Source organism: Emys orbicularis, chromosome 16 (assembly GCF_028017835.1).
Source record: "Emys orbicularis isolate rEmyOrb1 chromosome 16, rEmyOrb1.hap1, whole genome shotgun sequence".
Taxonomy (NCBI): Eukaryota; Metazoa; Chordata; order Testudines; family Emydidae; genus Emys; species Emys orbicularis.
Window position 1 is genome coordinate 8,776,351 of NC_088698.1, and position 70,649 is coordinate 8,846,999.

Consider the following 70,649-nt stretch of genomic DNA (forward strand, 5'->3'; position numbering starts at 1 on the left):
TCACTTTCCTTTTGACAGTGACACAGATCACATGCTGCCGCTGCCATGAGAAACAAGAATTTTGGAAAGCATATTCATTATGTGGCTGTTAAAAGTGACAGAGCATGGAAACCTCACCCTGACAGGGTTACCTGAAAATCAACATCTCCATCTGATTAAGCAACTACCAGCCAGTCACCTTCCCCCTCTAACCTTGATGTGGCAGGGCTGTGACAAGTGCACACAGCATGACATCAAAAACATTTCATCTGTCCTCACAAATAGCTTAGTTTGTTTTAATGGCCTGGTCCCTTGCAGAGTTTCTATCACGAACCTTAGTTTTCAGGAATGAATCTCTCAGCAGTTTGAAATGGGATCAAGCTGAAAACGATGCCAGGGAGAATCCCAGTTCAGTCTAAAGCATTCACCACCCTACCCAGCCAAAACACTCATTAACTTTCCAAGGAATTTGGCCTAAATCCTGTCTTCTGGATTTGGCCCTTAAACAAATTTGACCCATCAAGTCATTTTTTTGAGTTGTAGGACCTAAAGACCTATTATTAAGGTCAGAAAAGTGACTTTGTATAAGTGGCAGCTTATTTAACAGATCTGCTCTTGGTGCGTGTTCCAACGATCTTCTTATTGAGTGACAATTTAATTTATTCCAATTAGCCCTACAGAATCGGCACAGAACTGAGAGAGGAAGCTGGCTTTTAACTTCATTAAGCTGCAGAACTAACTTGGGTCTCAGTGGTGCCACCTCTTATCATTTTATTGTGAGTCTTATGATAGTTGCTGTTTTTCCTAAAGCCCTAGTTTCTGGAATCCGATCATTACCTGACAATGTCGGCTTTCCTTTAAGAAAAAGATTGTAGAGAAAAGATTGCAGAGAAAAGCTTGAGACTGTGAACCTTAAGTGCTCCAGCATCAAAATGCAAATAAAAATAAATGTTAACTTTAAAAAAAAAAATCTTATGATTTTAAGTCAATCTCATGAGTTTTTGACTCATAATTATTGAATGTTCAGGTTTGGTAATACTGAGCTGGATTTTATTCTGGCTCATGTATCAGCAAAATTGTTAACTCATTTCCAATTGCATAACCTATGATGAGTGATTATGTATGGTCCAGAAAGATCCTCCCTTGACTCTCCAATCCCAGTTTGGGTTTGTAGGACAGGCAGTTCAAAAAAGCATTTTTATATTTGTACACTGAGAGAGACTTGCTCTGGAGTCATCAAGACACAAAAATCACAAACCCTCTTGATATTCTTACACAATAACTTTTCAACCTAAAGCTGCAGTTACAAGGAAGTGGGCTAGCTCCAGGTTAATTGTTCGTAAAGCTCCAACACCAAAAGAGCTTTTCAACTGATCATTCGCAAGGACTTAGTTCATGTCTCATACCGAGTCCTTCGCCATTTAAAAAAAAATATTGAAATAGTCAAGTGTTGAGAGGAGTTATTGAGCCCACACCGTGCTTTGTGCCCCCCCATGTCTTATTCCCTTTACAAACAAACGTCCTACAATAAACCATGCTGGCATTGAGCCAGTATCTCACCACCAGAACCACTTCTCTCTCTTTTGCTATCTAGATGTCCTCAGTAAGATGCAGAAAGAATAGGACCTGTTGACCCTGAAAAAATAAGTGTAAACCCTTTGGGGCAGGGTCCATCTTTTTGTTGTATGTCTGTACAGGGCTGAGGGGCTCCCAGGGTCTACAGAAGCACAAACACTAAGATCCACATTCTGCATCCCATCCTACCTCAGAGCACCGACAGCTGAGCTGCTGCTTGCCTGAAAATCCTGTGGACTGTCTGGGTGCTGGCAGGTGCTGTAGATCCGACAACATGATGCTTTTGCATCCCACCCTCAAAACATAGGTGGGTGGGTGAAGCCAGTTCAAAACCACTGTGCTTTTAATGCTGGCGTGTACTACCTGACACACCAGATCTAAGAGCAACGGTGGGAGGAGCTTAAAGCAAAGAGAAAGAAGGTGCAGCCCAGCTCCCCATCTCAAAAGCAGAAGAGAGCCCTCCATCCTTCCCCTATCTTGGAAAAGCAGAGCTCCCCTCATGCAGTCAGAGCACCCTCTCCTGTTTCAATCCTCGAGCAGTAGAGGAAATACCTGATAGTTGGGGTGGGGGGGAAGGGGTAATGAGCCTGAAGGAAAGGCAGAAAAACCAGAGACTAGAGAACGGAAAGGAGACAATGGAAATGGTGGGTGTAAGATACTGAAGGAAATAAAGGATTGGAAAGAGTAGGAGCAGAGAGGCACAGCACTCCAGTGTTCTGGAGGGGGAGAGGACCTAACAGGGCTTGCCTAGGCTCAGAGTTGCACCTCTTTAAAGGTGTGATTTTAAACCACTTTAATTACACAGATGCACAAGGCCCTCTGTGTGCCCGCTTGTTTCCGTTAAAACAGAGCTTATTTGGGTTTAGCTTAAACTCCATTAGAAGCAGATTTAAACTGACTTTAAATAAGCCCCTCTTAGAGCAGAATAAGAACGTCCCTGCCGGGGTTTGCACCAGTTTAACTAAACTGGACAAGGCCTTGGGCAACCATGACGCAGAAGCAGGCTGCATCTGAACTCTCCTTTTGCCAATCTGAGCCTTGAGTATACGGCTGCACAAGCGGGTAGAGGGGACTCGAAAACAAAGGACGCTCAGAACTCACCAACTGTCCTGAGGCAGGTGATGGCTGAGGGGGGCTCTGCTCTCCGGTCCCCTCCTGGCAGCTGCTTTTCTCAGATTCCAGGGTGTCACCCTTCTCCTGGTGCTGCCTGGGTCCAGGGCTGGGAGCGCTGAGTACGTCTCCACTCTCCCTTGCTGCCCCACGTGGTTGTGTGGAAAGGGGCAGCTGAGTGATTGTCCCCTCCCCCGCATTTGTCTTTGCACTAGGGCAGGAGAGAATTTTCCCAGCGGTGTTCCCGCTCTCTGAGGCTGGCTGCCTCTCCTCCATGAGGCTCCTGGAGAGGGGGATCAGGTCTCAGTAGCCCACCCACAGTGACAGTGTGAGGAGAGAGAGAGCGCAAGAAAAAGGCGGGAAGGCTGCCACCAACACTTGACCATCATTGGTCAGAACAGGAGCTGGGGGCGGGACTCTTGCTGGTCTCTCTCACTGGGATTTGAGCGTGTCCACTCTTAGCTTTACTCCTGGAGCTGCGTTCCTGTGACTCCTACTACAGCCCTGCACGAGCAGACAGTTCTGATCAGCGTTCGCTGCACCGAATCAGCATGGGACTTTCAGTTGCTCTGCAAAAGCAAATCCACAGACTGGCTCAGTATTGCAGACTCAGCCCTTGCTGCCTCCATGTTGCAGTGTGCACACAGTTCAAGTCAAGGAGACTTGTGGGCATGACAAGCTCTAAGAGACAGTTATACTGGCAGTTATCTGTCAGAAGTAAGAAAGATCGCCTCATAAAGTTACTCATTGTCTGTTTGGGGCTTGATCGGAGGGGTCCATTTGTCATTACTGAGCTGTTGGCAGTTCTCTCTTTTGTTTCTCCCGGGGTCCGGTACTTTTCTTTATTACAGTGGTTGTGAATTAGGCTGCCTCAAACCAGTGACTTCTCTAGCTCACCCCCTATGTATGACAACACTTAAGCACGTGGGTGAAATGTTAAAAACCCAAGCAGCCTTAACTTTTTGGGGGGTTTGTTTGCCCTTTGACTACAGTACTGTTGAAGAACAAGCGTTGGCAATACAGGAGAAATTGCACATTTTCTTGAGGAACATTGATCACCTTTGTCCCCTGCACTCAGAAAGTGTTCCTGTTTTTTGCCAAGTGAAGATTTGTCTCAATAGCTCAAAGGGACACGTGCCAGACTTCATCTTGAATGGGAGAATACCAACTGCTACTGAAGTCTTAGAGTAACCTCTGTTGGCCGATCAACGGTGTTACATTGCTGTTTGCCTCAGCCTGCCTCCCTGGCAATTGGTCTCAGCAAAGACTGACCGAAGTAAAGAGGGGGCAGAGAAAATAAGAGGCATGTTGAAGTTGATTACTCATAACTGCCATGGATTTTTTTAAAAAGATACTGTGATTTCAAGTTTATATAGGATGCAAACTATGAACTGCCCAGCCAAGTATGAAGGAGTTTACTTGCTTGTTGAAGGCATGTTGAAGTTGATTACTCAGAACTACCGCAGGCGTCCTTCATTCTAAAGCCATTTTAATCTCCTTGCAAAAATTCGTATTTCCAACCTCGCTGAAGCTGTGGTTTAAAAACTACACTAGCTGCCATGTGAGTCAGACTAGTGCAATGTTAGAAAGCACAATACTGTATATAAAGTGCAAGTTGCTAAAAGCCAGAAGTGTGTGGTTGGGAGTCCTTAGTAATAAGGGACAGAAACCAACACCATTTTGCCTTCTGTTTTCCTTTCATCCCCAGCAGATGAGGCTGTGGGATTTTTTTTTTTTTTTTTTTTCCTTTTTCACTGCCTACAGTAGTTTCCCACTGATATAATGGGAATGCACAGGGCCCTTTTTTAAGACTCCCACAATTTATTAAATTCATTAACCCCTTGGAGGTTACTCATTAGGGGAGAAAGGATTCTCCTCCCCCCAACTTGCCAAGATTGGAGAAAAAGTATGCATGCAAATTTGATATAGGGAATTGGCACAATTAGACTGGAACTGAAGGAGCAAAACAATTAGCCCACCGCCAAACAAATCCATGAGCTAAGTACGGAAAAAGCTCAGAGTCAGCAAAATGAAGAGGGAAGGCAAAGAGAGGGTAGAAGGTTGTCAGAAGTAAAAGGATATTAGTTAGCAGTTGCTGTATCTAGTGCTTTATAGTCAAAGCTTTACAAAACTACTGCAAGGGTCCAGAGCCTAAAAACGTATCAATAAGGGAAGTGGAGTGATAAATTTTCACTGTAATACACTCAAAATACCTAAGAGACTCAGTGAGACTGAGAGGCTAGAATGCTAAAGCCATGGTCATCAAATGTTCAGTGAGGGTCCCAAGCCAGACTCTGTGTTTGCCCATTCACAGTTTCACTCCATTAAGCTCAGGGAAAAAAAAAAAAAAAAAGGGTTCCACGCTTCTCTTCAGCCCTGGTCCCTGCACAGGAGTTTGTACAGTACCTTTTTCCAAGTCATCACTAGCTGAGGATTTGCAGGAAAGCAATCATGCACAAGCTCTTCTATGCACAGGACAAGTTTTCCAGGAATCTTAACTCTGCTTAGCTGATTGCTTTGGCAGGTAGAATCACTAGATCTCATATAATGGGGCTGCCACTTTCATAACCAACATATAAAATTTACAGTCACATGGTAATAAGTTGATACTTCAAATGGAGGAAGGGCAAGTTTCTGGCATGTATTACTATGCCCCACTGCAGGACTCTCCAGTTGGCACTCAGCTACCTCAACAATCAGATTTCCCAAAGGAGAATAAGTTTCTATAGGCTAGCTCTCAAACTTTGCCTTTTTCAGACCATTAAGAGAAACGTTATTTCTCTTTATGGAATGGGGAAAAAAATGGTTTCCTGTTTGCCCACACCTCCTTTTCTTGATTATAATATATTTGCCTTCATTGTCACTTCTCACCCTATTGCATTATCTGGATTTATTGTTTTGCTACATCTACCTTGTAGTACAAGGGCACACAGACTAGGAAAACAAGTGAGGTTTTAAAACGCATTAGCTAACTTTTTACATACCCTTTCGCCCCTAGCATAGACAGGATTTAGATACCTTTACAGACGCATGAGCTGGACACTGTACCCCCAGAATTGACAATGGCCAGCTAACATGTTTCTAAACTCCACGTATTTCACTAGTCTAGACAGGGTCCAAGAGATTCCCCTATGGTTGTATAGGTTGAGCGTTTCTTACAATTTCCTACCACCGCCATTCTACCAGTGATATCAATGACAGGGGGGTCTAGTGTAGACAAAGCATTAGAGTGTTTTACTACCACATTGTTTAACCTAAAAACTCAATCTAAACAGGAAGATACGGAAGAAAAAAAATGCCAGTGGCTGGTGGTGCCGCATTGTACTAGAGCTGTACTGGAGTGGTTGTGCACTTGTGAGAAGTGTTAAAATACAGCTCAGCATAGACAAGGCCTTAGACAAATCTGACTGTCCTCTCTGAATAAGACAGGTTGGGGGTGGTACAGGGACAAAGCGCCAGACAGCTAATGTGATCTTCTTAGTGTCAAAGAGGGTATCTCCTTCGACTTCATGCTCCGTTAAATCTCAAAGTCCTGGTCTACATTTGTTTGCTGGCATAGCTATGATACGGGGTGTGATTTTTTTCACACTCCCAACCAACACAGCTATGTAGGCAAAAGCCTGAGGCTAAGTATACGCGACAGATGCTATCAGCACTGCTACAGTGCTGCAGCTCTAGCAATGTAGGGCAGACTCTTGCTACAGTGACAGAAGGAATTGTTCCATCACTATAGTAAATCCACCCCTCCCCCTCCAAAAGGCAATAGTTAGGTCAATGGAAGAATGCTTCCGCCATCCTACCTGTGTCTACCATGGGGGTTAGGTTGGCTTAAATACATCTCTCGGGGTGTGAATTTTTCACATCTCTGAGTAACGTAGCTAGGTCAACTTAAGTTTTAGGTATAGATGCAGTTAAACTGGCAACACAGTCCTTTTGCCAGTATAAGCTGCATCTCCACTAGGGGTTCTGCCAATATAGGTATATTGGTCCAGCTATATCTGCCCATCAGCGGGCAGCTGCCATGCCTAAGTACCATGCTTCTCCAAGTCCACCAAAAAGCACATACATCCAACTTTATGTACAATGATGTTTCTTCCTGCAAGTTGCCATAAGAGGGCAGCAAATGGGAGAAAGGATGGTGACCGGATAAAATTCTGCTGTCACAGCTCCATGAGATACAAGTTTTTAAGACTTTCCATAGGACTTGCTGGCAGGGACATTTTATTTTCCAAGACCTTATCTCATTTGAAAACTTTTGGGAAACGATGAGGAAAAAATGCAAGTGAGTTTTCACAATTTCACGTATCAGAGATGGCTGGTAACTTTTAAATTCTTGCTTATGCCACATGAAGTTTAACTATAAAGCACAACAGAACAACCTGCAATGGGATAAAGAATATTTTAACAAAGGGATGTCATAGAATACTGGCCACATTATTCTAATTTCTTAATTGGGTAAATTGCTTTATCCCAAGGGAGGAATAAGAGGTATTGATTAACATACATGAGCACAAAGTCAGAACCATGGCAACACACAAGGAGCAGATATATGGTAGAGGAAAGAGCAGAAGAGAATAGGAGTGAGGTGCTGTATACACCAGAACTGCCGCGTTTGGCTCAGTGCTAGAAGTCTGACTTTCAGGAAACATATAAATTCTCTCAGCATTTAGAAGCACGGGAAAAACATTTCTCCCAACTCCCTTCTTTCAGACTGGCCTCACGGAGGCATCAGAAGGAAAGATTTAAACTGCAGCCTACAAGAGTGACAGGAAACTGCAGGGGGAAATCAACACTGTGTTCAATTAGCACGCTAATTAGATTGAAATCTCAAACTAGAGAGTCCTCCAAGCAGCCAGGTCAGAACCCCATGCTGGAATGTCATTAATAAGCTGTTAATAGAACTACTGCGAAACTGGCCGCTAATCTAACTTCAGAGGAGGGCTAGAGCCACGTGTCCTGACATTTTAGTCTAATTACTTACTACATCAGGATCTCATTAAAATCAGGATCCCCAAACACCCCCGTCCTTTCGGTTCCTGCCCCTGCACAACCAGGAGTGAAGCATTTTGGAGCCATGCTGGTGTGCAGTACAAGCAGCAGAAGCCTCAGTACTTCAGGCAAGGAGATCTGAATAATCAAGAGTTGGATGACTTACGGGTTACCCCGCGAGACTTTCTTTTGTTAAGCTTTTCTAACTAGGATGGCATATGCATCCACTCACAAAAACACCCCAGCCCATGCAGAGCTCTCCTTTCTCTCTCATGTTATGGGAACTGAAGGCTCCATGAATTCCAGAGGTGACTTTGCTATGCCAGTTTAAACTGGCACACAAATACTATGGTGATGGGCCCCAGTGAAAAACAAACAAACCCTGACCGAAGAGAGAGATGAGTTATTCTGGTCAAGATGAAGGATGACCTTTCTCCAGGATAATCTATGGATTGGAAGGAGTCAGCGAATGGCTACAAGAAACATCAATACTTTCAGCTATTCCATATAAACCAAATAAATAATTCATAGTTACATATAAAGTCTGCACCGTGGATGCTGAAAAGTCCTCCAGGAGATAAGCTCCCTAGGCATTATTTACCTTTTAAGCACAAAAAATCCCTCTTCATATCTACACCAGTCGGTCTAAAGTCCATGTTTTTTGGGGATATAATTTAACTTCTATGTAGAGATGAAAGGCTGTATTATGCCCTTTTCTATGCTGATCTACAGACTAAATCCATTGCGTGTATCCTAAATGGTAGCTCTTCAATTAGATTAACCATTCAAAGGATTCCTTCCCACCCATCCATGGCAGGTCTATCATGTTCTTCCGTCTAAATAGAAGAGATTTTCCCAAGAAATAAGTCCCAAGCTTAGACTGCAAACCACTCTGTTTGTCTTTGGAAATCTCAAGATGAGCGTTTAAGCTCTTGTACAAGCAGCTCTTGTCTTGCAGTTCCAGGCGCCAATCCTCAGTTTGTTTTCCCCATGTTAGTTCAGATTATGCAGCTTTCAAATAGGCAGGAGCTCAGGGGGATGCTCGCCATAGCAGTACTTTGCAATGGGGTCTCTGTAGGTGTTTTCGTGCTGCACGCTCTGTTGGGAAGAGAGGGAAAAGCCCTTAGGGACAACACGTGCTATTAAAAAGCAGCTCTCCAGTGTAAAATACCTCATTCCTCTCCCACAAAGGGCAGACCGCCGTGGTGTTTATATGGCAATGGCTGTTTCACAGACACACCATCATAGTATCTAGGGAGCAGAGCTAAAAAAATAAATTAGCTGCAACATTACAACACACGGTCGCTGAACTGTAGCCAGAAGCTCCTTTAGAGTAAATACCCAAGCAGGCTGGAGTCAGACTGCTCAAGTTCCCATGCACACATTCTAATCAAACTCTATTGAAAAAACAAACAAACAAAACAAGTCAATGCTTGAGCTATAGGAGTGTATAGCAGAGGAACCTAGAGTCAAGACACTGGATCTCCCCTCCCCCAAAGCTCTAGAGACATTTGGATCTATCAGCCCTCATTTATGGTTCAGACATCATCTCTACTTTGTAGTAGGAGCTCCTGCTTAAGTACACCATAAGAAGGTGGGGGCATCACCTCACCACCATCTTCCAACAGGTATGGCGTCTGCTTAAAACAAGACTTCTGCTAACCAAGCAGGCTTGAAATGGTGGTTTTAATGATAGGTACCCAGCACTGGTTTGTGTATTTTTAACATAAGTTAAAATTTCTATAGTCAGCAGACTTACAGTGGTGATTACCCAGATGTATTGTGCTGTGAAGGAAACAATTTAGGATTGCTAAAGCTGCTGTGGAAACAGGCACACTAATGTACTTGGTTGGCCGCATTCCAGGCTAGCAGTCCCTTTATAGCAGGTCTCTAGTGCTAAGAACAAGTCAGTGTCCATTTCTGTACTGCTCTAGCAGTGCACTATGTCCCAAGTTTAGCGAGAAAGCTGCTCACTTATCTCCCAAGACTGGCTCCCAAGGACAGCCTAAAATGTACAAGTGAGTGCACGTGAGCCCACACGTGCACATATAAGACATATAGGGCTTCTGTTCACTACTGGGGTAAGTCAACCTAAGTTATGTCGACGTAGCTTAGGTCGACTTACTGCGGTGTCTTCGTTGCACTGTGTCAATGGGAGACACTCTCCAGTCGACTTCCCTTACTCTTCTCAGAGAGGTGGAGTACCAGGGTCGACTGGAGAGTGCTCTGCCGTTGATTTAGTGGGTCTTCACTAGACCCGCTAAATCGACCCCTGCTGCATCCATTGCAGCAGCTTGATCTCCCCGTAGTGAAGACAAGCCCATACATTCATAGCATCAACATCACCTTCTCAGATATTTTTGGCACCTCCCTTCCCTCCTCTACTTCACATGCCGCAGCATCTGACCTGTGATGAAGTCCTGCACTTGGCCAAGCACAACTCAAAGTGATCTTCCACTGCCATGAAGAGGTTCTGGAAAGCGATAGCTGCCCGGTTCAGGAAACGCTCCAGGAGAAGTTGCTGAGAGAGGCAGAAATAATATGCACCTATGTAAGTTAGTTACGGAAGGGGAATGGAGAAAAGTGGATTTCTTTGTTAGCATACACTGAGAGTTTGACAATTAAGGTTACAGCAGAACAATTTCACCGAATTGTTCTTCTTACATTGTCTTTTGAAAGGTTTATTAGCAATGCTTTCTCAGTGCTGCATTTTTTAATAATAAAATTCAAAGTAGCTTTGGATTGTGCCTGCTTAATGGAATGTAGGGAAGTGCTGCAGTGCCAATACTCAAGGACCATAAAAGAGAGTTGAAAATGAGAGTTGGTCCTGCTTTGAGCAGGGGGTTGGACTAGATGACCTCCTGAGGTCTATTCCAACCCTAATATTCTAGGATTCTATGACTGTGAGACTGAGAGCCAGGTCCCAGCAGCGATGGAGTAGCGAGAGCAGGAACTGGTAGGAAGTAGCCCAGAGAAAGAAGATTTTGGTCCAGTTGTGCTGCCGAGAGATGAGGCAGCAACCACATGTTTCCCACCAACCCAGTGGCGGGATTGCCTGCCACTGCTAGGGCCCTGAGCTGGAACCTGGTGGAGCAGGGTGGGCCCAGGCCCCCTACCCCCGGCCCCATGTGCGAGGCTGGCAGTGCATTAACCTTTAGGCCAGAAGGCTGGCAACATAGATAACTGTTGCTGTTTGCTCCATCCAGGAGGCTGAGGGCTATAAACTGTGTAATTGCTCTGCCCATGCCGAGCCGGCTGGAGCTGTAGCCTACTGCTACTTGCCCCAGCCAGGAAGCAGCAGGCCACAGACTGTTGAAGTGCTTCGCCCACACCCAGAGGGCCAGAGCCCTAGACTGTGCCCCCCCCCAGCCAGGAGGCCAGGGCTACCAGCTGACTGCGGGTGTCGATTCCTCCTTGTTGGAGACCTGAAATGATATCTGGGTGATTGTGCGGCCGTAAGGTAGAACGGCTGATGGACACACCGACTGCCCAACGCTGCCAAGAGGGCACACCCTGACTCAGAGGGAGGATGGCTACAAATGGGTTTTTCAAAAATTTTCTTTCATAGAGAATTTTGAAATTTACTGCTCTCTTTCTTAATTGGAATGAAGGAATCTCAAAATCCCTTGCAAAATGGACTTTCCATCCTCCACAGAGCTCTAGCGGTTATTGTGGGACAATTTCTGACACGGTCCCAGCAGGCTTTCCCTGTTTCCAGGTCCCTTCACAATGAGTGCGCACACTTGGCCAGCTGGCATAGGAGGATGCTCAGCTAACTGAACAGGATAAGAACTTGAAAAGCAAGAGGCGCTCCACGCACCTTGTTGGGCTGCAGACAGCAGGAAACGCAGTACTCGTACACGCTGCAACAACCGTTGGGCAGGCAGCTGTCACAACTATAGAGCTTTGCACTAGGCACGTTGACGTTACAACAGCCGTTCACCAACACGTCCTTCCTTTCACAGATGTAGCCTGAAAAACAGAGGAAAAAGTTGTAACTTACAGAATCCACTCTGCTGTGCCTCCCACTGGAGCAGGGTCATGGAAAGCAATGGGGCTATAATAAGGAGCGCATGTACAAGATTAGGACCCTATCATTTGAGAACAGGCAAGTTTGAGGAATGCTGCTGTACACCAATGACTGATATGACCAGGTGGCCCAGCAGATGCTATTTGGAAATAATGAATCTTACGGCCAGTCTGTCTCTAACTCAATACTTTGTAGATAAATATATTGAACTAAAATACATTCAAAACTTGCACTCTTCCAAATTTGCCACAGTGCTTTATTTTTGGGGGCATGGGTAAGGGTGGTTACAATAATTTCACCCAATACCTCTCCAGATAGATCACTGCCCGTCTCAATCTGAAAAAGAACTCTGTCACATAAACACAGTTTAGTGATTGCAGTCATCCCTAGGAGCGATTGTCCCTTGATCCAACATACGCAAACTCGCTTTAATCTTACTAGCTTGGCAGAGTAGCCAAGCCGTGGCAGCACGAGCTGCACAAATCCAACTGAAATCCTGGGTAATTACTTCTGAGGCTAGCCTGCACTGAAGTTCACACTGCAGCAGCGTCATTGCTCCGGGCCCCATACTATCAAATTAAAGCTATCTTAGGTATATCAGCTTGCGCTGCAATCGCACCCCATGATTACAGTCTAGATACACCCTGTATACGAAACAGACTCATCACTTAGGAAGAGTCTTAACTGAGTAAGTCCATTATGAACCTTTCTGAAGAAGGAGCATCGCTTCAATGTTTTAGGGAATGTGTAAACTAGGAACTTTGGGGACTGGAATTCAAATCCTAGCTTGACTCACAAGTGACAGCGTGTTCAGTCGATCAGTGGGGGGCCACAAGCTGGCTTCGGGGGGTCTGCCAATCAGGGCTAGCATTAGACTCGCTGGGGCCCAGGGCACAAAGCCAAAGCCCTACTGCATGGGGCTGACGCCGAGGGCCTGAGTCCCACCACCCAGGGCTAAAACTGAAGTCTGAGCAAAGTAGCTTTGCAGGGGCCCCGGGCAATTGCCCTGTTTGCTACCCCCTAACACTGGCCCTGGCTTTTATATGCAGAAAAACAGTTGTTGCGACACAGGTGGGCTGTGGAGTTTTTATAGCCTTTTGGGGGGTGGGGAGGGGGGTCTCAGAAAGAAAAATGTTGAGAACCCCTGCAGATGATCTCAGTTTAGTCTCTACTTGCGTACATCACAAAAGTTACTACACAACTTTTGCATGACTGATGATCTCTCGTCAAGAAAAGCCCAGTGCTGGAACAACAAGAGCAAGGTGCATTGCAAAGCTGTCTGTGGGGAAAGCTTGTACAAGACTTACTTGCTTTTACAGTGTCTTCCTTGGTGTTTGGAAAGTAATTAGCGCATTTGGAGGGATTTTGCAATCTAACCAATAATAGTAATATAAGACGGGGGAGACTGGGCTCTCACACTGAAAGCACTGCATTCGCCCATAAGTTTCACATACACACAAACGCTAGGTAAATCGGGGAGTCATTGGAATGCAGCATTGATTTCTGCATCTTTTATTCTTGCAAACATACCTTAAAAATATCCTGGAAACTGCCAGTCATACCAAAGTTGATTTAAAATTTTCATTCTTCAACTTTATGGCCACAATCCTTCAGACACATGCACATATTTAACTTTTAAAAAGTGTGTAGTTTCATTGACTTTAAGGGGACAACTCACATACTTAAAGTTAAGCACATTTAAATGTTTGCAAGATTGGTGCCTGTACTATTTGTTGGGCCATATCAAAGCAGGTGTGACTAATACATTATTTATATTATGGTACAGCTCAGTGTCTAGGACCCCCCCTGTGCTAGGCACTGTACAAAACAAAGATGGTCCCAGCTCCAATGAGCTTACAAAAAAAATATATATATATATATATATATATATATATATATATATATATATATATATATATATATATATGGCAGCCCCAGGCAAAGTAAACAATATAAAGTTGCAATTAGAGGGACATTGTACCTACGCTACTGGCACCCTGTAGGATTTCTGGCATGACAGTGCTTGTAAGTATCTTAAAAAACAGATTTGCAATAATAAAACAATGACGTTAGTTAAGCATTTGAGCAAGTAGTGAATCATTTTCAGAAAGCCAAAAGTAAGAAAAAAGATATTTGTAGTGTACCTTTAAAAGAAAAACTACATGTATTTTACCTCTAATGGATGTAGTTCTGAAATATGCATTCCTATTAAGGGCAGACCAGCTAGATACATTCAAACAACTTTAAAATTGCCATCTGATAAGGATGGGTGGCCAGTGATCTTAGAGTTTTGTTGCAATAAAACATGAAAAGGAACTAGGGTGGATGTAGCCTACGCCTAAGCCATCTCACATTATGAACCAGTCAGATCTCAGAAACTAAGGCAGGATGGGGTCAGCTTCAGAACTTGGATGGGTCCATTTAAGTGCGGCAGAAAGTGAATCCTGCAAAAAGCATTCTACTCGTTTCCCCAAGTCAATACTGAACCAAAATTCCAAGCATGGTGTTCTTAAAAATACATAAAAGTGAAATGACTGGAGTTTTTACTGTCCTGGCTAAAGTCAAATTTCAAGTAGCAATCCCTCCACTTTAGTGCATTCCCACTAGAGTCAATTATTTTGTTGTGGGAAATGTCTCAAATGCTACTTCCCTATAACAGAACACTGTCTCCAGATGAAGTGAAGGGTGTTCAGCAATGTATGCAACTCCCTCTGGTGTGCTGTTAAGACAGTTGTTGCATTCACCCCAGAAGCACCTACAGCCATTACTGAACATCCCTTGCTTCAATTCAAGGCGGTGTTCTATTGCCAGGAAGTAGCATCTGAGACAACATTGTACCTACAACAGAAGAATTTACTCTAGTGGGAATGCACGAGAGTGGAGGGAATTGCTACTTGAGGGTCCCAGCAAAATCCAGAGGGTACACACAGTGCTGAGCATTGTGGTTTGCAGGAAAGGCTCTTATCAGTGGCCTTACCCAGCTCATCCGTAATGAATAGCTTCCCCTGGACAGAATTTCTGCACTGGTTACTCCGCTGACTGCTATTTCCCAGGCTGAACTGCACCTTCCACACGATGGGCTCATGTTCCTGTACTTGGAGAAGATTCCGATCGCGTACCGTCCTCTCTTCCTGCAACGAAACACAGCAATGCAAGTTAACACCCAGTTCCCGTCTCTTACTCAACTCTGCGCTCCATTCCCTCAGCTGAACTCTAATTGTTGCAATTCCCAAGACAGAAGGAAACTGCAAGAAACTAACGCAGCATGAGAGATCACACCCACAGCCTGAGACAGTGGTTTACCACATACTGCGTGTAACATTCAACCAACATCATAAAAATAAAGGGTGTTGTAGATATTAATTTCAGGACTAATTAACACCTCAGACATTATTTCAGGCCATAAAAGTAGCATTCCTTTCTCTAAGTAACATACATTAGACGTTATTTCACCCTCTTCCTAGTAACACAAAGAATGCTCTCTCCTTTCCATCCCCCATCAGCTCGCCTTACAAAACAGGGACACTAAGAACAATAAAATGTGCACTTCTGTAGTACCTTTCATCCAAGGATCCCAAAGCACTTGGTCAACGTTCACTTTGAATTAAGCCTTGCAACCCACTCCTGGAGAGGTTTATTAAATATTGTTGTTCCCGGTTTAAAGGTGGGAGAAACTGAGGCAGGCAGCATTGAAAGCCTACATTTTCCAGAAACATCCACTAACTTTGGGTGCCCAACTTGAAACACTTAGGGCCTAATTTTCTTTGGTGCGGCCCTTCTATGACTCCAGTTAGGTCAAAAAGAGCTGCAGTTTCTCGGCACCTCTGAAAATCAGGTCCTGCAGATGCTCGGCACTCAAAATCACTGGCCACGCGTAAAAATTTGGCTTAGCTTAACTGATTTACTCAAAGTCATATAGGGAGTCAGTGGGGCAGCCAGGGCAGAAACCAAGAATCCGGACTCCCAGTCCCCCTGTTCAACACAATCCCTTGCAAGATCTACTAATGCTCCAGACAGGTCAGACATTCAAAGCTGCTTTTTCTACCTCACCTCAAATAAAGAGGTGATATGTGATGGAGGCAGTTCAAAAACAGCCAGGCGAGGTCCATTTAAGGATGGACAGATACTTAAAACATTTCAAGATTGCCTTTGGAAAACCATCTTACACATGCACCTTTAAAGCGGCTCTGCAGACAAAAGAATAGGGCTTTATTTGGGCGCTGCTTAAGAAAGTACAGGTGTCAAGAAATCTAGGCCTCATTGTAACAATCTAGAGCAAGTCTCACCATCGGGCATCTATATTTTTCTTTAAACAAAGATCTAATTACAGGGATATTTTTAACAAAGCTCATTTACAAGGGGGAAAAATATCCTGACCTTTAATAAAAGAAGGTTAGTTCATTTTAAAAAAAATGAATTTACACGTGTAGAGATTTTCAAGGTCACCTAATGGAGTTAAGTATTCAGCTCCCATTAGCATTCACCATTTATGATATTTGCTTTCTTTCTGCAGCTCACTGAGGTCCCAATCCTCTAATCAGATTTACACAGGCAGGCCCTTCTGCCTGCATGGCTCCTAATGTAGAATTAGGGCCTTTGCTTGGAGCAGTGGGTTTCACTTTTTGTCCCTCATGCACAATGCTGTTATCCTGCTTGGGATGGCATTTCACAACATACATTACAAGAGAACACTTTGAGCCCATAAAACTTTCCAGTTGCCCTTTAGATCCCATGAACACGTTGCTATAGCGTATTACTGATGTAAAACTTTCACTTTACATAGAGTTTCAGGTTCAGGCTCCTAACTAACAGTACCCCTTAAATCTTAGTGACGATGCTGGCAGAAGTAAAGGAGCCTAGGATAAGATTTTGAGATCCATCATTAACACAGGTTTTTTAAAAAATCGTAGCATTTCAACATATTATTTTTAGGTCACTCTGCTAAACACCAATAATTTACAACCTGCAAGAGAAATCATTTTTAACATCTCTCATGATGTGCTGCAAGTTTATACAGGGTGGGGATGTTCTCTGCCTCTCGGAGCTCACAGACGGGGACCCAAACCTGCAGCCACCACCAAGTGCAGTACTTACTTCAATTTGTAGTCATACAATGGGAGCACTTCCAGCAGTAATAAGAACAGGAGTACTTGTGGCACCTTAGAGACTAACAAATTTATTAGAGCATAAGCTTTCGTGAGCTACAGCCCACGAAAGCTTATGCTCTAATAAATTTGTTAGTCTCTAAGGTGCCACAAGTACTCCTGTTCTTTTTGCGGATACAGACTAACACGGCTGCTACTCTGAAACCTTCCAGCAGTAATAAGCACCATATTTGGCATTAAGTGTTTTTGTAGGACTGGGCCTTGACCTACAGAGAAATGGGGCAGTGAGGGAGGGGAAAGACAAAGAAGAAAAGCAATACTGACCTGTTTGAAGGTACTGGTAAGGAAATAGATGAGGGAGAGTCCAAATACAATACCCAGGACCCAACGCTTCCGCAGCAGCCTGCGCCACACCATTGACACAAAGTGCACCATTCCCATACACACCTTTACTGACACTGCTCTGGAATTGTTGGTTTTTCCCCTTGTTGCACTAGCTGCACCAGGTTCTGGTTCTCCCTGGATTTTTCTTATTTCTCCTTCAGCCACTGCACTTGCTCATTTAGGGGGGGAATGAAAAGAACCCCTAGAGGTAAACTAATTTTTCCAGGAGTGCATTAATCAGCTGCACACTGAACCAGCCTGAGAAGTCTCTGGAGGAACTGGAAGAGCACAAAAAAAAAAAAAACCCTTTAAAAATAGACACTATAGCTGAAACCCTAACAAGGAGTTTGGGACTAAACCCAAGAGAGAAAAAGCCACAGCTTTTCCTGTGTGAGCAAATTAGGGCTGTTTAGGGGGGGACACACTTCAGGCGGGCTCTGGAACCTTAAAAAGCAAACTGACGTCTCAGCTGCAGTCAGGTCCACCTCCCTATCTGTACAGATCGATGTAGCATGAAGTAGAGGAAATCTAACCAAGCACACTACTTTAGAGAGGGCACCTTCGCCAAGCCAACCTGCCCTCCAGTCTCTGGAAAAAAACGAAACGATCACGCCAGCCCGTACCTCTGTTGCTAGCCCCACTCCCCCCCATGGCATGCTCCTAAAAAGAGGGGATGGGGCTCCCAGGAGCCTCCTGGGCCTGTCTAAATCAAACGGGGGGAAATAACCTCTCCTCCTTTCTCAGAAAAGGATCAATCAAAAAAAAAAAAAAAACCACCTAGCAGCTGATGCTGAAGCAAAATGCGCTGCTAACTCACCCCCTTCCTGCAGCAAAGGAACCTAAACAGACCCGATAAGTGCTTCCGCTCCGCTCCCGGCACATGATCCGCTGTAGCCAGTCGCCCCAGCCTGATAGGCTGCGGGAGAAGAGGGAGGAAGTTACTTTGTGTCTATCCTGGGAGGGGGGGGGGGAATCGGAAGTCACCCGTCACGTGGGTGGCTTTGTTTATTCCAGTTGGCTTGGCAGGGTTTGGATGATGGACCTTGTGATTGCTGGATTGTGAGGGTAGGTAAAGGAGCTCTGTGCTTTTTGTCCTCCTCCTGTCTAACGTGGTGGGTTTTTTAGACAGGGAAATACTGCATTGTAAAAGGGATGATGGGATGGGGACTATGTGGTATCCGTGTTTATTGTGCTGCTGCGTTCAAAGAAGGGGGAAATTCCTCTTCTTCCCTCCCCCCCCCATGCAAATTCTTTAGCCACCTCTTTCATCGTAAATTTCATTTTTCAAATCTCAGCTGGGGAAGCCTGAGCACAGCCAGAGAAAATAGTCAGTCATTCTATATCCAGTCAAACCCTCTGCAGCTTCAACCTTGTGAGGTTAGCTTCAAATTGCAATGTATCGTGAGGCATAGGGACAGGCCTGCCCGGGTGTGTGTGTCTGCATAATAAACAGACAAGAAGGTTTGAATGTCTGCTTTTTATTTTGTGTTTGTACAGCGCCTAGCACAATGGGGTCTTAGTCCTTGACTGGGGCTTCTAGTTAGTACTGAAATACAAATAATAAAAATAAAAACATTATTTTTTCAAATATGACCCATTAGAGCATTCTGTTCTTATACCTAATTAGTATGGTACTCTTTGCCTGTGATGTGAACATTTGAATACTGTGCAATCCTTGACAATCCAAAGTCCTCTGTTAGCAAGATGTATGTAGCCTGATTTGTTTTTTCCTGGTATAAATGCTAGCGTGCACGTGGCATTGCAGGTGCAAAATTACCGTATGTCACAACATGATGTGAAACTGCCAAATCCAGACACAACTCAGTCATTCAGTGTTTAAGTTAGGTGCAGGGCTGTCGATTAATCGCGATTAACTCAAAAAAATTAACTGCAATTAAAAATTAATCGTGATTAATCGCACTGTTAAACAATAGCATACCAACTGAAATTTATTAAATATTTTTGGATGTTTTTCTACATTTTCAATATATTGATTTCTATTACAACACAGAATACAAAGTGTACAGTGCTCACTTTATATTGTTTTTATTACAAATATTTGCACTGTAAAAATAATAAAAAAAAGAAATACTATTTTTCAGTTCACCTCATACAAGTACTGTAGTGCAATCTCTTTATCGTGAAAGTGTAACTTACAAATGTAGATTTTTTTTTTGTTACATATCTGCACTCAAAAACAAAACAATGCAAAACTTTAGAGCTTACAAAACCACTCAGTCCTACTTCTTGTTCAGCCAATTGCTAAGACAAACAAGTTTGTTTACATTTACGGGAGATTCTGCTGACTGCTTCTTATTTACAATGTCACCTGAAAGTGAGAACAGGCATTCGCATGGCACTTTTTTGTAGCCGGCGTTGCAAGGTATTTACGTGCCAGATATGCTAAACATTCGTATGCCCCTTCATGCTTCGGCCACTATTCCAGAGGACGTGCTTCCATGCTGATGATGCGCATTAAAAAATAATGCGTTAATTAAATTTGTGACTGAACTCCTTGGGGGAGAATTGTATGTCTCCTGTTCTGTTTTACCCACATTCTGCCATATATTTCATGTTATAGCAGTCTCGGATGATGACCCAACACATGTTTGTTTTAAGAACATTTTCACAGCAGATTTGACAAAATGCAAAGAAGGTACCAATGTGAGATTTCTAAGGATAAGATACTCAACTCAACTCAAGGTTGATATAACACTCAACTCAAGGTTTAAGAATCTGAAGTGCCTTCCAAAATCTGAGAGGGACGAGGTGTGGATCATCTTTCAGAAGTCTTAAAAGAGCAACACTCCGATGCGGAAACTACAGAACCCAAACCACCAAAAAAGAAAATCAACCTTCTGCTGGTGGCATCTGACTCAGATGATGAAAATGAACATGCATCGTGTCTGCTCTGCTTCGGATCGTTATTGAGCAGAACCTGTCATCAGCATGGATGCATGTTTTCTGAAATGGTGGTTGAAGCATGAAGGGACATATGAATCTCTAGCGCATCTGGCACATAAAATATCTCGCGATGCCGACTACAACAGTGCCATGTGAACGCCTGTTCTCACTTTCAGGTGACATTGTAAATAAGAAGCAGTCAGCAGTATCTCCCGTAAATGTAAACAAACTTGTTTGTCTTAGCAATTGGCTGAAGTAGGGCTGAGTGGACTTGCAGATTCTAAAGTTTTACATTGTTTTATTTTTGAATGCCGTTATTTTTGTACATAATTCTACATTTGTAAGTTCAATTTTCATGATAAAGAGATTGCACTACAATACTTGTGTGAGGTGAATTGAAATATACTATTTCTTTTGTTTTGTACAGTGCAAATATTTGTAATAAAAAATAAATATAAAGTGAGCACTGTACACTTTGTATTCTGTGTTGTAATTGAAATCGATATATTTGAAAATGTAGAAAACATCCAAAAATATTTAAATAAATGGTATTCTATTATTGTTTAACAGTGCAGTTAATTTTTTTTGATTGCTTGACAGCCCTAGTTAGGTGTCTTTTGAGATGACCTCTACCCCAATGGTATCTGGCCTTAGGTTTGTAGTACTGTGTACAAGGCCGAAGATCAGCTGTCCTATTGGATCCCTAGGCAATCTTGGTGCCTAACCCTTTGGGGTTCTCTTCACTGCCCCCACTATGGCTGATACCTAAAAGGAATTCACTTTGCAAAGGGCCACGCTTGGCTTTGGTAGGGAAAAGACAAATTGATAGATAGTCACCTCATAGCACAAGCTAGTGGAGCCCCAGTAGACTGAGCTCAGGGCTGTCGGGGAGGGGGGCAGGATGTCAGGAACTCCTGAGTTCTCTCACTGACTTCTGCTCTCATTCTGCGATCAGACCTACTTGGGCAGATCTCTGCTATAACATGGAGCTCCGTGGCTGTGCGTAGGCACAGGAATCTTCTTGCATGGATCAGACTGAGGCCTTGGGCAAGTCACTTAACCTCTCTCTGTCTCACTCCATTTGTAAGATGGGCGTAATATTGTGTATGTAGCTTGCAGGGGTGTTGGGAGAATGGGTTAACATTTACCCAACAACTGGGGGGAGAAAAAGTAAATTGTTGTTAAAATGCTAAGTATTGTCACCTTAATTGCAGCTTCAATTTTATTTGCAGGGGAGGGGGCAGAGGGGGGTATCTTTTATAATATATTCTGAACCCTAAAACACAACCTTGGATTCAAAAATGTATATAATCAAAGGGCTGCCATGAATTACAAAGAAGATGTTTGTAATCAGAACAGTGCTTGTGGTTTACAGTGTCACCAAAGATCCTGAATGGAATTACTTTCTTGGAGCTCGTGAGTCCATCAGCCCATCTGTGTACTCTCTGTATAATGTGGTTTCAGCCATGTTCGTATGCAATTTGCGGTTTTCCCAACTCTCTCCCTCTCTCTCTAATTATGAAAATATACAGTAAAGGAATGTCAGATGGAATGGCTGTTTGAAATGCTGAGATCCTCTTCTTGCTATTGACTCTTATCCAGCCCTTCATCCTTCTGAGGTATAGGACAAAGACACACACAGTAGACTGTAATCTTCAGGATCAGGCTTTACAAACCAAGGTCCTCTCTGCGTTTTGTAGACATCAAAATCCTGTGGTACTCTTTAATAGTACAGGCATCTGCTTGTGTATTCTAGCCAAAATATCTCTTCTCTCCTCATTGGTTTGTCACTTAGCTCCACCTCTGAGCTGGCTACGTTTCAGTGTTGGGATGTATATGTGTGGGGGGGTATGTGTATTTTATAATCTTGTGAAACGGTTTGGGAGGAAAGGTTCATGTAAAATATTTATTTTGATCCTGCGCCTGCATCTTGCAGGCAAAGGAGTCCACCTGTGCATTGTACCTAGCCTCACTGACTTCCCTATATGTGCAGCCGTCGGCTCACATGTTGTAAGTTGCAGGACCAGGATTTTTTAATGTAATGGATAAAGTCTGTATTTGATACAATGTGCATGGCCTTTTGCTTCTCTGCCAAAGAAATGTTTATTCTGTTTCCATGTGGGGCCTTAGGAATAAAGAATGAGGAATATGGCAACATAGGCAACATGAGCAGAAAATTTTTGAAGTTAAATCTTTTTTTTCTTTTTTCTTCCTTCTTCTATAGCTTCCCACGAAGTATAGGCTACACGTCAAACACGTTAGGATATTTGAGGGAGAGTTGGGAAATATCACCAGAACAACTACGGTATATCCTTACAGAATAAAGGTATGTGTTTACCAGGGTGGATTGAGTTAAATCAAAGTGATTTAAGTCACTGATTTTAATTGTGATTTAAGTCAGCAAGCAGGAAACCTTGATTTAAATCACAGATTTTAATCATGTTTTGCATTTGTACTTTCTAGTTATTTTCCTAAAGAGAGGTTCATTCTCCTTGGTTGGTTCCCATTAAAACCTGTTGATTTGCATCTTAAATATAGCCTTTACACGAAATGTGGTGCTTCTTATTGCTAATCTAGAGGATACACAACGTCTATACACATTTATTTAAGCAATTGTTTAGTTTAACTTACATTTATTCAGGTTCTTAATTTTTACATTTTTGATTAGGCTAGATAATGGTAAACAATGCATGTGTTATTCACTAGATAATCATTCATTTTTACTTGTGATTTGTGTTAGCTCTATTTGGATGAAAATTCAGTTAAAATGCTCATAAACACCATTTTAATTTTCTTTTATTAACTAAAAACTACCTTTACATGTGCTGGATACATAAGAAAAAAAGTTTATTAAGAAGCTCATCAAAACATGTTTTGCATTTAAAACAAACTGTTTTATTAAACAAAGGAAGTATTGTCTATAATTAGCTAACTGAACTGATTTGTTTCTGGTCACCATGTCCTTCAAGATTTTAGAACTAGTAGATCTCTCTCTCTCTCTCTCTCTCTCACACCTAGTTTTTATTCTGAGATTGGAAGAGGAAAACAAGCTTTCCTGCTTTTTCAACTTCTCAATTGGTTTCTTAACTCTGAATGAACTAGTCATTCAGTTGAACTAGTTTATACAACTGAAATGAAGAAAACATTATCTCTGCACCTGCAGAAGAGGCTACTGCTCCCAAAAGCTTCATTAGCATTTCAATAAACTCTGGTTCCAGGTGCTTAGCCAGTGACTTCCATTAGTTTAGTGGCATGACTTTCCTTAAAACTTGACAGCAATCGTTCTGTTATTTTTTATTTAATTTAAATGTTTCTGATACATTAAGCCCAAAAGTTTTAATTTAGGTTCTCAGTTTCAAATGTATAGGTTTATTTACAACAAAAAAACCACCCTGTATTTAATTTAAATTAAAAAATCTGATTTTTTTTTTTAGATTTTTTTTTTTAAATCATCAATTTTGATCCATCCTGTATGTAACTAATCTACACCTCTACCCCGATATAATGTGACCCGATATAAAACTAATTCGGATATAACGCGATAAAGCAGTGCTCCGGGGAAGGGCGGGGCTGTGCACTCCGGCAGATCAAAGCAAGTTCGATATAACGCGGTTTCACCTATAACGCGGTAAGATTTTTTGGCTTTGGACAGCATTATATTGGGGTAGAGGTGTACATATAATGAAACCTTGAAAAGTTAAGGTAAAATAATTAAATTAAGTGATACTGAAAAAAATCTCAGTGAAGGATTGCGTAGGATTGGAAATAAGGATTTAATGGTTCTATTCCCAACTCTCTTATAAACTGTCAATTTGACCCTTGGCAGGTCACTTTAAAAAAAAAAACAAAAAAACCCCCAAAGCTCTCAGTGCCTCAGTTTCCCCTGCAGTAAAATGGGGTAATAATGCTAGCCTTCCTTATTCATGTCTGTGTGGCACTTTGATACTAAAGTGATGACACATTTGTTTCTGCTTTCAGAATGATTATTTTTAAAAAATAGTTTCATGGACTCAAAATTGCTGCTGGAAAGAGAATAAAAAATAAATAAAACCTCATCCCAATTCTGTGAAAGGCTACTATAGCCAAGGGTTTCAGGTTATTATAATCTCTGTGCTTATTCTTCTCCTACTCCAGACCCTAGTTTATTAAATAACTTGACAGCGCCCAAAAGATCTGATCTTTCATACATGCACATATTTAAAAGAAGTCTGGAGAGTTTGCTTCTGCGAATTATGTGATTTACCAGGGATGCACTATGTAGCAAAAAATAAAACTGTGTTGTCCTGATGTGACTGCATTTTTCATAAAATATTACTTTTTCCCCCCCTCTCCTGTGTGCTTCACATTGCCCTGCAAACTCCTTCAGAAGAGGAGGAGGAAAAGATCTTATTCCTAGACAACAAAGAGCCAATTCGTATGTCACATCTAGGGTTACTGTCGGTTGTCCTGGAGTCCCTTCTCAGATCATCTCATCGTAGGATTCTAAAGTCCATGTGACTTTCAACTTTGTTCCTGGTGCTATAGAATGCGATCTGGCTCCTTCCTGCCCCGACTGGAGAGCTGTTTCTGTGCGCTACCAAATGTCAGCGGAAAACCTTTCAAGAGTTGTGGTTTTTTTTTTTTGCTAGTGTGCTAAAAAAACTGATACACTCCTGAACCACTGTTCAGAGAAGCAGGTGATTTTTGCCAACCATGTCACTGGGTGAATGGGTGTCACAGCTCTCCGACCCTCTGGGCCTTTGTTACTAGTCCCCCTGGGGATTGCTGATCTGCAACGTTAATGTTGAGTGTGCTGTGTTTCAAGGTGTTAAGGAAAATGCAGAGACGGCACAGCAGCAACACTGATAGCCTTCCTCCGGAAAGGTAAGTCTTCTTTCCTCCCACGTTTCTTCCACATTCCCCTCCAACAGGCAATATTCTGATTAATTTGTTTGGTGTATTTCATATCCTTTTTTGGAAGGTAAAAGCTACAGCAGGGGTCGGCACCCTGGCGGGCCGGGCCGGTTTGTTTACCTGCTGTGTCCGCAGGTTCGGCCGATCGCGGCTCCCACTGGCCGCGGTTCGCCGTCCCAGGCCAATGGGGGCTGCGGGAAGCAGCGCGGGCCGAGGGATGTGCTGGCCGCCGCTTCCCGCCACCCCCATTGGCCTGGAGTGGCAAACCGCGGCCAGTGGGAGCCGCGATCAGCTGAACCTGCGGATGCGGCAGGTAGACAAACTGGCCCAGCCCTCCAGGTTGCCAACCCCTGAGCTACAGGGTTAAAGAAGGAATATTTTCCATTATCTGTAACATGGCAAAGCTTGCTGCACGCATTAGGAGGTAGCTGAAGTGAAACCATTTGTCGTGACCCAGTGCAGAATATCTGATCTGATGACCCAGTGGGCCAATCCACTATGGCAAATCCTACACCACGGTTCCTACAGTTTGTTTATTAAAGAGACACAGTGAACATAGTTTAGGCCCAACATTTAGTTTTGTACATATACAGTTAAACATTTTTCAAATTCAGCCTAGCTTAAACTCCTGATAACCAAACTTCAGATAAGTCAGAGTTCTGTCCCTCAAGATTGTACTGACTGAGGCTCTACTTTTGTGGAACTTCTAAACTCCATAGGAGAACTTCAGGCTGTTGTCCTGTGGGGATCCTAATGCTGAAGATTTGGAAGTGAACTCTGCAGGAGTGGAGGTCCTCTACAGCTATGTTCTTGATGTTCTTGTGGAACTCCTCAAGAACTTAACTGCAGCTCACTGGAGCTTAGGTGCTTCAGTAGACTGAAACTCCTGGTTAGCACAACCCCAAATTTTATGAAGATTTTGGATGGTCCCTGAGACCTTCTGTAAACCAGGATTTATCCCTTTGTACATGAATAGATAAAGGTATGCCTACTCTATTTTTAATTTTTTTTATAGCTTCAGTGAACACAGGTTTGTTGTGGTGGTGGTTTTCAGTGTTAAATTTTTCTTGGGCTAGTGCATGAGAATGGGGAAATGAAATTAATCAGAAACAAAAGTGAAACTAACTAGTCTCCTTTTTCTGTGGAGTTGAGGGAAATGTCTGTCAAGTGAAATGTGAAGCAAAAGATACTGACCACTTGTGATCATTAATTATTCCATAACACTTTTCACAAGAGCAGGTTAAGTCTGGTCTTCTGGTCAAATTCTGACAGGAGTGTAACTCTTCGTGTTAGTGCAAAAGAGACAGGCCATGTATTTCTGTTAAATTGTTTGTATGTTCTTAGCCAACCTCTAGTTTTGTCACCTCACACTTCCCATGATGCTACCTGGCATGTAGTCTGGTGTGTGGGCTGAGCTCTGGAACAGAGGTTTTGGGAGCTGAGTGGTTCATAGGATGTTGCATGGACCTTCTGACATGAGCTGAGGCTTGTCCCCAGTCAGTAAAAAATGTGTAAAGCACTTTGGGATTGATTAGGATGAAAGGGGCTGTACAAATTCAGGAATTGTATCATTATCAAATGCAAAAAGTAAACTGGACTCTAAAAACTCTTTCATTTTTAATACAATAAAGTATTATCACTAACATGGGCAAGGGTTATTTAAAAAAATATATATGGTGAAATACTGGCCCCATTGAAGTCAATGGCAAAGCTCCTATTGACTTCAGCAGAACCAAGATTTCATCCATAGTGTTTACCTTCACAGTATCCCTTTTTAACTATGTGGCTAGTTAACCTCTTCCCTGCTGGAGGAATAGTCATGTATCCTAACAGCATTGTTCCAAACAACATCAGTGTATTTGATTGGCATATGGAGCTGCCCCAGGTATGTTATATTGTCTATGTTTATGGTTTTGGAGATAAATACAGAATTGCTACTGGTGTAGCTTCTGTGTCCAACCCTGATTCGTGGCATTAAGTGTGTCATCCAGTATGTATCTGGTTAATTCTGAACCATAGAAAATGGTACAGTATCTGGTTGCTTTGATTCCTTGCGGGTGCCTGCACAGAGACTCTGGGAGTGGGGTGTGACTATGAAAAGCCTTGTTTAGAGCTTGCTTAGTGGGGAAGTGCCCAAGAGGGAGTTGGAGCTGGTTCCAGAGCAAGTTGAAATGCAAAGCTGTGTGCCGAGTAAGAGGTCTAGGGAGGGTTATGGGCTCGGGGGGGAGATGGGCTACGGGAAGGTGCGGGCACTGTGTATGTATCTGTGTAATCTCAGCTCGTGATCACTGTTTCTAAAGTTGGAGGCTTCCAGGGATTAGGATCCGGAGAGACTGTAGCGCTGCACTGAGTGTCTATTTGTGGGTTCGACCTATTGCTGATCTTTGTATTTATTCTTTTCTCTCTCTCAGTGTTAACAAGTGTTTACTTTGCACTGGGCATTTTCTTGGCTAGCGACTTGCTTTGGGAATTGTCCCCTCTGTTCCCACTGCCACATGGGGTCAGACCTTCCATACATTCACTATAGAGCCATGCCACTGAGTACAGACCAACAGAGCATATTTTCCCTGGGCATGTGGCATTAGGAAGAAATAATGAGATTCCTGAACCTCTTCTTGGAAACTCTCTGTAGGCCGGTGGGCTGTCTCCCCAGCACAGGAAGGAACGAATGCTGTGCCCAAGTCTGTTTCAGACCCTTGCCTCCGGGCATAATTTATCAGCGAAACACAAAATTCATGTGTAACACCAAAACAAATGCAGGTGGGCATTCTCTTCCCTTAAATCCCCTGTTGGGTCATGTGACAGGGAAGTAGCTCTTTCTGGCTGTTTTACCCCATGTTGTTATCATTTGGCTTTCCCTCCAGACAGTGCCAGGATGGCAGTTGGCCACCATTAAATAAAGTGGGAAGAGCCTGGCAACTGGAGCTGTTAGGTCATTTATTTGGGATGACACAGTTAATTCACTCCTGAGTAGTGTGGCCATCCCAGATGCATACCAATAAAAAAATGTACACCACTGCACACGGTGTTTTGCATACACGACGTGTTTACCATCAAAACCATTTTAGAGATGATGTAGAGTTTTAAATTGGCCTGTAACTGGGCTGTTTTTGGGAACCCTCCAACTCTGATTTAAAAAGCCAGCGAGGAGCTCAGGAACTTTATGGCCCATTGGGGGATGGGGGAAAGCAACACTATTTGACCAGCACAATTGAACTGCCTAATGACTCCAGCCATGCCAAGGTGAATCAAATCCAGCCTTGGTGTTCTGGAGAATCAGGAGGATGCTTTTCTCAGTGCACAGCCGGTTGTTTGATGGCTCCCACTGTGGGATCTCTCTCCCCATTGCAGAAGCCGGAGTCAGACGGTCAGTTCTGAGGCCAGCGTGGATGAAGGTGGAGTTTTCGAAGGTTTGAAGGCCGAAACACCCTCACCGCAGCAGCTTTTCTCAGGGCTGGCAGGCATCCCATCTGGTACCATCCCAACTACCCCGTTCCAGTCAGGTTTGGTCCTGGGTTCCTCAGCAGGAGGCGGGGATGTGTTCATTCAGATGCCAGCCCCAAGGGAAGAAGGGGCCAGCCGAACAGAAGGAGCTCCGTTCCACCACCGGCAGCAGCCCCATCACTATCACCATGGCCACCATCGGGGATCCTCTTTGCTGCACATGGCTAGTGGAGACCGCCATGGACACGCAGAAGACAATCCTGAAGACCAGCCTGGGACTCCTGCGCCTGCCCTCTCGGAGCTGAAGGCGGTGATCTGCTGGCTCCAGAAGGGGCTTCCCTTCATCCTGATACTCCTGGCTAAAGTTTGTTTCCAGCATAAGCTTGGTAAGCAGCCAACTCGCCATCTTCATTTGGTTCCCAGGTTGAGAGAGGGTGGTTCAGCAGCTGGGTCCTGCCGCAGTGTCCACTGTGTTCATCTCTGTAAGAATTCTTAGAGGTAGCAAATTCAGTGGGCAAAGGGGACCTAGGCGGACAGGGGTGAAGCTACCTGTCTTTGGGCATCCTGCCTTTTCTTCCCCTTTAATTTCATTACTAGCCATTACAGTTGAGTGACGCCCATGTTTGATGTCCTGTCCTGCCATGTGGCAGACTCTTGTTCTGTTCCTTGCCTTGGTCTCTCCACCAGGGGCTGAGAACGCTGGGAAGAATCCTCACTCAGCTCTCCAGGGCAGAGGTGGGATGGGAATACTTATAGCAGCCTCTGCTGGTCAGCTCTTGTGTGGCACTGAAAGTCTCGGAAGGGATTCGAATCGTACTTGGCTGGAAGGATGGTAGTTACACTTTACAACTGAGATTTTTCAAAGCTGCCTAAAGGATTCAGGCACCCAATTTCCTTTAATTTGAATGGGAATTGGGCATCCAAATCCCTTAGGGGCCTTGAAAAATCTCAGACTACAATCCTCCTTTTAAACGTTCATTTGTAGATGGAGTATGTAACTGTCTGGTGAATATTTGTCTTTATGGACACTGATATCGCTAGCTAGAGGAAGCCATAATGTGCAAGTGCCGCCCCCCCGCACATCAATCCTTGCCTGCGGCACCCCTCAGCCCTGGGTCACAACACAGCTTTGCCAGCGCACCTCAGTCTTGATCTGCAGAGCCAGCTGCTATTCCAGTTTTCCCTCCTTTCCTAGCTCTGTTCGTGCAACTCAGCCATGCCCTGCAGTACCTTTGCTATTGTGTTCCTGGGTCTCTCATGAACAGAGGCTGCCGTTTCTTCAGTATTGTATCAAACTGTGTGGCAGCTTGTGCTTCTGGGCAAATACGCCCTGGAAATGGCCATGATGCATTCACATTAATTTGGTTTGTGATCTGAACCCCGCTCTCCAGAGCTTAGTGGTCAGTGTGTTAGCATCCCCCACTCTATCCAGCAATTACAGGTGTTGGGTTGGTTTGTTTTAAACCTAAAATGTTGACTATAAAATAATTTAACAATGTGAATACTCCCTCCCCGGCGCAACAGCCGTTTGACGGGTGTCTTTCCTTGCAGGGATTGCTGTGTGCATTGGTATGGCCAGCACATTTGCATATGCTAATTCAACTCTCCGAGAACAGGTCTCTTTGAAGGTGAGTACAGTATCTTGCTCTATGGTGTTCTGAGACATTGCTCTTAATATGCAAAATAATGCTGATGCCAGATCTTGTCTTGCACTTTGTGCATGAAACAATGAATGTGCACAGATTTCTTTGCATATCTGAATACTCTGTTCCTTCCCTGCCCCACACAGCTTCCCTGTCTTGCAGGAAGCCTGGTACAGTGGTTAGAGAATGAAAAATCAGAACTGGTTTCTATTCCTGGCCCTGCCACTGACTTGCAGTGCAACTTCAAGCAGCAGCTCTGTGCCCCAGTTTCCCTATATGTAACAATGGAAGTGATAATGCCCCTTTCGCCAGGGTGCAGTGAGGCTTAATTCATTAACGCTTACAGAGAGCTTGGAGATTTTCAGATGAAAGATACTATAGAAGTATTACTTCTTAATATGCTTGGTGTTCTGGCTACATCTTAAATAAACCAATTGGCTTCTTCAGGTATCATGGTTTATAGTCTTATTGGGATATCTCAACAGCATTGCAGTGCCGGGTTGGGGCTGCATTATCATATAGATGATATGTGAGTGGCATAAATATATAATTATGCACACATGGTAATGAAATAAATGTGACAAAATGCAGACTGATGGGATAAATTGCACAACTAGGTATTAATTATCTGTCTTGCACATTTGACTGCCTAACCTTACCCTGCCCATTAATCCAGTTGCTTGAAGACTCAATCTAGCATTCCTCTGAACAGCTTCAAAGACCCACATTTTTACTAAATAAACCTGCCCAAAAAATTCTTTCTCATTTTCCCTCCCAAATGTGGAATTTTCTTCTCAAAATTACGCTGGTCCAAGGCTCAGAAGAGGTAACCTTCACACCTTCACACGTGCTGAGTTTAGGATCTAATATCGTGTCATTCATTCCCATCTTCACAGATGTAGAATTTAAGCTACTGTTGGTTCTTTCATTTTGTTCAGTTGTTTCTTGATTATAAATCACATGCTCTGAAACCTCCCTGCATCCAAACACTGTCCATTTATGCTCTATGCAGTATGTTCTAGATATGATGATGGTCTAAAAGAGTCTAGGTGATTTTTTTTGTTTTTTAAAGCTACATGTTTAGATGTGATAGGTCCAGTTATCAAATGTGTCCCCTGATAAGACCATCCAGATCCTGCCTATGGAAGCTCAAACCTATAGTACAGCATATCTGCTCCTACTTATCAAGCTGAGTGTAAGCATGTAGGATTTGGATGTCCTGTTGAGGCACCCACCTTTGAAAACTGGGGTATGTGGGTCTGACTCTCCCTTTCTGCCAGTGTAATTCTCTTGATTTCAGTGGAGTAACTCTGCTTGACAAAGTAAATGAGAGCAGATTCTGGTCCTGTTTATCTATGTCTGTACCTTGCTGCCTATTTTTATGTCTCACTCCCATGTAAATAACTAATTACTGAATGCTTAGAAGTGTGTGTCTGTCCCCTGGGTTGGTCTCACATTTTTCAGCAGTTAAAGGCTTGGTGCACAATATGCATGTTCCCTTTAGACTTTTGAATCTGTCTTGTCTGCCTCTTGTTTGTGCTCAGGAGAAGAGGTCGGTGCTGATTGTCTTCTGGATCCTGGCTTTCCTCCTGGGGAATACCTTATACTTGCTTTACACTTTCAGCTCCCAGCAGCTATACAACAGGTGGGCATGTGGTAAATCCTACCTGGTGGAAACAGGTAGTAATTGCCAGGGTGGAAAAGAGGTTGCCCACCTTCTCTCACACTTTTGTGAGATGCAAGTGTAGTTCCATGGAATCTGCCATCTCTGCTACAGTAAATGGAGGAAAAACATGCGGGTTACTTTTTGCCCATGGAAGCTGGGATTTTCTATCATGGTGTAATTGAGATATAGAGAGCCAGGGTGCTGGAACCAGATGAGAATACTGACCTTTGTTTTCCCTTCCCACAATGGCTTTTTTCCATTGCTGTGTATCAGGCTTTCATTCTGTTACTAAAGACGGACTTGAGTAGTAATGTTTAGATTTGGATCCAGAGCCAAATGTTCCCAGCATTTGGGGGTGTTTGGATCTGGTGCAAATAGGGGCCAGTCTCCAAATTTAGTTATGGAGATCAACTTTTCTGAAGCTGAGGGGTGTAAACATCCAGGGTTTTGGTTGGGGTCAATCTCTTATTACTCATAGACTCATAGACTCATATTATAGACTCATAGACTCAATCTCTTATTAGAATGATAAAGGAAGAATTAAATGCCATGAAGCTATTGGAGTTAGGCTAAGGCCTGGTCCCCACTAAGCCCCCACTTCAGACTAAGGTACGCAAATTCAGCTACGTTAATAACGTAGCTGAATTCGAAGTACCTTAGTCCGAACTTACCGCGGGTCCAGACGCGGCAGGCAGGCTCCCCCGTCGATGCCACGTACTCCTCTCGCCGAGCTGGAGTACCGGCGTCGACAGCGAGCACTTCCGGGATCGATCCCAGAACATCGATTGCCTGCCGCCGGACCCTCCGATAAGTGTAGACGTACCCTAAGCGAGTGTAACCAGGATAGATGGGGTGAAATGATGCAAAGGCAAATTTAGGCCAAATGTTAGGAAAATTGGTCTGAAAGTGAGATCTGTTCTCCTGTGGAATAATTTCCCAAGGGAAGTTGTGGGAGTCCCACTGATTGAGACTTGGAACTGTATATATTCAAGAAATCATTGGAATATGAATAGTATTGAACAGTCTTGCATCAGATGAGCAATAATAGCTTAGATGACATCACAGGTAGAGCCTTTCCATTTTTAATTTTGATGAGGCAGCAGTAATAGAACCATCTCTTCCCTGGAAAAAATGCATATTGAATGGTAGAACGATTGTATGCTCAGAACTGTGGCACCCATCTGAATTTGCATTATTAAACCAAATTTATCATTAGCAGTTATTAGAAATACCTGTGTCTTTAACTGTTGCTTGGAGAAAAATGAGTTTCATTTGACCCCAACACTCTGAATTATTTTATTTTAAAAAATGTGACTCTCATCTGGGATTCTGCCTGGGTGTTTGGAGTGAAGGGGCAGCTGTAGTATGAATCAGACTGGAAGCAGATGAGTGACGGGACGTGTGAGGGAAAGTTGCAGTTCAGAGGCTCTGGAGGGAAGGATTGGGTTGGAGTGGAACAAGTTGGGAGAATGTGCTGGAAAGGCTGCCATAGTGGGCAGCCGGGAAACAGAAGTCAGGAAGGAGACTGCTGGGAGGCTCTGAGGAGCAGGGGGGTGAGATGGGGTGTGGGGGAGCTGATGAGGATGATGATGGGGATGTGGGGGAGCTGGAATGTGAGATGGGGGTCTGGGGGAGCTGATGAGTCCAGGCAGATTTGGAAAGGAACAGCAAAGTTGGGCTGGGAGAGGGGCAGGTTAGTTCAAAGGGTTCCAGCAAAACAGGAACATTGTGCCCCTTTGTTTGGGGAGTGGTGAGTTGATGCGAAAGCGTTAAATATATTGCAAAGGCTGACAGAGAGTTCCACACCAAGGCCTGATCCGCCAAGCAGCTCCATGCAGAATCCCCCTGACTTCAGCAGTGCTCCGTGTGGATGGAGAGGTCTGTCTGTGCGGAGACCCTGGCAGCACTGGGGCCCAGAGTCTTGCACAGGCTTGGGAGGTTAGAAATCACCATTTGCTTTTTGTTCCTTTCAGTTATTTTTCATTTCCTGATTTTGCTGTTGTTTTTGTGTATTTATTTTCCTAGCTCACAATCATATTTAAGTCTCTGATTTTGTTTCTGTTTTTAGGGTTTAATTTTACCTGTTGCGCTGTGCCAGAGTTGTGAGTATTTTTTAATTTCATGCTCAGGCTTTTTGTTTCGGGTTTTTCTTTTTGTTAAGTTTTTGCTTTTCACACGAGAGAGCTTGGTGGACAGTAATAGTGACAAGAAGCCCCTTGTGACTGCTGAGGAAGGACCTGATTTAATTGGTACCCCATGCAGTGGTTTCCTGAAGTACTGGTACTCTAGGCTCCTCCTACCTAAGGAGAAAAAAAGAGGCATCTTTCTGCTGCTCTCTGAAGGCTGTTCTAGCCCATGGCTGAAGTAGACTTGCACATTCCCTAATGCAGATGCAGGGGTTAATCGGAGCATGGTGCCGCAGCGGATACTCTGACCCTACCGCACCCATGCCCTGCTCCTTCCTGTTCAGTGTGAGCTGCTGGGCTGAATGCCTCACGTGGGGCATGTACGCCTTGCAAGGTCCCCCGGAATCCAGCCTTCTGTCTCTCTGCAGCAGAACCATGCTGGTTTCCGCTGCCCGTGGATCCTTTGCAGCTGCAGGGTCTGCGTGCTGAGCCCTGCTGGGTCACTGCTGTCCACCTCCCACTAATTTGTGTTTGCTGGAATCCATGACCGAGCTTGGATTCCCCTTTCTATAGGTTTGGAATACGTGCACTTCAATAGGCGATGCTGATTCACAGAGCCCAGCTCTTAGTTGGCCTCAAAAGTTTGTGAGCCACTGTCTCAGTGCAATTACCCCATGCTGAATGGCCCTGAGCATTCTGCTGTGCCTAATGCGGTGCTGCCCTTGTCGCATGCCTGCCCTGTGTTCCCAGCTAGCTTAGTGCTGTGGAGAATGCTGCCCCTGCAGTAGTTCTGCCTTTGCCAGAATGTGTTTTTGTGGGGTTTCAAGACTGGTCTACACGCATGGTGCTCTTGAATTGGCCTGTGCTGTTCCTACTGAGGAGTGGCAACTACCCCAGCGCGGCTCTGAACTGCAGTGGCGTGCATGTTTCAGATCATTCCCCAGTGGTAAAGATGGAGAGATGTAGGTGGCTTTTCCTTCAGGAATAGGATTGAGTGGGAAAACTTGGGGATCAGAGCTGTTGATATTGGGAACACCCCCCTGGAGGGAAGTTTCTTTTATTGGCCTGGAGTGCAGGGGTTAACTTCCACCGTAGGCTTTGTGGATGACTGTGTTCCCTTTACTGAAAATGGGCAAGTCTGAAGCCATTGACCTCAGTGGGGCTGGATAAGAGCAGGCATGGGTCAAAGTCCGGAAGGGACTAACCTGCTGACCTTGCTCCTGTTACACTTGATCTAAAGAACCTGTGCTCATGTTTGGTGGAGTCCCTGGGCCCATTCTTTGTACTGGAGCTTTGATGAAGGGCAGATGATGGGCCATTCGTTAATGTTTGGGTCTTGCTGTCCTGCTTTTCAGCCTGATATTTCTGAAACCCAACCTGGAGAGTCTGGATTTCTTTGACTTGATGTGGACTGCGGGGATCACGGACTTCGTACTGAAGTATCTCACCATCTCTTTGAAATGCCTGGTCGTTGCCCTGCCTAAAATCATTCTGGCTGTCAAGTCAAAGGTAAAGGACTCCGCTTTCTTCCTGGTCCTTGTCTGATGGGAGCCACCCAATAAAACCATGCCTCTGAGGTTAGATACAGATTCTGCTTGGTTCTTGCCTGGGTGTGCAAAGGAAAGGGAGCCTCCATTTCCCAAACCCCTTGCATGATTTGTGTAAGGACCCGACAGATTTTCACTCCCATGTTCAAGGTAGGGTGGGGGCTGCTGGCTCCCTCCCTCCCAGAACTGCATATTGCCCCAAAAAGGGAAGGGGGGAGGTGGGGCTATAGCCAACAACAATGGGTGAGAGTGAAACACTTTGCTACAGGCTGTGGGCAGTTTGCACTATCTAGCCTTTTGTGAACAAACCGCCCGCCTCCCCTCCTTCCGCTGGAAAAACAGTGGATTAAAGTGATAAAAATTGTATGCTTTGTGGAAGACAAGCATCCTTATCTGTGTAACTGATAACACCTTAGATTATTTAAATGGAATTTTAGAAATCTGATTTACCATGTATGTAGTAGAACTGGTCAAAAATTTTCAAATACCAAAATGTTGATGAAAATGTGATGTTAGGGAAGAAAAAATCACGGAAAGTTTTGGTAAAATTTTTGCACCAATTTTCCTGGGTTATTTTTTTGACCGACTGTAGAGCTGGTAGTAATTTTTCTGATATGTATACTTATTAATTGATACAATCTCTCTTCCTTCCCTCACCAATCTTTTTTTTAACCTGAATTCTAGCATCACTCACTGTGTACAATGAAACTAAACAAGCCAGGGTCACTTCATGTTTAGAATCCATTTCATTTGATGGACTTGGTTTCCTGATGTGCATGCAGGCTCCCAGTGCTGTTGCATCTGAGTTCTTATGGCAGGTGAATGTTTGTTTAAAATAAGTGGTTTCTAATTTTGGGCACTGAACCTGAGACCCCCAAGGGGCTGATCTTCAGAGATGCTGGCATTTTTCCTTCCGAGTCAGTACTTATCCAGTCCCCCAGCATGTTCAGGGTCCATTATGCTGCTGTGATTCTTGGATGAGATGTGAAACTCTGGTTCTGAGCTCTTGTGTTCACTGCAGACCTGTAACGCTCTTTTTATTTTATTGTTTTACAAGAATAGATGTGTTAACCCAGGTGTTCTGGGAATGTTCCAGCTTAAATAATTACTTTATATCACCCTAAAGGTTTGTCTGCGTACAGGTTGAAGCAGTACACCACCTCCTTCCTGTGTGGATGCAGTTATATGGGTGTGAAGGTGCCTTGTATGGTATAGCTTATTCTTGTACGGGAAGGGGAAAAAGCTATATCGGCACCTTTGCACCCAAAGTAGGAGCGGTACCTATTTAACTATTTCAGTAGAAAATTGCATCCCTAACTGAAACTGTTCCATCGATACTGAAACTGTGTGTAGACCAGGTCTCAGTGTATGATGTTTTTCACTTCCTGTCCTAAACTGTTGTGTAAAGTGCCTGTTCACGATTAGAGCTGTCATGTTCTCCTTGCCCCCACCCCCGAACCATCACCAGTGGTGGATGTGGTAAGTAGAGCTTGTGGATCGGTTAACTTTTGGTTGCCTTTGGAATGAAAGACACAATAGAAATGCAAGATATTACTATCATCATCCCTCACTGAAAGTCTCAGGCAAAGCACTTAAAGGGAATTTTTAAAGCGGGAATAGTTATGCTTACAAATAACATGGGTGGCAGGGGAGTTGAGCTGTTTGTTCCTGCACACCAGGGGTACTTGAGATGGTTATTAATTGATCTCTGGCAATTGTCCAGTTCTTTTTTTTTTTTTCTCTATTATTGTTATTATTTTATTTTGGGAGATTAATGTGCTGGGTCAGAGCATAATCCAGCTTGCAAAAAAAGTGATGCGAATAGTCATCCCAAGATAAATTGCTGCACTGGAAAAGGTTCACAGCCTTTGCTTGCTTGTCTGAGAGCTATCCCAAGTACTCATTAATCCTTGTCGGGGGAGAAGAAAGAGACTGGGTCTTTATTTGCAGCTACAGTGGGAGGCTGGTAAGATCACATCTGTCAAGGGCCCATAATGGCTTACAGCACAGATGCTTCATTTTTAATACCTTTTTCTGCACAGTGATATTTCTCCAATTTTTTTTGAGTCCCTTTTTGTCTTGAGATGTTGTTGATGGTTTCTCTGTCCCTTGACATCTGAGGCTCTGTTGCTATCACTTAATCATGGGTTTACACACACACACACACACACACACACACACACACACACACACACACACACACACACACCCATAGTTCTCTCTACATCCATCAAGCCATTTGGGGCTGTGATCTGTTCTCATCTTAAAAACTAAGCAGGATCAGACTTGAATGGGAGACCTCTAAGAAAAACCCAGCTCACTACAGGAAGTGCTGTTAGTGATGGAGTCGAGCGCTTTTTGCTGAGCTGATGCCCCAGCGTAGTTTTAGGGGGCAATGAGATGCTGGAAGCCCCATTGGCAGAGGAGAACCTAAGCTCTCGTCCACTTAAGAGTATTGAAGATCCTATGGCACCTTAGGTGCATGATCCTTAGAGGATGTCTATGCTGCAGCTGGAAGCATGCCTCCCAGCCTGGGTAGATAGCTCAAGCAAAGCTAGTATGGCTAGCACACTGAAAATGGATGTTGCAGCCCAGGCTACCTGCCTGAATACAAGCCCGTCCAATCCCCAAGGTCCAAACTTGAGTTGCTAGCCTGTGCCACAATGTTCATGCTGCTATTTTTAGCATACTAGCTCAAGTGAACCTAGAAAGTGTCTGTCTCCCCAGGCTGGGAGGCATGCTCCCGTTTGCAGTGTAGACATACTCTTTGTGTTTTGGCCAAAATCCATGCGAGGTATTTATAGTCTGACAGCTCCTCTTGCAACGTCAGCCAGATATGGTATTCTTCACTTTCTGCCCAAAATTATTATTATGGCGCTGTTGTTTTCAGTTTAAACAGCTGCTGCTTTCCATTTCATTGATGGCTACAGCCTAATGGGGAGAGGTGTGAGTCTTATCTATATGTGGCTAATGTAGCAAAATGCTTTGGGATCCTTCAAGGTGAAAGCTACCAAAGGAATGTCCACTTAAAATCACAGTGGAGAGATGGATGCTTATTTCAGCTGCCATGAGATAATGCTGGTGCTACTGGATTCTTCTTCCTGATCAAAGCAGTGGTTTCCAGCTGCCAGGACCAGGACCAGGAGTGGAGAACCTCATGCCACCAGTGAAAGAGAAGATATAGTTCAACACCATGAAGAAGGCGGTGGGGAGAAGGGGGATTTTCTCCTGTGTTTGCTGGCAGTGCCTCTCTGGTGTTCAGCAATGGTTGTAGTGAAACTTGCTAACTGGGATCTAATTCACAGGCTTTTATCTTTCTCAGTTTGACTTCAGACCAGTCACTTTCAGATTAGTCCCATCTTTCTGAGTCTAAAACTACTCTGGCTCTTCTGGCCTCTCCTCAAGATTTTCCCACCCTTCATCAAAGTTCCCAGGCTTTTCTGAACATTATGTGGCTTTCCCCAATGCTCTCTTTCTCCTCTTTTACTTGGGCATGTAGAAAATCCTTGGGTTTGCAGGGAGACTGGGAAAAGAGGTTTGATGAGAGGTTTGATAAGAGGTATGGAGTAGTAGTCTGATCCAGGCCAGGGACCCAGGAATTCTTGAGTTCTCTTCTCATCTCTGACACTTTGTGTCCTTCGATAAGTCACTTACAAGTTTTCAAAAGGGGCTTCTGTCCTGAGTGGCCAACTTGAGATAGCTCGGCCCTGACTTTCAGAGGTGCTGAATACCTACCATTGGGACTACTTACAAGGGCACAGACTTAGGTGCATGCATGAATCTTTTCAGGACCAGGGCCCAAACACAATGGGTCATATTAAATGCCCTGGAAATTTGGGAGTATTTGGGTCCAGATCTTTAAAAGGAGTGATAAGTATTTATTAATACTATTATTTCATTAAAGTGCTTTAAAACAATTGAGCCATTGGATTTTTTCCCCTTGTGTTTATTTTTTCCCCCTTGAAATGGAGCTTCTGGTTTCCATGATTTTCCTGGGTAATACAAAACAGGACCAGGAAAGCCCTTTTGCCGCACTGCCGTTTCAAGATGCCATGAAGAAAATTTGCCCCCATCCATTGTTTAAAAGGCTCCAGCAATCAAGATTCCTAGGATGGAAGTTTGCCCCTAGTAGAAGCCTGGTTCCTTTCTCTCTTACCTCACGCGTTTTTGCATCGTTTTCTCTTTTTTTTTTGTTTTTTCCCCTTTATTCCATTCCATGGAAGAGCAGCAAAGATTGTTTAATAGCCACATGGGGAGGGGATGGGGGAGTCTCACATGCACCTGGGATTTCCTAATCTGCAATCTTCAGTAAGTGTGTCTTTTCTATTTATTTACTTCTAATTCCACACCCACCAAGCTGTCGTTCCTTAGCAGTGAAAATGAAAAGCTGCCATTTATAGATGTACAACAATGGAGGCCTTCGCAGGCCACATGGCTCCTGCAGTTTAATTTACTTTAATTCATTTTATATTGAACCAAATGATATTTGTTGGGTTGTTTTTTTAATGGAGAGCTTTCAGCATGTGGGGTGGCAGCCAAGCCCCCCTCCTGTGGAAATTAGGAACCCAGCTGCTATTTAAATTTCTGCTCTGCTCCTCGGGGCTTTTTTAGGGGGGAAAAAGAGGCCTTTTTAACATTGTGGATAATTTACATTCTGTCATTATAGGCCTGCTCCTGCTCCCATTAAAACTCCCCACTGGCGTCAAAGGTGCAGGATTGGACCCTGTGCCTGAACTTGCCACCCTTCCACTGCTCCATTCAGTTCAGTCTCCCTTTACTCTCTTCCCCGCTCCTCATGGCATGGCCATAGTTTGTCTCACGATCTGTGGCTTCAGCGCTGGCCTGGACACAGTGTGGGAAACACGGTGGGTTCTTTTGTGTAACTCACATTCCATGACTAAGTTTTTCCCAATCCTCCCCAGCAGCGTGACTGAAAAACAATGGTTTGTTCCGATAGCGGTGCTAGCCAAGCGTGTCGTTCCTCTCCCATCCTTGATGACACCTGAATCTGCAAAGGAAGAGATGACTCAGACATTCACGTGATGCAGCTCGTTGCTGGCAACAAACTATGCCTTGATCACCACAAAGCCAAGGGGTTAGGGTGCTTAGTGGTATCTGAGTGCCTCACATAACACCCCTGTGAGGTAGGGCAGTGCTATTATCCCCATTGTACAGATGGGAACTAGGCACAGAGTGGTCCAGGGTGTTTGTGGCAAAGCAGGAATTGGACTCAGATCTCTCAGATCCTACACTAACGCTCCACCCATTGGATCTGTCCTTTCTCTCCTTCACTGGGAACCATATGCAGATTCTACAGCAACTTTCCCTAATTCAGGAGCTGTGGCTGGAAGAGATGGGACTCTGCCTTAGAGGGGCATTTTATCCTTTTCTTTCTTGAAGGAAAGAGTGGCTAAAACACAGGACTGGGCATCACGGAACTGGAGCTCTGTCACCAGACTCCCTGCGCGATCTTTGGAAAGTCACGAAAGCCGCCATTTTCAGAGGTGGCCACTGATTTGGGGGTACCTTAGTTTTTTGACGTGCCAACTTGAGAGATCTGGGGCCTGATCTTCAGAAATGCTGAGCACCTACAACTCCCAATGACTAGGCAGAGGTCCAGTGGGAGTTGCTCATGTTTACTGAAATTGAAAAAAGAAAACCCCTTTTGATTTATTCATAGTTAGCCTGCGGTGAGTTTTCACCTGCCTTTACATAGTGGCAACAGTCTTTTCTTTTCTTTTCATCCTACCCAACCTGTTTCCTTCCTGGTGCTGGCAAAGAGGCTCTAAGGGAGAGGGCTTTTGGTCAATCTCCCTGCTGTCCTGTGGTCTGAAAGCCAGCTGGTTTCTCTTAGAGATTTCCTCAGCATCCTCTTCTTTTAGGATATGTCCTAACAATGCTGGCAACTGGGCGAGGGTGACTTAGAACTTCTCCAGGGTGACAGTCACAGTTTACAGTTGTCTCATTGTGACGCACGCATACACACCATTAAAAAAACATGAAGGTTGCAAAGTCAAGAGCTCAGAAGCTAGGAAATACCAGAGTTAAGGTTGCCCATACAACCTCATTTTGGCCCGTTTGCACATATGCGTTATGAAAGTCTTTAATTACATGAGCACATGCTATTTTCTCCACAGGACCCCTCACATTCAATGCACTGGCTCAGCCTGCTCTGGGAATGAATCAGGGTTGTGTAGTGAAGGACGCTGTTCTCTGTAGGTCCTCTGCTTCATTTCTTGCAGAAGTTGGAAGTGAATGAGGCGAGGATGGCTTCATGGTTAAGGCAGCTGAATGCTACCCTGGGGAACTGGATTCTTTCTCTCCCTCTGCTACAGAGTGCCTGTGCAATGCTTGGCAAGTCACTTGAACAGACTTTTCACAGGTAGTCAGTCAGTGCGTGGTCCTTGTTTTCAGGGTGCCTGGTTTGAGACTCCATGGGCTGATTTGCTGAAATGCTGAGCTGCAACTCAAGTCAATGGGAGCTGCGGTTTGAACAGATAAAGTGCTAATGGGAAGCACTCAGAAACATTGGGTCCTAGGCCTCTCAAACTGGGCACCCAAAATTAGTGGACACTTCTGATCCTAGTCTCTCTGTGCCTCAGTTCTGCGCCTCAGTTCTGCATCTGTGAAATGGGAATAGCACCCTCTTACCTCTTTCCTGGGTGTTGTGAAAATAAATTAATTAATGTTTGTGACACATTCAGATACTATGGGGATGAGAGCCCTAGAAAAGCCTGTGTGGAAATTCATAATTCTGGTTTCAGAGCAGGGTTTAAACACTGTGCAGTAAATGAGGCCTGAGGTCACGCATGGAATGACATGAAGACAAAATATTGAATAGCTGCTCGTTAAATGAGCACCATCCATCCTGTGCACTGAATGAAGCAGAGGGCTTGTGAGGAAAAAAGTATGTGATCATATAATTAAAGACTGTATCATAATGCATACACACATGGGGTCTGAATTAAGGTTGTACAGGCAACCTTAATTCTGGCATTTCCTAACTTCTGACAGTGCAACCTTCATAATATTTCCCCCCTAGTTTTGTGTGTAATTTCCTCTGTTGGGGGTAGGGGGGGAGAAGGAAAGTGAAAAAAGAAATTCCATCATGTCTCATCACCTTTAGATCTACCACACAGACCTTTGCCACTTGAGCTAGTAGAGTAACTGACAGCAGTAGTAGGTTGTCATCCTCTATGTGGACCAGCACCAGAGGGAAATGAGGCACAAACTTTGCTAGTGAGTTTCACAGATAATTGCTGACAGTAGAGGAATGGTGAGACTTTGGGATCTTGGGTTCCATTCCAGACTCTGGAAAAGAGTGTTCTCTAGTGGTCACAGACCCTTCTGTCCCCTCCAATTTGTCACTGCCCTAGTCCTATTTCTTCCCCATCACTGACTCCCCATCCCATTCCCAGTCTCCACTCCTCAAGCTTTTTATCCCAGATCCTATTTCCTTTCCCAACCAGTTCTAGTCCCTGCCCCACTTCGGCTCCCTGTCCCAATTTCTCTTTCTCTTCTTTTCCCCTCCCCTCAACTTTTCCCCTCTACGTTCTACCCATGCACTTTCCTCCTCCTCCATACTGGACACCAGCCAGGAGTCAGAGAGAGCACAGGAGAGACAGAAGCTCTGCTCATAGTTCTGATTCCTTGCCCCACCCTGTCCTGGAGCAGGTGAGAACTGCAGTTTCAGGAAAAGTCCTCCTCAGCCCCGGCACCCCTGGTCTGGAGCATGCTCATCTGCTCTGTTGGGATGGCACTTGTGCAATCCAGTCACACGAAGGAGCAGTAGGGGGCTGGCGAATGCTTGGTGCGGACAGAATCCTCAGATTTTAGGTGTCGCTCTAACAAGTCTCTAAAAAGCATGTACGAAGGGAGATTTTTTTTCAAAGACTTATAGCTTAGCCAGATTTGTGAAGATTGTGATGGGAATAGCAAAAGGCATATCCTGACAGAGGCCAACTCCAAAGTGAGAAGGTGCTGGACCTTCTTAACGAAAGGGTTGTATGACTGATTTATTTTTAACACTGGTGAAGCAATGGACTTTTCCCTCACCTCATTATCAGAAATGGCTGAAACTTACAAATTAATTAAATAAATAAATAACATAGAGCCTGAGGCGGACACGTGGCATGGAAAATTTCAGCCCAAATGGTTAAAGTTCAGCAAAGTTTTATAAGCAACTGGAAACAGGCTCTTAGAATGGGACATGTCTGCCAACCTTAATAATAGGAAGCACTCACAATGCTGCCTGTAATAAGTTATGGACATCAGAAATGCTGAATTTTGCAGCCGAGGGTAAAGGAAACTATATACCTGCTAAAAGAGAGGGACCGCACTTCTTTTCAGGCTCATATCTCTGCCAGTGTTTTGTGGCTATTTTGAGATTTTTCCTAAATTTAAAAAGAGGCCAGTGTCACAAGTAAATGTCCTGGAGGGTTGAGACTTGGTGTATCTGATGGGTACAGGCTCTGTACTCCATGCTCCCAGAAGGCAACGCTTTTAATTTTGTTGGGGCAACATTTTATATGGCACTCTTTCCTTTTATTAAGTCTCATTTCGCTATCTTTGTAGCTGCACCCATCACGGCTGTGATGATATTGTATCCGATTGCAGGGTTCTCTTGGATGGTCATTCTGGTGGTGTGAGTCATCCAGGATGGTGCATACCCATTTCATGCTGGTAGCTGCACTCCTTTGGGGCTATTAACACATCTCCAGGCTGCTGAGATGTCCTTCAGTTACCAGTAAAAACCCGTGGGAAGTGCTAGCCTAGAGGAGGTGACTGAGTTGGAATTACATTAACACTTCTTAGCTTTACAGGAGTGGAGGCACCGTAGTTAACAGAATCAGAATCTTCCATTTGCTGCAAGTCCATCTCTGCCTCTTCCTACGCTTCTGCTCCCTGGCCAGAGCTCACCTGAATGTTTCCCAGCCCTGTGCTCCACCCCCGGGAAGCTCAGAAACTCTGCAGGAGCTTAGTTTTAGCCCTGCCCAGCTCCCGAGCTTCACAGGAGTGAGGTTCCTCTTGTTATCCCATAGCTTCACAGAAGGCATCTGAAATCTTTGGAGGATCAAGTGTTGACCTGTAATAGGACTGTCTGTTACGGATGCTGAACTGGATGAAGGAAAAGTCCGAGTCTGGTGGGAGAAGCAGCAAAGTGGATTGCTTTAGGAATTTGCAGTGCATTTTACTTGCCAGTTGTTTTCATCAGGGTTGTGTGTGTGTGTGTGTGTGTGTGTGTGTGTGTGTGTGTGTGTGGAAAGCTGCCTATGCTAAAGGAAGTGATAGACTAGTCATTAGCAAACTGCGACCCTCTGTCACAGGGGCTTATGAAATAAATGATGATCATACTGAAGCGTGAGTCTGGCGAGAAAGCCTTTCGTGCTAATTTAATAAATTGCTTGCATTTAGAATCCCATATTGTTGCTGTTACATTTTTGCTATGTGATGCCACATGGGATTAAAAAGAGGAGGGATGGGGGAAGGGGAAAAAAAGCCCAGGTCCTTTAGCAACCGCTGGTGTGACCTCACTCGCTGTCCCAGGGGGGATATGAGATCATGAGAATGCCAGAGCTCTCTGAAGGATTCGATTTGTTCAGCACAGCGGGACAGCCTGCCAAGTGATCTCATCTCTGAGACCCAGGGGGAGGGTGCTGACTGCTGCTTTCTTCCTGGACTGCAGAGGACTGAATCCCTGCGCCCCACCGATGGCGATTAATGACAGCGACCTTTGATGACATCGTCAACGATACTGTTACTGTGATGCACGCAGCAAAATTCTAGGGGAATTTTTCCCATCCCTCCCTATCCTTATCAAATCCAAAATCTTGACATCTTAAAATTTAACTTTTAGGAGTGTTAACGCCATGACAGCTGATCTGTTGGTTTACGTTTACGACCCCTCATCCCACTCCTTTGCCCTGGCATCAATTCTTCCTTCTAAACAATGAGGGACAACACAAACTCAGATCCTCAGCAAGGCTGGGAGACCCAAAATTAGATCCTACTTATGTGGTCAGCTTCTTGGTGCTGGTTCTCACTGCTATAGAGTGAAAGAAAATGTGGTTAGAAAACATACTTCTGTTGCAGCCTCCTGGGGTTACGAGAAACCTGAAGGTAAACAATGATGCCTTGATGGTGTCCTTTGTAAGAACAAATGGTTTCAAATCTAGAGGAAATACCAAGATGAGAGGATTGTTTCAGTAGACGTTTAAAAAGGGGATAGGGCCCATTCCTGCAAAGTGCATGGCTCCCTAGTGTAGAGCAGATAGTTGGATGAATTCTCTTTCCCAATACAATTCTTGGGAGGATTTAGCAACCCTGAAACTAAAGGTTGTATTTCAGAGCTGGTCTTTGTGGCTCAGAGTTCGTATCTGAGACCAGCACACACTGCGCAGAAGGGAATGCTGGAAAGCAAGGGAGGGCCTGTTGCAATTTGATTCACCAGGATTCTCTGCAAAATAGGGAGACCAAGCTGGTTGTACAATAGTAATTCTCTGCCTTCAGCACAGTGGTGGGACCAGGGAAAGAGAAACATGTCTTGTACCCCTCTTCCTATTTATTAGTATTATTGATCATACAACAATGCCTACAAGCCAGTGCCCTATCGGCACGATACAAACATATAGCAAAGAGAGAGTCCCTGCCCTGAGAAGCAAATGTAAGACTGTAGACAACAGCTGGATAAAACAAACCGCCCGGGGGAGCACAAGGAAGCAATGAGAAGATACTTTTCCCTTTCTGGGCACTAAATTAGAAGGCAGTGAAGAGGGCAATAGTTGCAACTCACCAATACCGGTGTGTGCAACCATTAGCAAAGTGCCTGAGAGGCTAATGGACATGCAGGACTCATCATAGCGCGAATTCTTACGTCTGAGCCTTTCTCTTCTTTTGGGCCCCTGGCAATGATGATAATTTGTATCATATATGTTTTACAGGGGAAGTTTTATTTGGTTATTGAAGAGCTGAGCCAGCTGTTCCGCTCGCTTGTCCCCATCCAGTTGTGGTACAAATACATCATGGGGGATGATCCAGCCAGCAGCTATTTCCTAGGAGGGATCCTGATCATACTGTATAGTCTCTGCAAGGTAAGGAGATGCCTGGTGAGTAAACGCTGTATACAGCAGCAAACTCCCTGATTTTTATTTTTTATGATTAAAAAATAAACTCTTTAAAAATGTACTATTTTAGACACTTATATGGCCCCCATTAGTGTTGTATCTGAGCACTTCATGCTCTTCAAAGAGTTTTATCCACCCAATACCCATGAGAAGTACTATTATCCCCACTTTGCAGATGGTAAAACTGAGGCTCAGAGAGATTTAAATGAGTGGCCTAAGGTTACACAGGAAGTCTATGTGGAGCTGGGAATTGAATCCTGGTCTTCTGAGGGTGTGCCCTACTTGAACAATTAGACCTCAGCAAGCTGGGGTATGAATCCTGCCCCTCACTGGCCTGCCACTGTCTGTCTGTGTGCACCGTACTGATGTGCATTAACAGTTCCTCAGAGCACTTTGCTCTAGCTCCGAGTGCTCTAGCTAACTGTTCACACACCTCAGCAGGGTCCACACGGACAGTGAGACCACAGCAGACTCGTGCGAGATAGATTTACAGCTTGCCACAGTCTAAATTTTCATGTAGACAAGCCCTGCGTATCAGACTGGCACCTTAATCGCTGGACCATCCTTCTGCCTGTTACATTTATGAAAGCACCCGTGCCTAGTTATGTGCATGTGAGGACATCATACTAGTGCAGCCAGAATGAGAGCTCGGACTGATGGACATAGTTTTCTGGAAGATACTGAATTAACACCACTGGAGACTGAGGCTGGCATCCCCACCAGCACGATGGATCTTGTCCAGACGGGAAGAGTCTGCCATTTTTCTTAATTACAATAACTAGGCTCTAGGGCAGGATTGCATTTACAAGCATAAACGTTAGGCCCCAGACTAAGAGATGAGCAAATGGACTAAATTTCACCCTCTTCTGCAGGAGGTTTCTGGGAGAGGTGTGTGTGTGTGTGTATATAAGACAGTTTCTCCTCTTCCTCTCTGCTTTTCACTAGAGGCAAGATGAGGGAAGAGAAGTGAGTTTTGCAGTTAGTTTTGAAGGATGTAAGGTCCTTAATGTGATTCTCACCATCGCCTTGTGGTGGTTGCTGAGCAAGCTGTGTGCCCCGCTTTCATGAGTCTGACCTATGCTGCTGATGCTTTTCTTATTCCTGTGGAACATAACTCCCAAGGGAGGTCCTGCTCTCGGGTCATTGGTCTGTCGCGGTGGATGACCTTCAGGATGAGGACTGAGATCGTGACGTTTACCCAGTTCTGTCTGGGGAGCCAGTGTGGTGATTTGAGTGCTGCAGTGCTATGTTCTTTGTGGCTAACGTTGCTAAGGAGGCGAGCTGCTGCGTCCTGGACAAGTTGGAGTTTTCTAAGATCAATGTGTTCAAGTACAATGAGTTGTGGTAGAAATCACAAAGGCATGGATTGCTTTGCCCGGGTCCTGGACAATTACAGATGGAAAAAGCTGGTTTGAGCAGCTGTAGCTGTCGAAGTATCTAGAAGTCCAGTGAAGAGTCCAGGAGAACTCCCAGGCTATGAACTGAATTGATTAGTTGATGGCAGACTCACTCAGTGTTCAGAGATGTTCTCATGAAGACCAGATCTTCACCAGGGTTTTTCTTTCCCCCTCCATCGTCACCTTTGCCTTGCTTGCGCTTAGCTTCGGCCAATTGTCTTCCTCCACTTACTGGTATTGGCCAGGCACTGAGATAGTTGGACAGTAGTGATGAATGAGATGTAGACATGGGGTTGTCTGCATATTGTTGACATTTTGAGTCTCCGATGTGTTACTGTTTCCCCCTGTGGCTTCATATAAAAAACAATAGAAGAGGATGCGAGACAGTCTAGGGCCTTGAGAGACTTTGCAGATGAACTCTCTGGTAGCACAAGGAGAAGTTGCCCATCACCATTCTCTCTGAGTGCAGCCTCAGAGCAAAGATTGCAGTCAGCTCTGGGTTTCCCCATCAATTCCTGCTCCTCCTGTGAGGCAGAATAAAAGTATAGTGTAATCAACCGTACTGAATGCAGAAGGGTCCAGTGCAGTGGTTCTCAACCTATTTACCATCGTGGGTGCCCTATGCAGCTCTCTCTGTGTTTTGTGGGCTGCATCCACACAGTATATATGCTACCTGTGTGGCCCTGAGGATGTCACATGGGCCGCAGCTGTGTGCTGATTGGGCAGCGAGTTGAGAACCACTGGTCTAGTAATAGAATAAATCTCTCCCGCTGCCCCCATATGGACAAAACGAGTAGTGCCGTTTCCATTCAGTGTCCTCACCTGAAACCTGGCTGATAGAGGTCCAAGAGCTGAGTGGGGGACAGATGTAATTGAAGACTGCTCTTGGCATGCTTTCCATTAGTTTGCTCAAGAAAGGCAGGCTGAATGCTGAGCCTATAGCCTTGTGTAAACTAAAAAGGTGCATCACTGATTAAGTTAAAACAGTGTAAGCCTCTTGTGTGGACACTCTTAAACCAAAATCAGTCTGTCCACATAAGAATTTAACGGAAATTGGTTTTTAAACAGATTTTCTTAAATCAGTGCCAGTTGCTCAGCTAGACACAGCCTAAGTCTGTAAAGTCCAGAGATAGCTGCTGCTTATAATAGATTTGTATTGCCTAGATGGCTCCATTTGTGCTAGGTATTGTACAAACATGAATGAAAGACATTCCCTGGTGTAAAGAGATTACTAGATAAATGGTGGGAGGGGAAACTGAGGCACAGAGAGGGGAAGTGACTTGCTCAAGGTCATAGCAGGTCAGTGGCAGAACCAGGACTCCTGAGTCCCAGTGCAGTGCCTATCCACTGGACCGCACTGCCTGTCTGTGCTCTCCACTGTGCTTTTGGAGGACTGAACTATTTCATGTTTTAGGGTGGTAGGAGGCTTCCCTCTTCAAAAGTGGCATTGACTGTAAGCTTCCAGGAGGGGACCTAAGCGATCCTATGTGTCCTTCCTGCACCAGGCGGGGCATGGCTTTGAGTCGCATGTGGTGACTCTGATTTCTTGTATGCTTCAAGTGTCTCCTGTGTAAATGGGCAGTGCCTGGGAAAGGGGAAGAGATGTTTCCAGTCCTCATATGGCTCCTGGAGAGACCATCCCAGGTTCGGGTCATTCTTCTCTATGGAACAGGCTGACATTTCTCCACCGGGTGAGGTGCTGACTTCTGAGGTAGCTGGACGGCAATCTGGATTGATGAAGCGATTGATTGTCCTGAAAAGTTCTCCTATTTTATGATTTAGCAGCTGCAGTATCAAAGGAGAATAACGATCTACTGCCCTCCACTGTGGCTCAAGAGTAGCATTGCAAGGGTCCCTTCTGTTGAAGTCTCTCTGCGTATGCTGTTAGCGTGGAAGTTTCTTTCCTTCCTGCTTTATTCAAGGTCCTTGTTGATATACAAGGGCTATGTGGTGGGAGGAGGGATGTCAGTGCACTTACTTCAGAAGAGCATCTTTGTATCCGATCAGGACCTTGCCCCCCTACCACTAAACCTGCCCTTCTTTGGTATCTTTTGTGAATTCTTAGCTTGCAGAATTCTGACTGCCAGTTCTGCACTGTCCTGCCCATGACACTGCCAAGGCACGGCTCATAACCAACAGCAGAGGTCAGGAATGGGAGGGAACTGCCCCGGCTCTTCTGCTTTAAGCAAATATCTGCTACCTTTAACCAGGAAATATCTGTTTTAAACCTAAGAGCCGGCCTGCAACCATGGCCTCTAGCCTACAGCCTAGTGTTGGGAAAAGCCAAAGAGGTTGGCAAAACATGGCTTGATTCTCCTCTCATTCTGCGCTGAAGTAAGTTGGGAGTAACTCCGTTGAAGTCAGTAGAGTGAAACCAGTGTAAGTGGGAAGATAATACAGCCCAGTGGCTGAGAGTCCAGGATCATTTAAGGTGCCTTTAGTGTCTGTCAGCCATATACAGGCTTTGAGGTAGTGGGACAATCAGACTACGGATTTCAGCTTCCCTTTCACTGGAGACACTGTGTGAGAGGAGTGGGGAGTGGACTGGGAGAGGGAATAGGCTGGTTTACGTTTCCAATACAGTGCATGGAATATTAGATGCTTGGATCCCATTTACAGTCACAGGAGTTGCATGTCTAATTCTTTACCCGACGCATTGAAAATATACCCCTAGGAGTCCACGTGAGCAAAGCCACAAACCACATTAGAAAAACCACAAAAGCCTATTTGGTGCTCAGACCTGCTGTGCTCTTGGCAGTAATCCAGGGCTTAGCTCGACTGTATCACCTCTCCAAGGCACAAAGGGCAGGTCCTGCAGGCTCAGGTTATAGGGAGGTTGTGTAGAGCAGCTGGCACTGGTCCTCTCCGTGCATATGCCTGGCTTACATGTGAACACAGGGCTGACTTTGGTGCGGGAATCCCAGTTGTTAATATGTATGCAGGCCCATGTCTTAATGCCCCACCAGAGAGAAGAGTCCTGCCCAAAGTGTTACTGGCTTCATTTGCATAGGAGAGGAGCGGGGTTGGGAAAACAGTTTGGAAGGGCTGGCTCACCGGCCTGCAGGGAGGGATTTCTATTGCCAAGTAAGGGACCCTGATCTGAGTCCCATCCTAATCTCACTCTCCTTGGACCAGTGGAGGCTGAAGGTACTTGGTGTTGCTTTATGGCTGCCCTTCCAGCTCATGAAGGAGCAGCACTGGCCAGTTATGAACAAAGGTGGAGCAATTCCTTGGCCAGAAGGATGGTGGCTGCAATTTAGATTTCAATGGGTGGCAAGGGAAACACGCATTGTAGGGAGGATGCTAGAAGAGGCTGTGGGGCCCCAGCAGAGACACAAATAAGCCCCAGAGAGAGAGCATGGGGTTGTGTGAGAGAGAGCTGCTACCTACCATGGGATCATTAACTTTTAAAGATCCGTAACAGTCTGCAGCCTCAAGCCCTAGGAGCTGACTGGAAACATTACGGAAGAACCCTTGGAGCCCTTTTATCTGCTGACTGGAAGCATTACTGCTGCCTGCATTTGATTCCACATCTATTGCACGGTGATCTCACTGGCATTCTCTGCAGAGAGCCCACTTAGTCATGGTAACCAAAAAAAAAAAAAAAACCCTCACAAAAAAAAATCCAGTTTTTCTGATGTGTGTGCATATCATGTAAGTCTAATGCAGTTCTTCATGTTAGGTCTTTCTTTTGCCCTTCCACTCGCTCCATATCCAGACAAATTAGAGATGGAAAAGTCCTGTTATGCCATGCAGCCCCACTCCCTGCTAATGCAGAGCTGTTCCCTATGGGGCCTTTTCTCACATCTTGTCTAGTCTAGTTTGCAGTATGGCTTTCTCTATTTGTCTTGGGAGATTGTCCCACAGGCTGATAGATTAAACTCTCAGAAATTTATCCCTGATATTCCATCAGACTTTTCCCTTTCTTAGCTCTATCCTCACTGCTATTTTTATGCTAAATAATTTCTCGCCTCCTCGGTATTTATCCCCCTTGAGATATGTAGACAGTTATTGTGTCGTGTCCCCCACCACACACACTCACTCACCTTTTGTCGCCACTTAACCAAGCTGTATGTATTTAATCCTTTAATTTTTTCTCAGAAATCAGTCCCTCCAGCCCCCCACCATTTTTGTTGATCTTCTCTGAACTCCTTCCAATTTATAATGAAGAGCCCAGAAATGAATACCATATTCCAGTTGTTGTCCCATCAGAGATGTCGAGAGAGTGAGAGAGACTATTTTGTCCCCCTTCCTCTAACGTGACGTCTCTGGGTATGCAACTTAAAGTAATAGTCCTTTTTATTTACCATATTGCAGTGTCAGCTCGTGTCTGTTTCTTTGGGCATTACTGCTTCTCGGGCTCTTTCTTTCCTACGAGTATCTGTTTGGACCATCTGTCCCTAGATGTTCTCCAAGTTACAAGACTCTGTCTGTTATCGCCCTGTGAACAGTGTCTAAAGCTAAATGTTTCTATTGCAGTCTTTTGACATCTGTGGCCGTGTGGGGAGTGTCCGGAAGGCACTGAAGGTCCTTTGCACCCCTCAGGTAAGTAGTCAATGTGTGTGGCCAAGTTGACTTGGAAAATGTTGCCACAAAGGAAAGGTTCAGTAAAGCATTGCTCAGGGTGCCAGATTTATGGTACTTTTGAAAAAAGTCACCCACCACCCCGTGGCTGTGATGGGAAGCCCTACCTAACTTTTGGGTGGGAAAGCAATTCCTGATGTCTGCCCTTTCCCAACAATGTTAATGGAACATTGCATGGCTGGTCTATTGCAAGATGCTGCATCCCTTTTCTGGAAACAGATTGACAAGTATGTATGAAATGTGACGGTTAGAGGCGCTGAATAGTATTGTTTGATCCACTGAGTCTAATAAAGCGGCGAGTTGCCGTTTGTATGTGTGTCTGTAAGGCAGAGACTTTAAGACATCCCCTGATTTATTATTAAAATAAATACTACCGTATTCGCCCCAAACATGGCAACGTACAGTAGTGTTATGGTGGTATTTACAGCCACTGCTGGAGAATACTGTGGTTATCTTTTATAGTGGTAGGACCCCGTGGCTTTTCTGCCATGTGGAGTATAGATATGGGACCTAACACCATGGTACTTTCTCAGCACTTGGCACGGGTAATGTGTATGTTTGGAGACAGTGTGGCTCAATGGATAGGGGACTGGACTATGAGTTGGAACACTTGACTCTCTCATCATGTGGCTTTGGGCAGGTCACTTCACCTCTCTAGTTTTCTGTTTCCCCATTCGCACAGTGGGGGTAATGACATACATCCTCCTTTTTATAAAGAGCTTGGAGGTTTGTGGATGAAAAGTGTTTTGGGGATTTTTTGGAGCTAGCTTGTTGATGATAATACTTAGCACTTTCTAAGCACCTTCTATCAGTGCTTTGCAAACAATATTGAATTAATCCTTACAACACCCCACTGAGCTCCGTAAATATCATTATCCTTATTTCCCAACTGTAGATACTGTGGCACAGAGGGATGAAGTGACTTACCCAACATCCTGCAACAAAGTCACTGTCAAAGCAGGGTCTAGGACCCTCATCTCCAGACTCCCGCTGTCAGCCACAGTGCAGGGATGTAGCTTAGTTTCCAGTGGGCTTTCTTCAGTGTAGAAAAGCTGGGCATGAAAAGAAGCATTTGTGTGCGTGTACAAGAACAAACCAGGCAATCTAAACCCTTTTGCACAGAGAGGTTTTTCTTCCCTTTCCCTAACAGACCTATGGAGTCCGTGCAACCAGCCAGCAGTGTAGTGAGGCTGGAGACATCTGTGCTATTTGCCAAGTGGAGTTCAGGGAACCTTTGATCCTTATGTGCCAGGTAAGAACACCAAGCTTGCCAAACCCGTTGTAGGATCAAACTTAACCTCGTCACTTCTAAACATAGCATAGAAATAGACACAGTATCTCCGTCTAGTGCCCAGTGGACATCTAAGTCACCAAACACCCAACCTAGTATAGACATAGACACTCCCCTGCAGAGCCTAGAATATAACCAAGATCCCCAAGTCTCTCCATTCCTCTACTGTCAGCAAAGATCTGTGAAACTTGCAGCCAATGTGAGTCTCATCCTTCTCTAGTGCTGGCCCACACAGAGAGTCAACAAACTTGAGCTAGAAATAGCTGCGTAGACAGCGCTTCGAAGTTGCAGCTCAGACTTTGAAGCCAACCCCCCTCCATAGGCTTCAAAGCCCGAGCTCTGGCTGGAGCTGCAACGTCGAAGTGCTGCCTGCACAGCTATTTGTACAGCCCTAGCGCAAGCCCGAGTCTGTCGACTGGGGCTGAGAGACTTGCTGCGACTCACTTCAACCCCTCAGTTTTGGAGAGTCTGGCCCACACCTGGAATTGCACTTTGAAGAGAACAGAGAGCTAGTGCAGCGCACCGAGCCCTGCTGTTATGTACCCAGAGAGACATCCCGCACTTAAGAGAACTCTATTTTGGACATGTGTTTCCATTTCTTCATTAAGAGATGCTGATGTTTGAGTTATTGCCTGTGTGGGGCTAGTGTGCTCATATTTGGGTTTATTTTTCATGCAGACGGGTGAGTGAGATCCTACAGGTTGCTCCCTCCTTCTAAACTTGCATTGCTTCCCGTACCAAAGCTTTTCTGTTGCATCTGTGCACTGGGTGACAGGGTTGTTCCCCTCCCCTCAGCCTGACGGAGTCCCTTTTCCTCCACAGCATGTGTTTTGTGAAGAGTGCCTCTGCCTGTGGTTTGACAGGGAGAAGACCTGTCCTCTTTGTCGGTCCATCGCAGTGGAGACTCTGCGCTGTTGGAAAGATGGCACTACCTCAGCTCACTTCCAGGTTTATTAACCCCAACACGTACCAGGATCAGGATGACCTGTGAGCAGACAGAAGAAAAAGCTGGGAAACTCATTGCTTCCAAGTATTTAGTGGGTTGTTGTCTCGGTCTTTCACACAGCTCTCTCTCTCCATCCAACCGGGGGAGCAGGTTGCCATGTTGTTACGTCTCTAGCAGGGATCAGAGTCCATTAGCATGAAGAGTCTTCTAAGGAGAGGGAAGGGGCGTGGGTTTTCAACTCTTCAACTCTCCATCCCTGCCACTCTTCACTGCTAACGTGGGCCTGAGGTCCTTGCTTGAACTTGCTGTCTTCAGCACAAATTACCCCAGGCTGGCTCCTCTTTGTCTATTCTCTCAGTGTACATAAATGTCGTGTTTGTAGGGAAAACATGATGAGAGTTTCCCATTATATGTGTGTAGTCCATAATATTAGAGGAAAGCTTTCCTCAACTGACTCGTGAGAGGACAGCAGACTGGAGTTATGTCATTAAACCAGCCTCCTGACTCCCCAGAATCTGTCGTCATAAAGTTACATTGCCACTATTGTATTACCTGGGGAAACACGTCAGAGACACTGCTTCAGTACCACTGGTTCAGAGGTTCATTTAGGGTTTTGGGAGAGGTTGGTGGCCGATAGCCCTGTTGTTGTAATTGATACCATAAAACACATGGGTTGCCATCTTGATCTTTATGAAACCTCAAGAGAAATAGGAGAGGGCCATATTAAAGAGACCAAGAGGGGGTGGCATTTTCTCAGTTTTGAAATGTTTCATCTTTAATGTTCATGGTTGGATTATCTGCTTCCTCTGCAAGTGGGAGAGCGTGGAGAGGTGGGGAGAGATTAAAGCCAGGTCTGAATTTTATTACAAAAGTTCAAGTGCTAATTGAAGGCCATGTAAAGAGATGGTTTTCTCAAACCCAGCCCACAAACTGTATAGAGTTCATTTAAAAAAAAAAAAAAAGCATCTCATGCTGTTTCCTGGGGATTGGCTTTATTAAAAAACAAAATGGGAATCCAATAACATATAATTTAGCTCAAAACTTTCTTGCTAGGCTTGGCTATTCTGAAGGCTCCTCTCTCAGGGCTGCTCAGCCCAAACCTTAGATCCTCTCTCTGTAGGGAGTCAGCAGAATCCACCTCATTGTTTCCTAGCAGGATTGATGCCTGCTAACAGGGTGGAGTGTTGCATGCAAATGCTACCAGTGTGATACAGACATAAAGAATTTGGATTCTTTCGAGCTTCATTTGAGATGTCCAAAGATGATCCTATAGCTCATCTTAAGATTTCTCCTAGATCTAGGGTATGTATCTGGATGTGGCCAGCCTGCATGCAAACAGACAATATTTCGAAATCCCCTATCATGGTGACAACTCCTCTAATAAAAGCGATTAGTGGCCCCCTCCTTCTATGAGGATTGTGTGAAATAGATGCAGGGTGCATTTTACTTGAGCGGTTGTTCATTATGAGGACCTTGCAGTCAGGTTCCACCATCCAGGGTAGACTGGGACAAACTTTCTCTATTGACAAACCCCATCTCGCCTAAACAAGCAAATGCCTCGGCTTCAGAAAACGCTTTTCAAGGACAGCGGCTTGTACCCTTAACAGGCAAATGAACAGACTAGATGCTGGAGTAGCACAAGTCTGTATTCTGCTGTCTCAGTGTCTGTCGAGAATCTTATGCTGGCACTAGGATGCAAATGGATTTGATGTTTGTTCACTGTCTCTCGAGCTGGAGCTTTCTCTTTCGCTAGACGGTTTACTTTTTGCTGAATGCACGGAGAAATGGCTTTATTAAGCAATCATGGCATCTTCCATGCTCATTACTATGGAAATGGCCGTAAGGTTACAATCCCACTTGACTGGATAATCAAGCAGGAAGAACTGTACCTCAGGGAAACAGGGCAGCACGTATGTATTGGTTGCTTTCCTCCCCTCCTACTGTAAAGCCTCCTTGGGGGGAAAATTAAAGCAAACATGAGCTAATGGCAACTGGGTTTTGTCTTAACTTTCCTTGGAAAAAAATAGGACAAAGGAGAAATGATGGAGGCAGAATCTGAATCAAACCTGAATTAAGAGAGAGATAGGATGAAGGGAGAGGAGAAGAGGCTTTGCCCCACAAAATAAGGTGAGGTGCCTTTGTTAAAAGCCTCTTTAGAAAGACATGGACTAAGCCGAACAGTCCTCTGGTTGTCTCCAAAGGAAAGGTCTCTTAGATTCTGTAAGAAACAGGAGAGATTTCCAACTGGCATAAAATTTCGACATGTGAATCATAGCCTGGGTGAACCTTTATCTGGGTGGAATGGCAAATTGCTGACTCTGCAAGGAAGCACAGGTGAATGTAGTATGAATGGGTTCAGTTCTGTGTGTAATACCATGGAGTGAAACTGATAGGTTAATGTGTAGTTTCTGCTTTCTAGAGTCTCAAGGCTGTTCTGAAAACCTGGTTCCAAGTAGGAGTGACTATTTCTTTGCTTGCCTTTAGGAACTACTGCAAAAATCAATGTTGTGGGGAATGATGGTGAAGTGTATCAAAATGTTAATAGGAGAAAGATTAAAACTACTGATGGCATTTGACATTCTGGTTGTAAATAAGCTTTTTTTTGTCTAGTGTTTCCTCCCCTGCCATCAATAGGTGCAAAATGTCTCTGTTATTGGTCTTTTCTCTTCCCTTCCCTCCCCCCCCCCCCCCCCCCCGACTATAGTCTTCCAGCTGCGAACATGAGAGAGTGAATTAGCATCTTAATAGTAACTTGCCAGGATTAAAACACTCCACTACTGCCAAAACACTCCAGAAAAACATAACACAAGGCTTGGTACTACCACTCATTGGGGGGGAGCTCTCTGTTTAGTTGAGGCTTTCAGTAGAATTATACACCTGCCATAACACTCTAATTTGTTGTGAGATATGAGCGCCTTTTCTCCATCTTTATGCCACCTCAAAGTGCCCTATTGACTCTTGTTTTGCCCCTGTTATAGGCCTGTATTCTAGCTTCAGAGACACGTGCATGGTTCTCCTGTGTTCTATTTCAGTACATTAGGCCATCATATATAATCAGACTGCTCTGAGTGAGCAAGCCATGCTAAGCTTCCAGTGTCTCTGTAATGACAGAAACACATGAAGGTTTTGGTTTGACACTCCTGGAGACGGAAGGCCTCCATTTCGCTATAGATGCAGCACGAACAGCAGCAGAGTAACTTTCTCCATGCTGATGCCTGTCAATGGACCTCAATCCTGATGTGGAAGAGCCATGTCTAGAGGTCAGAGACTAGCTCAGTCGTCTTGGACCTTCCTCCTCCCTCTTGAGATTTAGTGCCACATACAATGGTGCTTTTGTACCGTGGGAACTTGTTCCACATGAAGGGCAGAGGTCAACTCAGTTCACATAGGCCACCAAACAGTTGTGAGTCATAAATACTTTTTTTGTCATTATCAACGTGTGCTGGGCAACACAGAGGTAACAGGCTCTATAGTCCATTAGCAATTCCTTAAGACACCCCGTCTCATATTAGTTGTGGTGATTCTTCTGTGGCCTAAACATGGGGCAAAAGAGTCTTAGCCTCTTCTCAGAAGGTAACACAGGGCCGGCTCCTGCTCTTGTGAAAGTCAATGGCAAAACTTCTATCGACTTCAGTGGGAGCAGGAGCAGGGTTGGGGAAAGAATTCATAGTAAATGATCTTCTCTGTTTTGGAGAGGAAATAAAAAGTAAGACCTTTTTTCCCAGTGAACAATTGATTTTTTTAATAAAGTCATTACAAATATGTACAAAGAATCTCCAGCATATGAAATTACTTTTACAAAAGAGGGAAAGAAGCCATGTCCATCTATACACAAGAGCCATAACTAGCTCATTGCATCTGCAGTAAGCACATGCCTTGCCTTAGCTTTGGTGTGGGAAGGAACTTGCACAGCTACTCTGTAGGGTCTTTCCTGTACCCAGTAGATTTGATGCATTTCTCGTTTTTTAATCTGTTAGCAGAGTGTGACTGGTAGCAAACTAGAAAATTCTCAAATGTATTCGCTCTTTGAAATTATGGGCGAATTTCTTCAGCAAATAAATCGTGGTCTTCAGATTGATCTTAAAGAGTGTTATGAATATGATTGCAAATTTTCTGCTCCCTGATTGAATGGCCTGAAATGCTGAGAGTCACTTACACAGTTTGAAAACTACTTTTGGTGAATATTCGAGCATTAAGCTGAAAACTAACTTTTCGCAAATGTACGCACACCGGTAAAGCGCAAGTGCTCAAATACCTGTGCTGAAGGTGCACGAACATGGTTATATCAAAATCTGCTTTTGCATTTGAATGAACATTGATAGAAAAAAAATTCTTTTGTATGCTGAGCTATAATATATCGCACCAACCTCTTATATTATGGATATACTAATTCCAGTTTTTAATAGAACTCTCAGCTCTGTCCCATAGTAGTGGAAGATGCTGTTCCTTAAAAGACCTGAGGATGGAAATGACTTTGGGCTAGGTGGCGGTGGTGATCATTGCAAAGGCAAAGGGAGCATTATTCAAGCCAGCAGGAGAGAGGTTAACGATGATGGAAGTGCCTCATGCTGGATGCAGAAGCATGCTCCGTGCTATGAGAAAAGAGGGCTCTAGAGTAAGAGATTGTAAATTCAATCCAGAACAGAGTGGGGAAGGGGAAGACTAGAGACAGCACATGAGGATTCCTCTCCTCCCTTCAGAGTACCTGATATGCTGGCATTCTTCTCAGGAAGGTGAAGTCATTGGGAATCATTAAGAAAGGGATGGATAATAAGACAGAAAATATCATATTGCCTCTATATAAATCCATGGTACGCCCACATCTTGAATACTGTGTGCAGAAGTGGTCGCCCCATCTCAAAAAAGATATATTGGACTTGGAAAAGTTTCAGAAAAGGGCAACAAAAATTATTAGGGGTATGGAACAGCTGCCATATGAGGAGAGATTAATAAGACTGGGACTTTTCAGCTTGGAAAAGAGACGACTAAGGGGGGATATGATAGAGGTCTATAAAATCATGACTGGTGTGGAGAAAGTAAATAAGGAAGTGTTATTTACTCCTTCTCATAACACAAGAACTAGGGGCCACCAAATGAAATTAATATGCGTCAGGTTTAAAACAAACAAAAGGAAGTATTTTATCACACAACGCACAGTCAACCTGTGGGACACCTTGCCAGAGGATGTTGTGAAGGCCAAGACTATAATAGGGTTCAAAAAAGAACTAGATAAATTCATGGAAGATAGGTCCATCCATGGCTATTAGCCAGGATGGGCAGGGATGATGTCCCTAGCCTCTGTTTGCCAGAAGCTGGGAAAGGGTGACAGGGGATGGATCACTTGATTATTACCTGTTCTGTTCATTCCTCTGGAGCACCTGGCATTGGCCACTGTCGGAAGACAGGATACTGGGCTAGATGGACCTTTGGTCTAACCCAGTATGGCCGTTCTTATGTTCTTAAGTCACCCGTTGTTCATGCTTTAAGTGGGTTTTGACTTTGATTAACATGGTCGTAATCAATCATGCCAGTGCTTTCAAAGCTTCTGTCCCATGAGAGATGAACCACATACAGCAGCTTGTATAGATGAGGCTGAACCACAGAGTTTGCCTCCAGAATTAAACTTGTCCAAAATTTAGAGGGATGTGAATGTGGGAACATGTTACAGAGGTAGGGTCTATCTGCAAAGTGTGGCTCTGTATCCAAAATTCCACAAGGTTTGGTGTGTTTGGATCCAGGGTTTTGGTTTGGAGCTGTCCCTAGTTCTGTTACATTTAACTCAGGCTTATTTTAAAGGAATAATTATCCTCTCTAAGCTGTTCATAAAGAAATCTGGAAAAAAATAAAGCTGGGTCTGGCAACATGGGACCCAGTCCCATTATCAACACTCTTTTTCTACAAGGGAAATTGGCTTCTCAAGAGAAGGGTTTCCTGCTGCCTCACTTCTCTGTTCTCCACCGGCTCCCAGAGGGAGATGCTTCTTTCTTTATCTCCTAGGTTTATGGTGTGAGGAATATGGCAGTAGCAGCACTTAGTCAAGTGTTTTCCAGTTGCAAAAGAACAGAGAAAGTGCCTGAGTCTAAGGCCCACTCTACACAATGAAAGTGCACCCACTTAACTAAATCTGTTTCTAAATCAATTTAGTTAAATAGCTGCTGCCCTCTTTCTGGAAACTCTAAGACTTGAGGGTCTTCTCTCTATTTAGTTTAAGTTGGTAACAAACCAAGTTAAGTTTTTTTAATCTGTTCGAAGTGTCCGCACAAGGGAGCTGCACTGTTTTAACTACATTGATTTAGGGAAAGATTTAGTTAAATTGGTGCAATTTCAATGTGGACACAAGCGGTCAGTGGATCAGTTAAGCCTCATCGGCAGAAAACCATGTATTTGGATGACTTGCTCTGCCTCCAAATGGTAACACTTGTTCTAGGACACACAAATGTCGGCGGCGCGTATATCCTGTAATATAGAAGGGGTAGAATGGCTTCCACACTTCCCTTTTAGCTGGTGAAAATCATTCCAAGAAGGAGAGTAGAAATCTGGAAACACTAGATCAGATTCAACCCTGGGTCTGACCCCATTGACTCCAAGTCAATGGACTTACACCAGGAATAAATTTGGCCTAGTGATGGGGGGGATGAGGGGGCAGTATTTATCCTATTCTTAGCTGCTTTTCTAACTTGAAATGTGAAGTTCCAATATGCGATGGGATCTAGCTCACGCGAGTGCGGCTTTAAAAATTAATAAAGATTTTCTTCACAGTCACATTATGCAGCATTCCATACAGACTATGATCTCATAACCTCCTTCCCTGGCTTGCGCACACACTGTCTGCTGAAACCTAAGATGAGGTCTTTTTTTCATTTAGAGAGCACTCCCGCTCTTCACAGAGGCTCCGCTGCAGAGCTAATCAAAATCAATGGCTTCTTGGCTGCTGCAAAAAGGAGAGAAGAGGGAGGGACCATGCAGGCTTCCTTCACATTAGGAAAGTACCAACCCACCACCACCATCTTGCGCAGTCCTTGTAATGAACAAGAACAATGGTGGGGAGTACACAACATGTATTAGTTTCCAAATACAAATATCAACAGGAGTTGAATCTGTTGTTGTTGTTTTTTAAAAAAAGCATAAAAACACTCCTTGTCAAAGATGGAGGCATTCAAGTATAGTCATTTATACCAGAAAATGTAAGGCTTAGACAAATACATACCCTCTAGTAAATCACTAGATTTATATACAGAGAATGTTGGCTGTAAAGCTTCTGCCAAGAGACTTCTCTAGCAAAGTTTCCTTGACTCAGCTGTTAGATTAAGTCTCCGTAAACCTAATATTCCATTCACACAAAACATCTGATTTAAGCCTACAAAAGCCAGGCAAGTCAGAGTTAAAGTGGAATTCCTGTGCCAAATTCTGTTCTTATGTAAACCTGTGAAATGCTGTTGATATGGTTGTAGCTTTCCTGGGCATAATGTGTCCTTTTGTATTCTTGACTGAGTTCTTGGGAACAGCTGAAGAGATCTCTGTCCTTCTTCTCCCCACCCCGCTATCCCCATCCTCGGCCCCATTCTCGGCCTGGTCCTCCTTCAAAGAATCCTTCCTGGATTTTACATTGAGCCCTGTCTGTACTAAGGGACTTTGCTGTGTGCCTCATTGTTGAGTCTCGGCACCTTGATTGAAGTAACTCCCACTGACCAGGGACACAACACTGAGAGCAGAACCTGTCCCTCATGCCCTTAAACTGTCTCACAGGATTGTGGCTTATCTGTGACTGATTTATGAAAGCCCTAGATGGGGCAAAAGCCGCATAAGGTCTTGGAGCTGCAGACCGAGGTAGCCCATGGGTCATAATATAGTTAGCAAATGATAATGCAAACTACACATGCTTAAAGGGAAGGGGACCAATACCTCCCTCAGCTGGGAAGTCATGGACTGTTTAGAGGCAGGAAGCTGATAATTTAGAAAGGGGAGGACATTCCATGGGAGGGGAGGTCCCCGCCTATCCTGTACAAATAAACATAAACCAGATCATTTGCCACATGAGGTGGCCATGTCTCCTAGCCATCTCCGTACGGGATTCCTGTCTGTATAGGATATCATGCTAAAATAGATAGAGGTACAATTTAGTTTCCTTTGTGATTTATTTTCATAAATGTATATGGTTTTCTTAAAGCATCAGCCTAATCCAGAGGAGTGCTGAGCACCCACAACTCTTGCTGAAAGCAGCAGGCCTAAGGCTGCGCCCATTGAAGACAACAGCAAAACTTCCATTACTTCAGTAGGAGTGAGATAGGGCCCGCGGGGAGCTAACGGTGTTCAGCACCTCTCAGCATCAGGCCCCAAATGTGGTATGGAAGAGCCTGAGGTCCATTGGTAGCCATGTCCCGTCCAAATCTCCTCCACAGAGGAGCTGTGTCATTCTTCACTCACTAAAAAAAGAACAGGAGTACTTGTGGCACCTTAGAGACTAACACATTTATTTGAGCATAAGCTTTCATGGGCTACAGCCCACTTCACCGGATGCATGGGCTGTAGCCCACGAAAGCTTATGCTCAAATAAATGTGTTAGTCTCTAAGGTGCCATAAGTACTCCTGTTCTTTTTGTGGCTACTGACTAAGACTGCTGCTACTCTGAAACTCTTCACTCACTGTATGTCATAATTTGAGCTGGGAAAAAATTATTCTTTACACCCTTTTCCCTGTTCATCAATTGTTCAAGAACCAGTAATTCCCACAAACATGTGCCGGTGTGCCTGAAAATTGATGAACGTTTGACGCATAGATTTCAGCCTAGAGACTGCATCGAAACTCTTCTCTGCAAGTGTCCAAAATTCAAGCAGTTCTGATTGGATGTAAAGATCACATGGTACATTTCTGTTCTATGGTGGGATGAAAGTACAGGAAGATTTTCAAAGCCTCCAAGAGCAGGTATGTGCCCAATTCCCATTGGAAGTCAATGGATGTTGAGCATCTGACATCCCTTTGTGCCGTTTGAAAATCTCCCCCATAACTAGTAAAAATCAGTGTTTGGGTGCAAATACCCCAGTGACTTTCTGTGAGCATTCTGCAATATTTGTTTGATGTCCTGTTCTGGTGAGCATTTATTTGTTTGTAAATTTGAATACATTTCCATGCAAATATTTTTGCCAGATCTAGTCTTGTTCCTGGTGCCATGTGTGCCTATTCACAACAGTAATACACAATGTTATCTCACATGAGTTTACATTCAGTGATGTTTTGTGTGTTTGATTCTTCTTTGTGCGGATCATCCAGCATAACATCTCTGAAATAACAGAATGCACTTGTTTAATATGGATGTATCGGACCCAGTCTTTTAAAAGTATTTAGTGAGAACAATGACCAATCGGATCACACTTGGTTGCTAAACTTCCAGCCCAGAGCCATTTTTATCACTGTTTTTATGAGACTTCTGAAAGTAATGGTTTACAAAGGAACATCAGCTAACGCAGTACTAGTAGGAATGCCTGTTATTGCCCCCTGGCCTTAGAAACTGCTCTGAGCATTTTGTAGCTCTTTAAACCCCTATGGTTTCAGAGTAGCAAGGACTTAGGCATGCAACCCTACCAGCTCCCCACCACAAAGCTCTAACATAGCTGATTATTGGGCCAAATCCTTCCGCCTTTTTTGAATATCTAGGGGTGAAAAGAATCTCCTGTTCTGCACGACTCCTGTCATATCACATGGTACATTCCAGCAAAGCAAGAGATGAGCTGCCCCAAAGTGAGTTGTTTTATAAAGTTCAGGGTTAGATTAGCTGGTGTTTTTTGTTTGCTTGCTTGCTAATTTATTTACAGGTAGAAAGAAAGGAAAATAGCACCTTCTCAACCTATTTTTTGTGTATAAATATTAATAACCAAAATATATTTCTCCCAGGCTCATGTTTCAGAACATCATCCTGGTAAAACTGTAGCACCACAAAGAGACAGTTTAGCCCTAGACAAACATTAAATGTAGCACCAGAGAAAGTACAGTCGTAAGAAAAGCATATCTCGCCTGGTGTCATAGAGCTTAATATATACACACACAAACTGTCCCTTGTCAAAACTGCTAAACACCCCTTTCCCACACCTCCCAAGACAAGCCGATGCCTATTTGCAGCAAATGCACTATCCGCAGGTATTATTTAGCCCTGGGTTTGCAAGTGATTGTTCACACTTCTACATTTAAAGGGGCAGATGCGTGCCGTGCCATACCATAGACAATGCCTGGTGAGGAAAGTGTTAGCACTACAGCAAGGACATCACTAATCTTTTGACTCAAACTGCAGGAGCACAAGCGCTCAGACCACAGTTATCTACAAGGAATGTTGCTTACGTTCTCAACAAGGCATGCAGGTATTAACGTATGCTCTCTATATAAGCATGTATGTGTCTCTGTTTTGCTGCTGGGCACTTGAACAGCTCCTTCAGTACAAATCTTCTTTCACGTTGCTCCAGCCTCTTTCATCCTCCTCCTCTTCTTTCTCCATTCGTCACAGCTGCTGCTCAGACTCTGTACTCCCTGCAGGAAAAGGGGAAATGATTTTCTCCAAGGGTGCAGGGTTTTCTCCAGCCTGAGAAAGCAAAATAATTTGTTTTTAATGATATTGATGCAATGGTTACAATAAAAGTAGCTTCTAAATGTATGCATAAACCTTCCTGTTGATGCAAGAATTTACTGACTAGGAGGTGTATGTAATGTATGGGGAAGACAGGCTTTATGGTTAAATCACAGGAGAGCAAGAGATCTGGCTTTTATTCACGGTGCTACCACAAATCCTGTGTGGCTTTAATTTTGGGTGTCCCAGTCTTCTTGGGTGTCCAGCTTCAGATGAGTTAAATGTTAACTTTTAGAGAAACAACTAACTGTTACAGGAAGGCACTGTGGTCTATTGATAATTGCAGGGAACTGGAAGCACTCCTGGGTTATAGTCCTGTTCTGCCACTGATTTGACTTGCAGCCTTGGGCAAATCACTTAATGCCTCCGTGTTTCATGTTCATCTGTAACATCAGGGCAGTAATAACTTACCTGCCTCAAAGATATCTTAATATTTGTAAAGTGCTTAGGGTTAGGGTTTCATCCTCAGATGAAAGGTACCGTATCAGTGCAAATGAGTGGTAGTGTTGTCCCAGGGCACATGTGTTCATTGATACAGGCATTTGCAGGTGTAAAGCTCAGTTCTCAAGAGCAGATTGTGGGAAAACTCTTAAAATAAAGAGTTTCTTTGTCATATTCGCATCTCCAGTCTTTCAGTTGGCCACTGAGAGGGAGTGAAATTCACCCCTGAGCAGAGAGCCAGCACAAGGTCTACACACTTTTTAAGTCTCATTAATACCCATTATGGGGCCTTTAAGGGACTTCAGAGGTTCACAGCTCTCAGATCCCAGAGTGATGGGTGACCTCATAAAAACCTCAATAGAGAAATCTGTGCTGGCCCTCTGTATCGGATGAATTTCACACAGAGTGAGCAGTAAAATATCCAACTGTTTCAACTATGAGAGAGTAATTAGGGTTGACAGCTGGTTATGGGGTAGATTCTGGTCTAAGTTACACTAATGTAAGTCTAGAGTAACTCCATTGGCTTCAGTACCGTTACTTTGTATTTACGTGTGTGTGTGTGTGTGTGTGTGTGTATATATATATATATATATATATATATATATATATATATATATATATATATATATAAATATAATCAAAATCTGACCCTCGATCTTTTCCATTAAGGAAACTGGTCAAATTCTCATGCTGCAAATGACTGCTGAGTAACTCCTGAACGCATGCTCTGTTTCAGCTACGAGAGATTGTTCTGTTTCTGTGTAAACACACCAATTTCCACAAAGTCTCAGAGGTCCCAGTCTACATGGAACTTCAGCAATGACTCCCCTCTCTACCCCTCCCCATCCATAGCTCCCGCTGTCAGACTGAAGTATCTAAAGCAACTGTGAACAAAGCTAGAAGGACTAAGTCCAAATTGAATCAACCAGGACTGAAACACCTGTCAAATGGTTAGGCCACCCACAGGAAGCAATGCAAGTTGCCTGACCTATGATACCTGTGTGAGTGCGTGCGTGCGCGCGCGCACACACACACACACACACATGTCTGAACCTTCACCTTTTTTGCAGATCTGCTTATGCTGTAGCAACTTTTTTCTGGTGGGGAAAAGGGGGAAAGGTGTTTAGTGCTCAAGAGAATGGGAGCATGAAAATACTGGCTTAGGGTATGTCTACACTGCAGTTACACATCCATGGCTGGCCTGGGCCAGCTGATTCGGGCTAAAGGGCTCTTGCTAAGGGGCTGTTTAATTGCAGTGTAGACTTTGGGCTCAGACTCAGCCCAAACTCTGGGCCCCTCGCACCTCACTGGGTCCTAGAGCCTGGCCTCCAGCCTGAGCCTGCACATCTATACCACAATTAATCAGCTCCTTCGCCTGAGCCCCACGAGTCCGAGTCAGCTAGCATGGTTTTTAATTGCAATGTCGACATACCATCAGAGTCAAAACATGCCAGAGGACAGATGTGAACACACAGCTCACTTCAGTGTTTCTGACCTTGTGAGTGACACAACCGTTAGAACATAAGAACAGCCGAACTGGGTCAGACCAAAGGTCCATCTAGCCCAGTATCCTGTCTACCGACAGTGGTCAATGCCAGGTGCCCCAGAGGGAGTGAACCTAACAGGCAATGATCAAGTGATCTCTCTCCTGCCATCCATCTCCACCCTCTGACGAACAGAGGCTAGGGACACCATTCCTTACCCATCCTGGCTAATAGCCATTAATGGACTTAACCTCCATGAATTTATCCAGTTCTCTTTTAAACCCTGTTATAGTTCTAGCCTTCACCGTTACTCCAGCCTTGGGTTCCTACACGTGCTGCCAATGCACCTCAGCCCTGGTTTGTAGAACTCATGTAAATTTTATTTCTAGGCTTCTGCTGAGCAAAGCTTAGCCCCGGTGCAGTGGCTTTTTGTGTGTGTGCGAACAATCACCATGGATTAGCCTGAGACCACCTCGGCCACTTGCACTGTGATCTAAAACACATTCGAACCCAAGTCTTCAGAAGTCAAAGGGTGCACTTCATAGGGGTGAGGGGAAAAAATCAAGGAAAAATCTCAGAGGAGATGAGATTCAGAGAAAAGTCTATGTGGAATTAAATAAACTGAAGTGGGATCTTTGCCTGAGTAAAATCCAAATAAGGGTGTTAGGATTTTACTGAAATTTTACAAAAGGACTTTACTTGTGCAACTGTAGCACCTAGAGACCACAACCAAGGATCATGGCCCCACTAAGCTAGATGCTGTACAAACACATAGCATGAGACTGCCCATCTCCTGAAGATGTTATTAGGGTGGCCAGATGTCCCAATTTTATAGGGACAGTCCTGATTTTGGGGTCTTTTTCTTATATAGGCTCCTATTACACCCTACCCCCGTCCCGATTTTTCACATTTGCTGTCTGGTCATCCTATGTTACATTCTACAAACATTTTTTCTCTCTTTCCCCTAAACCAGCAGAAAACAGTCACAAAGTTTTAAAAGTTTTTGAATTCAAAAACTTATTAAGATCCAAGGGAGAAGTTTACCCCTGTGCAGACAAAGAACCAGCACAATGCTTGTTCACCATGTAAGCCCTGTTTTGAGGGCTTAAGTGCAACTTAAGTTTTGCATAGGCTTCTTGCTGGCTGTCTGCATAGGGATGCATTTCACCCAAAGAGTAAAGGAGAACCCCAGAATCCTGGCCTAAATCCCATCTCTCAATAAAACAACTCTGAATATCGAAGGCTGTGTTAAAGCCATTACTGGGTACATATTGGCTGCATTGCCAATATCTGACTCATTAATGGAATACGCTTTGAGCCAAATTCTGATCTCATTTACAGCACTGTAAATACAAGGCAACTCAAATTGACTTCAGTTGAGTGACTCCAATTTTGCCACAATAGCACTTTAGCAGATTGGAATTTAGGCCTTTGAGTATGAAAGGGGCTGTATAAAGCCAAACTCCACCCCATATGTAACACTGGGATAGTTACCAGGAGGGAATGCCAGCATGTCCTCTCTGTAGAGCTGGTCAAAAAATGTTCATAGCAGTTTTTTTTAAATGGCTTTTTTTGTCAAAAATTGAAATTTTCCTGAGACAATTTCTATTTTTGTCAAATGTTTTCAGGTTTTTATCGGAAAACCAAAATTTCCTTGGGTTTCCAAAAACTGAAATATCTTTGGTTTTCAACAAAACCCCCCAAAATTGTGCGAAAAAAATTGTCATTTCCTTTTATATTTTTCATGGAAACTAAAATGCATTTTTGACTTGTACCTCCCTGTCTAGCCACTTATGTTCAGAACCTAGAATCATAGAAATGTAGGGATGGAAGTGACCTCAAGAAGATATCCAGTCCAGCCCCCTGCAGTGAGGCAGGACCGAGTAAACCTAGACCATCCCTGACAGGTGTTTGTCCAACCTATTCTTAAAAACCTCCAATGAGAGAGATTCCACAACCTCCCTTGGAAGCCTATTCCAGAGTTTAACTACCCTTCTAGTTAGAAAGTGTTTCCTAATGTCTAACTTAAATCTCCCTTGCTGCAGATTAAGCCCATTACTTCTTGTCCTATCTACAGTGGACATGGAGAACAATTGATTACTGTCCTCTTTATAACAGCCCTTAACTTAGTTGAAGACTGTTATCAGATCCTGCCTCAGCCTTCTTTTCTGCAGACTAAACGTGCCCAGTTTTTTTAACTTTTCCTCAGAGGTCAGCTTTTCTAAACCTTTTCTCATTTTTGTTGCTCTCCTCTGGACACTCTAGTTTGTCCAACTTTTTCTAAAGTGTAGTGCCCAGAACTGGACACAATACTCCAGCTTAGGCCACACCAAGGCTAAGTGGAGTGGAACAATTTACAATTTACCTTCCATGTCTTACATACAATGGTCCTATTAATACACCCCAGAATATTAGCCTTTTCCCCTAGCTGCATCACATTGTTGACATTCAATTTGTGAGCCACTCTAACCCCCAAAGCCTTTTCAGTAGTAGTACCAGCTAGCCAATTATTCCACATTTTGTAGTTGTGCATTTGATTTTTCCTTCCTAAGTGAAGTACTTTGCACTTGTCTTTATTGAATTTTATCTTGTTGAGTTCAGACCAATTCTCCAATTTGTCAAGGTCCTTTGGAATTATAATCCTGTGCTCCAAAGTGCTTGCAATGCCTCCCAGCTTGATGTCATCCTTTAACTTTATAAGTATACTCTCCACTCCATTATCCAAGTCATTAATGAAAATATTAAATTGTACTGGACCAGGACTGACCCCTTCAGGATCCCACTAGATACACCCTCCCAGTTTGACAATGAATCATTGATAACTACTCTTTCAGCCAGCTGTGTACCAACCTTATAGTAATTTCATCTAGACTGCATTTCCTTAGTTTGCTTATGAGAATGTCGTGTGGGACTGTGTCAAAAGCCTTACTAAAATCAAGATTTATCACATCTACCACTTTCCCCATATACGCTAGGCCAGTAACCCTGTCAAAGAAGGAAATTAGGTTGGTTTGGCATGATTTGTTCTTGACAAATCCATGCTGGCTATTCCTTATAACCCTATTATCTTCTAGATGCTTACAAACTGATTGTTTAATAAGTTGTTCCAGTATCTTTCCAGGTATCAAGTAAAGCAGACTGGTTTATAATTCCCTGGGTCCTCTTTGTTCCCCTTTTTAAAGATAGGTACTATGTTTGGCCTTTTCCAGTCCTCTGGGACCTCACATGTCCTCCATGAGTTCTTGAAGATAATTGCTAACAGTTCTGAGATTGCCTCAGCTAGTTCCTTAAGTACACTAGGATGAATTTCATCGGGCCCTGCCAACTTGAATACATCTAATTTATCTAAATATTCTTTGACCTGTTCTTTCCCATT

General features: G+C 44.2%; 2 protein-coding genes across 2 annotated transcripts; one reads left to right on the forward strand and one right to left on the reverse strand.

Moving 5' to 3' along the window:
• Window positions 1-7,944: 7,944 nt before the first annotated feature.
• SPRING1 (SREBF pathway regulator in golgi 1) lies at window positions 7,945-18,003 on the reverse strand. The gene is made up of 5 exons (XM_065417833.1): window positions 17,113-18,003; window positions 14,661-14,814; window positions 11,474-11,625; window positions 10,061-10,174; window positions 7,945-8,751 (listed from the first exon to the last, which is right to left on the reverse strand). Exons 1-5 carry the CDS (start codon window positions 17,227-17,229, stop codon window positions 8,668-8,670), a joined length of 621 nt encoding a protein of 206 aa, XP_065273905.1. The 5' UTR covers window positions 17,230-18,003; the 3' UTR covers window positions 7,945-8,667.
• Window positions 18,004-24,856: 6,853 nt separating this feature from the next.
• On the forward strand, window positions 24,857-54,747 carry RNFT2 (ring finger protein, transmembrane 2). Its single transcript, XM_065417903.1, has 9 exons — window positions 24,857-24,939; window positions 28,321-28,799; window positions 29,965-30,041; window positions 31,601-31,701; window positions 35,204-35,357; window positions 46,336-46,485; window positions 52,395-52,460; window positions 53,650-53,751; window positions 54,613-54,747. The coding sequence occupies exons 1-9, from the start codon at window positions 24,857-24,859 to the stop codon at window positions 54,745-54,747; spliced, it is 1,347 nt and encodes a 448-aa protein (XP_065273975.1).
• Window positions 54,748-70,649: the final 15,902 nt, after the last annotated feature.

Coding starts and splice junctions, on each gene's coding strand:
- SPRING1 (XM_065417833.1), bottom strand. CDS start 17,229: ATGGGAATGGTGCACTTTGTGTCAATGGTGTGGCGCAGGCTGCTGCGG. Junction 14,815..17,112: donor TTACCAGTACCTTCAAACAG/GTCAGTATTGCT, acceptor GTTTCGTTGCAG/GAAGAGAGGACGGTACGCGA. Junction 10,175..11,473: donor GCTGTCTGCAGCCCAACAAG/GTGCGTGGAGCG, acceptor TGCCTCTCTCAG/CAACTTCTCCTGGAGCGTTT.
- RNFT2 (XM_065417903.1), top strand. CDS start 24,857: ATGTTGAGTGTGCTGTGTTTCAAGGTGTTAAGGAAAATGCAGAGACGG. Junction 52,461..53,649: donor AGGTCCTTTGCACCCCTCAG/GTAAGTAGTCAA, acceptor TTTCCCTAACAG/ACCTATGGAGTCCGTGCAAC. Junction 53,752..54,612: donor CTTTGATCCTTATGTGCCAG/GTAAGAACACCA, acceptor TTTCCTCCACAG/CATGTGTTTTGTGAAGAGTG.